Here is a 72,089-nt window from a genome sequence, read left to right as displayed (position 1 = left end):
CGGCCCCGAGGCCACGGCTTAAACAGATGCCCCCTGCATCATTTTGGCACTAGAAGGAGGACCCGAATGTCGAGGGATCCTCAGATTGATCCCGACGAACTCCCTACCGAGGGATCGTTCTTAGCAGGGGCGCAGGCCATGCGTCCCTTGCGTGACGGGCCGTGGGCTAACGACGTCCCCGCGACCTCTGAATGCTACTGCGTTCATTCGACAACCCGGGTCTACTTCCGCCCGAGGGCGCTCCGAGTGTCCCGTCGCCGGTGTCATCCGAGGCCTTTCACGACCTCGCTCGTCAAGTCCGAGCTCTGACGGATATGGTGCAAACCATCATCTCGCTCGTCTCCCAACCGACACCCCCACTTATGACTCAGCCGCTACGGCAACAAGAGCCGCCCGCTCGGGCCCACATGACGCTTCTGGAGCCTTCCACTACTCCTCGGGTTAGACCGACCACACTCGGGGATCCAGTAAGGACAAACCCGAGCGGCCGCCCGGAGCCCGAGGTATTATCCCCGGAGTCAACAGACTCCCTGCGAGCCCAGCTATGCTTTCTTAGTTAGCGGCTCGATGAACTAGAGAAGGAGTTTCGCAACTCAGAGGGAGAGCTCGGGATGGACACATACCGAGGATCTCCGTTTGCACTAGAGATACGAGATCATGCCGTTCCCCCGAACATCCAGCTCCCTTCTTTGGACGCATACGATGGCTCCACTGACCCGGGGGACCATGTCGCCGCTTTCCGTGCCCATTTGGCACTGTATGGAACGTCTTACGCTTTAATGTGCAGGGCATTTCCCACGACCCTGAGGGGTCCGGCCCGCACATGGTACAGCGGCCTGAAGATCGGAACGATCACTTCCTTCGGGCAACTCGCCAAGGACTTCGAGCTCTACTTCGTAGCCCATGCCCGGCTGAAGCCCTCCGCGGCACTGCTCCTCAGATTCAAACAAAGAGAGGACGAACCTCTCTCACATTTCGTGGATCGCTTTGCCACGCAAATCCGGAGCTTACCGGACACTCACCCCTCTCTGTTAGTGCAGGCGTTCATAGTAGGCTTGCGACCTTCCAGATTCTGCTGGTCCCTCATAGAGCGACCCCCTACCACAGTACCAGATATGCTCCAGCAAGCCAACCGGTACATCACGGCGGAAGCTTGGGTGACCGCAAGGAAGAGGAGTGACTCTGGGCGACGGGCCCCGTAGCAGCGGTCAAGCACCTGCGGTTGCTATCCGGTGTAATCCTCGTGCAAGGAATCTAGCCCCTTCCTCAGTCTCTTCCAAGCGAAGGCTCCATGTTTACCTGACCACCTCTTGGCTCACGGTTAGCTTCGGTCTAACCCCCCTCTATTTTGCATTCGCACGGCTCGGTCGTAGACGGCCGAGTTCACCTCAGCGCGGTCTGCCCGCCTGAGCGGTGCCCCTCGGTCGCAGCCTGCCTGCGCCGAGCACCTCGGCCACACACTACCGAGATCCACCTCGGCGCAGTCTGTCCACCTGCATCGTGCTACTCGGCCGCATGACCATCGCGACCACGCCTGCGCAGTCAACCCGCCTGCATCGTGCTACTCGGTCGCATGACCAACGCGACCACGCCTGCGCGGTCTGCGTCGTGATCCTCGGCCGCATAATGCCCGAGACCACACCTGCGCGGCCAGCCCGCCTACGTCGTGCTCCTTCGCCCCATGTTCCCGAGACACACCTGCGCGGCTAGCCGCTTGCGTCGTGCTCCTTGGCCCCATGCTCCCGAGACACGCCTGCGCGGCCAGCTCGCTTGTATCGTGCTCCTCGGCCGCATAATGCCCGAGACCACACCTGCACGGCCAGCTCGCCTGTATCGTGCTCCTCGGTCGCATAATGCCCGAGACCACACCTGCGCGGTCTGTCCGCCTACATCGTGCTACTCGGTCGCATGACTATCGCGACCACGCCTGCGCGGTCAACCCGCCTGCATCGTGCTACTCGGCCGCATGACCATCGCGACCACGCCTGCGTCGTGCTACTCGGTCGCATGACCAACGCGACCACGCCTGCACGGTCTGCCCGCCTGCGTCGTGATCCTAGGCCGCATAATGCCCGAGACCACACCTGCGCGGCCAGCCGACCTACGCTGTGCTCCTTGGCCCCATGTTCCCGAGACACACCTACGTGGCCAGTCGCCTACGTCGTGCTCCTTGGCCCCATGCTCCCGAGAAACGCCTGCGTGGCCAGCTCGCTTGTATCGTGCTCCTCGGCCGCATAATGCCCGAGACCACACCTGCGCGGCCAGCTCGCCTGTATCGTGCTCCTCGGCCGCATAATGCCCGAGACCACACCTGCGCGGCCAGCTCACCTGTATCGTGCTCCTCGGCCGCATAATGCCCGAGACCACACCTGCGCGGTCTGTCCGCCTGCATCGTGCTACTCGGTCGCATGACCATCGCGACCACGCCTGCGTCGTGCTACTCGGCCGCATGACCAACGCGACCACGCCTGCGCGGTCTGCCCGCCTGCGTCGTGATCCTCGGCCGCATAATGCCCGAGACCACACCTGCGCGGCCAGCCTGCCTGCGTCATGCTCCTTTGCCCCATGTTCCCGAGACACACCTGCGCGGCCACCCGCCTGCGTCGTGCTCCTTGGCCCCATGCTCCCGAAACACGCCTGCACGACCAGCTCGCCTGCATCGGGCTCCTCGGCCCTTCGGCTCCATGTTCCCCGAGACCTCGTCCGCACGGCCAGCCCGTCTGAAGACAGAAGCCATGCATCGGACTCCTCTTATACAACAACCGACACATAGCTCCTTTCGGGGGGAGAATATGATAATGGTAAAAATGGCGATGTGACACGCCATAACGTCAGCCATGCCTGGACAACACACTGCCCGAGGAAGTCGGCATTAACACCTAACTCAGGCTTAGTTCTTCACGCCACGCCAACCCCATGTCAGACGCTATCAACCTGCCTCATACAAGAAACCACATCAGGTAACATCAAACTTATCTATAAATACCCCAGAGTTCTAAACGAACAGGGGGGGGGAACACAAGCACAACGCAACGGTCGAGATCTCTTCCTCCAAAACCCTCTCCACATCGCTGACTTGATCGTCGGAGGGGTCGGGCCGAGCTCCCGGCCCGACCTGTGTGTAGGTTCGAGACGGTGTCGCCTCTTCCCGGCGCTGCGGCGGAGCTTTCTCCCAACCCGAACCACCGTGCTCGGCCGTCGGGAGACCCCGAGGGATGTCGCCCGAGATCCCCGACATCCGGACCCCCGAACCGAGCCGCGACGGCCCCAAGGCCACGGCTTAAACAGATGCCCCCCGCATCAGTTCCTAATAAGAATCAAGTAGCATCATTGATTCGATTCTAGATACATAAAATACATTGGTAGGTTTGTTGAAATTAGGTGTTGGACCATGAATTGATTTGATTTATATAGTTATAATAAATTTTTTAAGCCAATTGTTCAGTTTTTACGGTGGGCACAAAGTGAAAAATTACTTACCAAGATGAAGATTGTTAGGGTTAGTAGGTATTTTAGAATTTCTAATTATATTAAACTATTTTAGGAATTATTAGTAAATTATTATCTTATGGCTTAGTGAATTATTATCTTCATAATAATTCACTTGACTCATTGACTACGGAAGTAGTAGGCCACTACATCATAGTCCATATACGATGTAGGGGAATCTAATCCATTGAATCTATCTATCCTCAATTACTATGTATCTATAGTCCTTCATCCATCTGATACCCCAAAGACTGTATACCAAGTATGATGTGTCAAGCCCATATGGTTTCTACTTGAGTCTCGCTCTAATCGAATTCTCCTAGAGAACTCTTTCTCTCTCAATCAGAATGACCTTGTCCAAGGATTTGTCTAAGCAAGAATACTTGAGATATTTCTTCCATGACACCGAGAGTAGATGATCACACTCAATAGCCCTCATAAGGTTGACTACTACTCCCGATGATTGGCTATGATAGATCTAGAACTTCCAAACATATAAGTTCGGTATCAAAGAGTAGAGTACTCATATAAGACATCTATAGTGGCTCAAGTCTAAGGACCAGACAAACCACTAGGATAACGGAATCGCTGTTTAACAATGAGGTATAATTAACCATCCAGCATTCTGTGAGTGAATCAATCAGTAAACTCATTCTCCAATGAGTACCTACATTGTAGCCTTAGTATCCCCACATAAGCAACTTTGAGACTATCTGCCTCTATCATATGGACGGGTACATAACACACTAGTCTGTTCGGTTATCTCGATGTCCCTCTAGAGTAACCTATGACTAGGATTATTTAGAGTCTGTGTTTAATGGCGAATCGATCTCATTATTATGATCTCATTACAATCCGATTCCCATTTCATAGATCCATAGACTTCACGATATATATTATGTAACAAGTAATATAGAGTGATAAAATATCAAATAATATAATAAGAAAAAAAAGTGCATGTTATGTCACACCTACCATCATTCATATAATTGACTTGTTGGGCATATATGACTAGCAATCTCCTACTTGACCTAAAGCTAATCACTAATGTGTATAATCCTCATCAAACCCTTGTGACGCTTAAAGATAATATGAAATAATGGCTTTATCAATGGATCTACGATGTTATTTTCGGATGGAACTCTTTCCACTACTACATTTTCTCGAGCCACGATCTCTCGAATCAAGTAGAATCTCCTCAAAATATGTTTAGACTTTTGATGAGATCTGGATTCCTTGAGCAATCACTTCGTTATTATAGTAATATAAAAGAATTGGCTCCTTGTTGCCCGGCACGACTCATCAAAATATAAGGATATTTTTTAGATAAATATGTCACATCTATATTGATAACTCTACTAATATACTACATAAAACTCTGCAAACATATATTAAATGCCCCAAAAAGTCAATAAAAATGTTAATCTTCTATAGTAATTAAATAAATAATTATTTCATAGTCATAAACTTTCAACTATGATAAAAGGACATTAACTCACCATATTATCCATCAAAGTCTTCACAAACTATATTCAATACGATTTTACGTGCCAAATATACTTTTCTATATGTAACCACCACTCTAAATCTTTTTTTAATATCATAATGATCTTCAGAGTATATTATTCATTTACAAGAATTTATTCTTTAATTTCTTCAGTTATAAAATTCAAGAGGGATGATCTCAATTTCCTCTAAGCATATTTCATTGGTGCTCAGTGATGAAATTTATAATTCGACATGTATGACTGCCATGAGCAACTATAATTTATCTATAATGCTCAACCTTACATCATGGTTTAATCTCGTAAATTCTACAAATAATGATGTTAATTTTAAAATTGCTCCTTATAACATATTCTTGCTAAATATTTTTAAACTCTGAAATATCCTTAAACACCTACAAAACAAGGAATTATGTGTCAAATATCATAAATAAATCATTATAACATTATAATGTCAACAAATTCTACATTTGACAAATTGTTACCTATCTAATGTATAGCTCATTGATGACGAGTTCATCTTTATCTAGATAGGGAGCTAAAGCATTAATGTTGAAGTAATCCTCAACTTGTTTTGTTATTGATTGCTCAGCTCATTCATTTTCAAATATCTTATAACTATCTTCATTATCATCTATTTCAAAGATCTCATTCAAATCAAACTTACAAGTTTGAGATTGTGTAAAAGAAAATCTTTCAATTTTCTCTTATAACTCATGACTACTTTCCAAAACAAAGTGTGATGTTTGAACTTGTGTAGAGATAGACCCTTCTGTTGGGCTGATGGCCCATATTCAGCCCATGTGGGTTTTATCAGCCCACAGCCCACACCCTCTCTTAACCTAACCCTAATTAAGATTAGGGGGGTGTGGTGGCTGCATTTTAGAGACAGATTAAGGCTATAAAAAGGCAGCAACGAGGCAGATCTTTGGGGCCACGGGATTCCAAAGAGAAGAAGGAGATCAAGGCAGAAAAGGAAGAGAAAGAAAGGGAAGAAGACAAGGACAACGTAGAGAGACTGTTCACAATCATCTAGCAGTGTTCTCATCTCAGGTTAGATCAAATCTACAGTAGACTCTTGCTGTGATTACTTGGGGAGGTTTTAGATATTGTGGGCAGTAACGTGATCCTTGTATCCCAGTTATTCTCTTATGGTTGTTGCTTGGGTTTTGGGCAAGAGATTGAGATTTGTATATTCATTATTCTCATAGTGGATTATCTCTAGTTTGCCCCGTGGTTTTTACCCTTCACATTGAAGGGGTTTTCCACGTATATCTTGGTGTTCTGTTTGATTGTGTTTCCATTTTATTCCGCTGCGTATTTTGGTCTTCTAGTATTCGTTCCTATACAAAGGTTATTCCTCTTTTTATCCCCATCACCTTCAACTTAGTATCGAATGATTATGTCCCAAAAGTACTTTTGATTGTAATATCGACAAAGGTTGTGTTTCATTCAAAGTATCTATCTCATCTAGAATGCTAAATGTTTCATTCGGAAGAAAAACATCCTTATTAAAAGTTATAAATTTGAGGTTGTAAAGAAGAAGATCCTTCAATTTGCTCTTATAACTCATGTTTGAACTTGTGTAGAGATATTTCCTTCAACTTGATCAGTATCGAATGATTAATTTCTAAAAGTACTTTTAATTCTAATATCCTTTATTGAAATTATCCATCTTATCTAGAATATCAAATGTTTCATTCAGAAGAGAATCATCCCTGTCAAAAGTAGTCTTATTCTCATATATATAAATAAAATTCAAAATTAATAATACCAAATTATTATGAACGAAATAAATATATATTTATTTAATACTATACATTTTTGTTATTGCGACGAATGAGTCGACAATGCACTGAACAATTAGTTGATACTGTCGACACTTCATAAATACATTCAAAGTTTTACCAACACTACGAAGGCTTCACTGATATAGTGGTCAGTCATGTAGCCTCACAACTATTCCACATTTCGCCTTGCAGCCTTACACATGATGTATGAAGACTTCAACCGTAGCCAAGCCATGATCGCAAACAAGCCTTCCTCATCCAACATTATAGAAGATGTACCAACTTCCTCAGTCAACTTTTGCTCCTCTACTAGGTCTTTAGCATAAGGGTTTCCATATGATCATAGTAAAATTATATAAATAACCATCTAAAAATAATAAATGCATCAATATCATCTAAATCTATATTTCTTTCTTTCTATTTGGTTTTTTAATAAAAAAACCAGATTTCTTGTAGAATAACATCTAAACCCAGAATTCTTGGCAGAAATTAGCACCACATTTGCATGTCTTTGATGGGTAAAGAGGCAACATAGAGCTTTGATTATTGATGTCATCAAGATTTTGATTTTGAACTTCAAAGACGAAATGGTTTTACCTACCTATCTAGGGATGCTAATTTTGAATTTCATATTTTTTATAAATAGGTTCTGATAGCATATAAGATTTTTTCAACTATATGACATGTTAATGCATTCAAGTTTCTTTAATAATTCTTCTTATCTTCTATTTTTTAATAATGAATCTTTTTCCGATAAATAATAGGTTTCTTAAAAAAAACAAAATCTTGATCTCGAGTATTGAAAATAGAAGAGTGTTCGATATCTAAGTCATATATATTAGCAACAAGGTTGAAGTGCTTGAGAGCCAAGATATCTTCGGTCAACCAGGAAAGAGAAGGTATTTAAGGGTAGGAAGACCATAAGGTTTTAGCAAACCAAGTAGGATTATGGTCGTGCAAAAGTTGACTTGCCGGGCTTTCTTAGTGGTTTAGCTAGGCTATATAAGTGGACTACACCCTAAGACTTGGTTGTCCCATTCTGCCTTCCATCCGATGGATTACTCCAACATAATGTTGATGCAATGGTCTACACAATTAATGACATGCCACCGGTACTCTACCCCTTGTTAATGGTCCTCCACCTTCCTTCCTGCCTAACTATAGAAAGTAATGGGACCAAAGCTGTTCCTTTTCATCCTTTTCCCATAAATCTATACTTTATAATTTTATTGAACTCGAGTCGTGCTGCATTCTTAGAAGAAGGTACGGTACGTAAGTATGGGTGTATAACTAGTATACAATGTGTTCTCTCCGACTGAATTGAGCAGAGGTAATCAGATTCTTATTCCGGTCTGTCATTTTACTGTCGTTCACAGTTTGGAACAAGTTGTAGATTTATTTATATGGTGTGGCATGTTAGGCTGACGGCCTATATCCAATTCAATATAAGCTTTATCAGTCTATAGTCCATACTCTCTCTTAAACTAATCCTAATCAATATAAGGGGATGTGATGATTGCGTTTTTAGATGAAGGTGGCTGTGTTTTTGGGCAGAAAAGGGCAACTATTGAATCTCGGATTTTGATGATGAAATCAATTGTCATTTGTTGTCTAATCTATGTGTTGAGATAAGTGTGCAGGATTAACTACGATAAAAGTTAGACAAGCAGCAGGAGTTGCACCGGAGTCAAGTTCATGTTCACGTTGGGAGTTCGAGAGTTCGACGGAAGTTCGGACGGTCGTCGGAGGTTCTGCGAGAACAGATCCGAGAAGTCCAAAAGCTTGCCAAGCGAAGCTCGTCGGAACTCACCAAGTGGATCGTCGCAAAGTCCAGAAGTTTGCCGGAAGTCCGCGGGAGCATCACCGAGGGTTCATCGGATGATCGACGGAAGTTCGCCGGAAGAAGCGATTGACGCACCGAAGCAAAGCTGCAGAAATTGTCTTAGATATAATCGTAGTTAGCACATTAATTAAGCTGGAAAATGGGAGGTGATCCCATTAGCTTAATCTTGGGGCAATTGGGCCCCTGAAAGACTGAAATTGGGCCGAATGGAGCTAACCATTCGGACCCTGATTGCATCAGGAGGTGCAACCGCCTAGGCCAAGAGGTGGCACCGCCTGGGCTAAGTCTCCCAGCGAGACTGGGCGGTGCAACCGCCCCAGCTAGGAGGTGGCACCGCCTGAGCTCAGTCTTCGAGCTAGACTGGGCGGTGCAACCTCCCTGACAGAGAGGTGGCACCGCCTGACCTCGGTCTTTGAGCTCTGGCAGAGAGGTGCAACCGCCTCAGTCAGGAGGTGGCACCGCCTGGGGCTCAGTCTCCGAGCCAGAATCAGGCGGTGCAATCGCCCCTAACATGGAGGTGCAACCGCCTGGGCTCAATCTTCGAGCTCTGCCAGGCGGTGCAACCTCTCCAGTCAGGAGGTGCAACCGCCTGGTCCCGGAATTTCGGGATTTGATCGTTTTCAGCTCCAAATTTGAATTGGGTTGGAGCCTATAAATACCCCACCCATTCAGCACTGAAAAGATACAGACCTACACCGAATTCTTGATCTTTTCTGTGATTCTAAGAGCTCAAATTTGTGTAAAGTCCTAAAGTTCTCCTCTTTCTGTTCTTCAAGTCTTGAGTTGTAAAGAGAGGAGAGAAAGGTCCTGTAAGGGTTGTCTCCTGCTAGTCATAAGTGCCCAGCAAGCCAATCACGTGAGTGAAGGCACGTGTGACTTGATACAGAATCTTTTTGCTTATTATATTTTGGCGTATATCACTTTATAACTATTGCATAGATTTCTGATGCATATATATTGTGATGTCCTTGGATTTGTGCAATGGGAATCGGATCGTGATGAGATCACGATAATGAGATCGATTCACCTTTAAACACATATCCTAAATAATCCCGGTCATAGGTTACTCGAGAGGGACATCGTGATAACCGGATAGACTGGTGTGCTGTATACCCGTCCATATGATGGATGCAGCTGGTCTCATAGCTGCTCGTGTAGGGACACTAGGGATACAATACAGGTGCTCATTGGAGAATGAGTTCACTGATTGATCCGCTTACGGAATGCTGGATGGTTGATGATGCCTTATTGTCAGACAACGATTCCGTAGTCCTAGTGGTGTATCTGGTTCTTAGACTTGAGACACCAAGGATGTCCTGTATGAGTGCTCCACTCTTTGATACCAGACTTATAGGTTTGGCTGTTCCCAGATCTAGTACAACTGGTCATTGGGAGTGGTAGTCGACCTTACGAGGGCTATTGAGTGTCGATAGAGGATCATCCACTCTCGGTATCATGAGAGGAATATCCCATGTGTTCTTGCTCAGACAAATCCCTGGCCAGGGTCATTCGGGTTGAGAGAGAAAGAGTTCTCCGGGAGAATCCGATTAGAGCGAGACTCGAGTAGAAACCGTATGGGTCTGACAGCACCATGCTCGATATACGGTCTCTGGGATATTAGATGGATGAGGGACTATAGGTACATGGTAACTGAGGACAGACAGGTCCAATGGATTGGATTCCCCTGTATCGTCTGGGGACTACGGCGTAGTGGCCTAGTACTTCCGTAGTCGATGAGTCGAGTGAATTATTACAGAGATAATAATTCACTGAGTTAGAAGGAGTTCTGACAGGTATGACTCACGGCCAGCTCGATATTGGGCCTAGAGGGTCACACACATATGGTAGGCATTGCGATGAGTAGAGGTTCGGATATGAGATATCCGACGGAGCCCTTGTCTTATTGGATGCAGATCCAATACCCACTAGGGAAAGGACCCATTAGGGTTTTGACACGGGATCTCTATAAATAGGGGGGATTCACAGCCTCATAGGCTAGAGTCTTTGCTTGCCCTTCCTATTCTCCTCTCCCTCTCCCCTCAGAGTAGGCCTGGAGTTTTGAGGAGCGTCGTCGCAACCCTGCTGTGTGGATCACCGCTAGAGAGGAGGACGCTTGACCTCCTTCACCCTCTCCTAAGGATCTGCAAGGAAACAGGGATATACGATCTCCCTAGGTAACACAATCTTTATACGCAGTTTTGTGTTTTTTGCGGATTTTGCGCACCAATCTTCGCACGACGATGAACATCTTTTTGGGAATCGGGGATTTTTGTTTTCTTGTTCTTCCGCTGCGCATATGATGTCGCCCCCTTATGATTTCCCAACAGTGGTATCAGAGCCAGGTTGTTCGTGCGAATGATTGGTTTTTGAACTGCGTGTGTTGTGTTTAGGAAGAATATTGACGTCAAAATCGTTGACGCAAAAGCAAGGAAGGGCAGCAACAGTTGCTGCCCTCGATCTGCATGCCTGCAGCCAGCCGTAGCCGCAGCCAGGCAGCACAGCGCCGGCGCATGCGCAAGCGCTGTGCCTGTAGCAGCCGGCCGGCGGTCTGCTTGCAGCAGGCTTGCGGCCGGCGGGGCTGGCAGCCCGCTCGGTAGAAGCGCCTGCGGCCACTGAGCCCGCGGGCAGAGGCGCCGCGGGGCAGCAGCGCGGGCTGAGGCACCGCAGGGCAGCGGCGCCTGTGGCCGCTGCTCCCACGGGCAAAAACCCCGCAGGGGCGGCCGCCAGCGAGACAGCACCACCTGCGGGCGCTGACTCGCGGGCAGAACTGCCCGCGGGGGCGCCCACCTGCAGCGGCAGCGACCCCAGCGGGCGTGCCACCTGCAGGCGAGGGCAGTGCCCTCGCCCTCGCCGCACAGGCCGCCGCCAGCAGGGTGGCGGCGGCGGCGGCGCAGCAGCAAGGGGGAGAAGGGCATTAGGGTTTTCTGGGCAAAAAGACAGTTTTGCCCCCTCGGAATTTGAGAAATTCCAGTTTCTGTCTTTTGTCCAAATTATGAAAATACCCTTAGGAATTGAGAAATTCCCTATATATCCCTGATTTCAGAAAATATTAATTAATTAAAAGGTTTAGTTGATTATTATTTTTATTATTATCTAGTAGTCCTACATGATGATGATTATTTATACATGTGATGTATGATGAGTGGACGGATGATCATGGACCGTGTGATGTGTGTACTTGTGATTATTATTATTGAGGTCTGCGAACCTCCATTATATTTCTCGTTTATTGTCGGGCCTGCGTGCCTATGATTAAGTTGTAATCACATGAGGAGGCGCAGCGGGAGCGTGGAAGCCATAGCGGGACCCACGAGACGGACGATCGTGATGCATGGAGATGCATCAAGATGTCGACGGAACCGACGAGGACGAGATGGACGATCACAAGGCATGGAGATGCACCGTTGCACACATAGATCTTGATGTGAGTGATTAGGCCTACTGGCTCGGGCCTAATCATATTAGGTTGTGGTCCATGATCATCTGGTGTGATTGCTTATACACATACTAGATATGTATATATATTTGCATGCGATGTAGATATGTATTAAATATGTATATGTGTGACATGTCATATTAGGAGACCAAATCATAGAAACATCTCTCGATAAAATTAAGTCGGTAAACGTGAGGCAATTAGATTGACCCACGTGGCCTTCCATCGTTATGAGTAGGAACCGAATCCCGGTGTAGGTTGAGTTGGTCGAGTCCCTCGAGACTCACCTATATCGCGATTCGCTATCTTGCTTACGACATAGAGATGTCACCGGTGACCTGAGGGCATGATATGCTTGGTCGAGTCCCTCGAGGGTATATCATCAAATCAGACTCATCTTGTAACGAAGGTGTTGACTTAACCGAGCATCATGGTTGGTCGAGTCCCTCGAGGCCATGGTGATTCGGAGGCCGAACAGGACGGGAATCACAAGGAGTTGTGATCGGCAAGAGTTGTCTACCTTTTAGGCTTAGTGTGATTGGTCGAGTCCCTCGAGGTTACACTAAGACGCTGATTGGATCCTGATCCCCACTAGAAGTCTGCCGGAGACTTCCGTTTCACGTGCTGAGGGTGTCGCGTGACTCGTTAGTAAAATAGTGGGAGCATATTAAGATAGAAGTCCATATCTTGATAGTTTATTTCTTGCAAAATCTGCATGTTATTCATTTTTGCTACATCTTTATTTTCAGAAAATGTCGCTTTCAAATCCCTTACGTGGCATACTTGATGTCAACCGCCTCACTGGTCCAAATTATACGGATTGGCTCCGTAACTTGAGAATTGTTCTCACAGCGGAGAAAATCGTGTACGTCCTTGATACAGTGATGCCTACGCCCGAAGAAGGGGCAAGCGAGGATGAGATCGCTCGCTACGTGAAGTACATTGATGACTCCACTCTTGCTCAGTGTTATATGTTGGGCTCTATGACTCCAGAGTTACAGAGACAACATGAAAAGATGGATGCCAGATCCATTCTCCTACATGTCCGTAAATTGTTTGAGGAACAAGGAAGGACTCAACGATATGAGATATCCAAGAGCCTTTTCCGCGCTAGGATGACTGAGGGGACACCGGTTCAGAACCATGTCCTAAAGATGATTGAGTGGATAGAGAAACTCACAGGTCTAGGAATGGTCCTAGAGGATAACTTGTGTGTGGACATTGTGCTTCAGTCCCTACCAGATTCCTTTTCACAGTTCATAATGAACTTTAATATGAACAAGCTTGAGGTGACTCTCCCAGAGCTCCTCAATATGTTGAGGGAGGCAGAGAGTACTATTAAGAAAGAGAAGCCAGTTCTCTACACTGGTGAGACCAGAAAGAAAAGGAAAGCAGAAAGGTCCCTTAAGAAGGGAAAGGGCAAGGGCAAACAAGGTAAAGCAAAGGTTGCTAAGAAAGACCCAACAAAGGACAAAGGCCAGTGCTTCCACTGTGGTAAAGATGGGCACTGGAAGAGAAACTGCAAAGAGTACCTTGCAGAAAGGGCGAAACAAAAGCTTGATGAAGCTTCAGGTACATTCATGATCAGTCTCCATTTGTCAGACTCTTATGATAACACATGGGTATTAGATACCGGTAGTGCTTATCATATATGCAATTCGTTGCAGGTTCTGGCAAGGCCTAGGAGACTAGAGAGAGGCGAGATGGACCTCAAGATGGGTAATGGAGCAAAAGTTGCTGTATTAGCTGTTGGCGAGGTCGCCCTACATCTGCCTAGTGGAGCTTTTATTGCATTAGATGCATGTTATTTTGTTCCTTCTATTATCAAAAACATTATCTCCATTTCATGTTTAACAGTTAGTGGATATAAATTTGTTTTTGAGAACAATGGTTGTTCGATATTATTAGATGATAAGATCATCACGAAAGGAACATTGCATAATGGTTTATTTATGTTAGACACCACTCCACATATCATGAATATAAATGTGTCCAAAAGGAAACGAGATGAGTTGAACAGTGCATACCTGTGGCATTGTAGGCTAGGTCACATCCATGAAAGAAGGATTCAAAAGTTGCTAAATGATGGATATCTAGATCCATTCGACTATGTGTCATATGCAACTTGTGAGCCTTGCATTCGTGGAAAACTGACCAACTCTCCATTTAGTGGAACTGGAGAGAGAGCCACTGAGTTGTTGGAACTCATACATAGTGATGTATGTGGACCCATGTCAACTCATGCCATTGGAGGTTACTCCTACTTCATTACATTTACTGATGATTTCTCAAGGTATGGATATGTGTACTTAATGAAGTACAAGTCCGAGGCCTTTGAGAAATTCAGAGAGTATAAGAATGAGGTGGAGAACCAGACTGGAAAGAGTATCAAAACTCTTCGATCAGATCGAGGAGGTGAGTACTTAAGTACAGAGTTTACTCACTTCCTCAAGGACCATGGGATATTATCCCAATGGACACCTCCTTATACACCTCAGCTCAATGGTGTCTCTGAAAGGAGAAATCGTACATTATTAGATATGGTACGGTCCATGATGAGTTTCGCTGACCTACCCATCTCATTCTGGGGATATGCCCTAGAAACCGCAGCTTACCTTCTGAACAGAGTTCCAACTAAGTCGGTGGTGTCTACACCATATGAGATATGGAAAGGGAAGAAGCCTGATCTTAAGGTTGTTAAGATTTGGGGCTGCTCTGCCCATGTTAAAAGACACAACCCCGATAAGTTAGAATCAAGGACAGAGTGATGCAAATTTGTGGGATACCCCAAGGAAACTTGTGGGTATTACTTCTATCATCTCGAGGACCAAAAGGTCTTTGTAGCTAAGAGAGCAGTGTTCCTTGAGAAGGAACACATTCTTGACGGAGACAGTGGGAGAATGATAGAATTGAGCGAGGTTGGAGAACCAAGCTCAAGCACCACTCTACAGCCCGAGTCTGTTCAGGTATCTAATACACAAGTTTCAACTTTACGCAGGTCTGATAGAGTATCCCATCCTCCTGAGAGATATGTGGGACATATTAGAGCAGAGGATGTAGAGGATATTGATCCTCAGACCTACGAGGAGGCTATTATGAGTATAGACTCCGGGAAGTGGAAAGAAGCCATGAATTCTGAGATGGATTCTATGTACTCCAATAAGGTTTGGAACCTAGTTGATGCACCCGAAGGTATTGTACCCATCAGTTGCAAGTGGATCTTTAAGAAAAAGATCGGAGTAGATGGAAAGGTAGAGACCTATAAAGCAAGGCTAGTGGCTAAGGGGTATCGTCAAAGGCAAGGTGTTGACTACGACGAAACTTTCTCACCCGTAGCAATGCTAAAATCCATCAGAATTCTATTGGCTATTGCAGCACACTATGATTATGAGATCTGGCAGATGGATGTGAAAACCGCATTCCTCAACGGGAACCTGGAGGAGGAGGTGTATATGATGCAACCTGAGGGATTCGTGTCCAAGAACTGCCCAGATAAGGTGTGTAGGTTGCTTAGATCCATTTATGGACTAAAGCAAGCTTCCCGAAGTTGGAACATAAGATTTGATGAGGCAATCAGATCTTATGACTTCGTTAAGAACGAAGATGAGCCTTGTGTATACAGAAAGGTAAGTGGGAGCGCTATTAGCTTTTTGGTGTTATATGTGGATGACATCCTCATCATTGGGAATGACATAGGAATGCTATCCACAATAAAGGCTTGGTTATCTAGACACTTCTTCATGAAGGACTTAGGAGAAGCATCTTATATCTTGGGGATTAGAATCTATAGAGATAGATCCAAAAGGATGCTTGGCTTGTCCCAGTCCAGGTACATAGAAACTATTGTCAAACGGTTTGGCATGGAAAATTCCAAAGGGCAAACATGAATATGATACCTTATGCCTCAGCAATAGGGTCTATCATGTATGTCATGCTATGTACTAGGCCTGATATAGCGCATGCTCTGAGTGTCACGAGCAGGTATCAGGCGAATCCAGGCTTGGAGCACTGGAAAGCAGTAAAGTGTATCCTTAAGTACTTAAGAAGGACTAAGGATCTTTTACTAGTATATGGAGGTAATAGCCTTAAGGTTGAAGGCTACACTGACTCAAGTTTTCAGTCTGATGTCGATGATAGCAAGTCGAATTCAAGGTATGTGTACATCTTGAATGGAGGAGCAGTGTGCAGGAAGAGTTCCAAGCAAGATACCACTGCTGACTCGACCACAGAGGCGGAGTACATTGCTGCATCAGATGCAGCAAAGGAGGGAGTCTGGGTGAAGAAGTTCATCACAGATTTGGGAGTCGATACAGATAGCGACAAGTCGACTTCCTTATATTGCGACAACTATGGGGTGATTACTCAAATAAGGGAACCCGGGTCTTATCAGAAGTGTTCTGAGCAGGTTCCAGCTTATAAGAGAGATCGTAACCCGAGGAGATGTAGCAGTGGAAAGAGTTCCATCCGAAGATAACATTGCAGATCCACTGACAAAGCCGTTGTCTCATTTTGTCTTTGAGCGTCACAGGGGTCTGATGGGGATCAGACACATAGGTGATTGGCTTTAGGTCAAGTGGGAGATTGCTAGTCATAAGTGCCCAGCAAGCCAATCACGTGAGTGAAGGCACGTGTGACTTGATACAGAATCTTTTTGCTTATTATATTTTGGCGTATATCACTTTATAACTATTGCATAGATTTCTGATGCATATATATTGTGATGTCCTTGGATTTGTGCAATGGGAATCGGATCGTGATGAGATCACGATAATGAGATCGATTCACCTTTAAACACATATCCTAAATAATCCCGGTCATAGGTTACTCGAGAGGGACATCGTGATAACCGGATAGACTGGTGTGCTGTATACCCGTCCATATGATGGATGCAGCTGGTCTCATAGCTGCTCGTGTAGGGACACTAGGGATACAGTACAGGTGCTCATTGGAGAATGAGTTCACTGATTGATCCGCTTACGGAATGCTGGATGGTTGATGATGCCTTATTGTCAGACAACGATTCCGTAGTCCTAGTGGTGTATCTGGTTCTTAGACTTGAGACACCAAGGATGTCCTGTATGAGTGCTCCACTCTTTGATACCAGACTTATAGGTTTGGCTGTTCCCAGATCTAGTACAACTGGTCATTGGGAGTGGTAGTCGACCTTACGAGGGCTATTGAGTGTCGATAGAGGATCATCCACTCTCGGTATCATGAGAGGAATATCCCATGTGTTCTTGCTCAGACAAATCCCTGGCCAGGGTCATTCGGGTTGAGAGAGAAAGAGTTCTCCGGGAGAATCCGATTAGAGCGAGACTCGAGTAGAAACCGTATGGGTCTGACAGCACCATGCTCGATATACGGTCTCTGGGATATTAGATGGATGAGGGACTATAGGTACATGGTAACTGAGGACAGACAGGTCCAATGGATTGGATTCCCCTGTATCGTCTGGGGACTACGGCGTAGTGGCCTAGTACTTCCGTAGTCGATGAGTCGAGTGAATTATTACAGAGATAATAATTCACTGAGTTAGAAGGAGTTCTGACAGGTATGACTCACGGCCAGCTCGATATTGGGCCTAGAGGGTCACACACATATGGTAGGCATTGCGATGAGTAGAGGTTCGGATATGAGATATCCGACGGAGCCCTTGTCTTATTGGATGCAGATCCAATACCCACTAGGGAAAGGACCCATTAGGGTTTTGACACGGGATCTCTATAAATAGGAGGGATTCACAGCCTCATAGGCTAGAGTCTTTGCTTGCCCTTCCTATTCTCCTCTCCCTCTCCCCTCAGAGTAGGCCTGGAGTTTTGAGGAGCGTCGTCGCAACCCTGCTGTGTGGATCACCGCTAGAGAGGAGGACGCTTGACCTCCTTCACCCTCTCCTAAGGATCTGCAAGGAAACAGGGATATACGATCTCCCTAGGTAACACAATCTTTATACGCAGTTTTGTGTTTTTTGCGGATTTTGCGCACCAATCTTCGCACGACGATGAACATCTTTTTGGGAATCGGGGATTTTTGTTTTCTTGTTCTTCCGCTGCGTATATGATGTCGCCCCCTTATGATTTCCCAACATCTCCTAAGCCCATCAAAAGGAGTGAATCTGTAAAAGGGAAGTTGGCCTTCGCCTATTGAAGGAAGGCCTCTAGTTGACGTCGGTGACCTCGTCAGTGGAGGAAGCCAAAAGTGGAGTAGGTCAAGATTGACCGAACCATTCTAAATCTTTGGTTTGCGTTTATTTTGAGCACTTTATCATTACTGCAAACCTCCTACATAGCTACTGCTTTCTGCGCTTTTACGAACAAGTTTCTAAGTGCTGATCTTTCCGAATATGTATTCAGACGTAAATCGGTGTTTTCATACATTACAGTTTACGTTTACGTTTTGATTCTGCAAAACTGTCTTCTGCGCTTTTACGAACGAAGTTTCTAAGTTTAGATCCCTTTAAAACTGCGTTTAGACGTAAACTGTGCAAACTGTGTTTAGACGTAAAACTGTGTTTTAGACGTAAACTACTTTTAAACGCAAAACTACGTTTAGACGTAAAACTGTGTTTAGACGCAAATTGCATTTAGACGTAAAACTACGTTTAGACGTAAAACTGTGTTTAGATGTAAAACTGCGTTTAGACGCAAACTGCACTGCGCTTAGACGCAATCTGATCTTAGACGCAAACTGCGCTTAGACGCAATCTGCATTTAGACGCAAACTACATTTAAACGCAAACTGTGTAAACTGCGCTTATACGCAAACCGTGTTTAGACGTAAACTGCACTTAATCATAAGTATTCTTAGAATCGGCTTTTGCATCAAAATAGTTTTATCAAACGAACGCAGCTTTCGTTTTTAATCGCTAAAAGATTTCCGTTGCACTAATTCACCCCCCCCTCTTAGTGCTCTCGATCCTAACAGCAACAACGTGGTGATATTCGCAGTAGCAAAGAGGAGAAGAAAAAGACAGAAAAATAAGAGAAAGAAAGAGAAGAAAACAAGGACAACACAGAGAGACTGTTCTCAATCATCTAGCAATGTTCTCATCTCAGGTTAGATCAAATCTACAGTAGACTCTTACTGTGAATACTTGGGGAGGTTTTAGATATCGTGGACACATGATCCTTGTATCCCAGTTATTCTCTTGTGATTGTTGCTAGGGTTTAGGGCAAGAGATTGAGATTTGTATATTCATTATTCTCATAGTGGATTATCTCTAGTTTGTCCCGTGGTTTTTACCCTTCACATTGGAGGGGTTTTCCACGTATATCTTAGTGTTCTATTTGATTGTGATTTCATTTAATTCCGCTGCATATCATGGTCTGCTAGTATTTGTTCATATACAAAGATTATTCCGCTTAATATCCCAATCAACTAGTATCAGAGCAAGGGTTTTGTTGATTTAATTTTTGTATTTGAACATGGAGGCCAGTAATGTTTCTCGCATTATTAGTTTAAATGGAAACAATTGAATGATATGAAACCAAGAATGAAATATTTTTTGTATTGCAAAGATTTGTATGGACCTTTGCAGGGGGATAGTGCAAAACCCACAACTATGACAATCGAAAAACAGTTGGGTTAATTCGACAGTGGCTTGATGATAGTGTCTTTCACCATGTTTATACTGAAATTTCTACATATTCTCTTTGGAAAAAATTGGAAAACCTCTATGAAAGAAAAACAGCTGGCAACAAAGCTTTTTTTATTAGAAAACTTGTAAACCTAAAATATAGAGAGGGTGCTTCTATTGCTGAGTATTTGAATGAAATGCAAAGTATTACTAACCAGTTATTCTCTTTGAAAATGTCTCTTGATGATGAGTTGCAGGCATTGTTACTTCTCAGTTCATTACCAGAAAGTTGGGAGACACTGGTGGTTTCCCTTAGTAATTCTGCGCCAGATGGTGTTATCACTATGAGTTAAGTAACAAGTAGTTTATTAAATGAGGAGTTGAGAAGAAAGAGTTCAACAACATCTCAAAATGATTCACAGGCACTTATCTCAGAGAACAAAGGAAGGTTAAAGTCTAGAAGCAGTTCACGCATGAGTAGGAGCAAGTCAAGATCAAGAAAATATATTATTTGCTATAACTGTGGTGAGAAAGGACATATTACAAGAACCAATGTAAGCAACCTAAGAAGAGCAAGAAAAAGAGAAAAGAAGTGGAGTCTATAGAGTCAAAAGATAATATCACAACTATAGTGCGGGGTGGTGATTATTTGATTTTGTCTCATTCTGATGATATTTTTTCTTGTGTGTGTCAGGATCTTGAGTGGGTGATTGACACAAGTGCTTCTTATCATGCTACACCACAGAGGGAGTTTTTTGCTATATACAGGTTTGAAAATTTTAGTATTATCAAGATAGGCAACTATGGCACAGCATACATCATAGGCATAGGTGATATCCATTTAAAGACCAACCTTGGCTGCAAGTTGGTGCTTAAGGATGTAAGGCATGTGGTTGACTTGAGGCTGAATTTAATTTCAGTTGGAAGGCTAGATGATGAAGACTATGATAACATATTTCACAGAGGGCAATGAAAGCTTAGTAAGGGTTATCTTGTGATAGCTAATGGAAAGAAATGTCATACTTTGTACAGGTTGCAGGCTAAAGCTTATGGTGAGCAGTTAAATGCTGCAGAAAAAGACTTTAGCATAGAGTTGTGACATAGGCTACTGGGACACATGAGCGAGAAGAGGCTGCAAGCTCTTTCCAAGAGAGAGGTATTACCAGATCTCAGAGGTATACATCTGAACCCTTGTATTGATTGTTTAGCAGGTAAACAAAATAGAGTTTTATTTGCTAGTCCTGCTTTGTCTAGAAAAATTCATGTCTTAGACCGTGTTTATACAGATGTATGTGGTCCTTTGAGGACAAAAACTCATGGTGGATATGTTGATGTTCTTGGTATAAGTGGTGCACTTTATTTTATCACTTTTATAGATGAATTTTTCAGGAAATTTTGGGCCTATGCTTTGAAGACCAAAGATCAGGTTATTAATGTCTTTAAAGAGTTTCATGCTAGGGTTGAAAGGGAGACAAAAAGGCAATTGAAATGCATAAGATCAAATAATGGTAATGGGTATACAGGATTATTTAATGATTATTGCAGGTCACATGGGATCCAACATGAGATGACAATTCCTGGTACACCTCAGCATAATGCTATTGCAAAGAAGATGAACTGCACCATCATGGAAAAGATCAGATGTATGCTTTCACAGGCCAAGCTACCCAAAAGGTTTTGTGATGAGGCTTTGAGGACCACATTTGATATGATCAACTTATCACCATATACAATCCTAGATGGTGATGTTGCAGAGCATGTATGGTCAGGGAAAGATGTTTCCTACAAGCATTTGAGAGTGTTTGGTTGTCGTGTATTTACACATATTCCAAACAATGAGATGTCCAAGCTGGATGATAAGTCTAAAGAATGTATTTTTCTTAGCTACTTACATGATTATTTTGGTTACAGGCTTTGAGATCCAGAAAAGCAAAAGGTGTTTAGAAGCAGAGACATAGTCTTTTTTGAGGATCAAACTTTTGAAGATTTGAAGAAGAAGATACCTGCCAATACTTCTGCAGAAGGATTAGCAGATTGTGACCAAATTACTCTTCTAGTATATCAGGGTGATGGGAGAGATGTGCAGAAAGATAGTATAGAGCCTGATGTTGACCTGATCTACTTGCAGGACATGTTGAGCAAGAAGAAGTTGAGCAACTTCCCGCAGAACCTCAGTTGAGAAGATCTTCTAGACAACGTTAACCTTCTAGAAGGTACTCTACAGATGAGTATGTGATGCTTACTGATGCAGGTGAACCAAAAAATTACTAGGAAGCAGTTAAAAGTGAGCAGAAAGAGAAGTGGTTAGTTGCTATGCAGGAAGAGATGAATGCTCTTCAGAAGAACCGCACTTATGATTTGGTGCTACTACCAAATGGAATGAAGGCCTTGAAGAACAAGTGGGTTTTCAGGTTGAAGACTCAAGAATATTGTTCTCAACCAAAATACAAAGCTAGATTGGTTGTGAAAGACTTTGGTCAAAAGAAAGGTATTGACTTTGAAGAGATTTTTTATCCTATTGTTAAAATGTCTTATATTCGTGTTGCTCTTAGTATTGCTACTAGCCAGGACTTGGAGGTTGAATAGTTAGATGTGAAGACAACTTTCCTTCATGGGGATTTGGAGAAGGAAATTTATATGGAGCAACCAGAAGGCTTCAAAGTCAAAATAAAGATAACTTTGTCTGCAAATTGAAGAAGAGCTTGTATGAGCTAAAGCAAGCTCCAAGACTATGGTATAAAAAGCTTGATTCATTTATGATAGAAAATGGATACAAAAGAACGGCTTCAGATCATTGTGTGTATATCAAATGGTTTGGTGAAGATTTTATTATTCTCTTACTTTATGTTGATGACATACTTATTCTTGGGAAAGATATGTCTAAAATTGACAGATTAAAGAAGGAACTGAATGAGTCTTTTGCAATGAAGGACATGGGGCCAGCAAAGCAAATACTAGGTATGCAGATTTTCCGTGATAGGAAAAATAAGAAGATTTTGTTGTCACAAGAGAAATACATCGAGAAGGTATTGAAAAGATTCAGTATGAGCAATACAAAACCAGTTGGTTTTCCTCTTGCGGGTCACTTCAAGTTGTGCTCAGAATAGAGTCCGTCAAGTGATGAGGAGAAGGAGAAAATGCAAAAGGTTCCTTGTGCTTCAGCAATTGGAAGTTTAATGTATGCAATGGTATGTACGAGACCAGACATCGCATATGCAGTTGGTGTTACTAGCAGATTTCTTGCAAATCCAGGTAAAGAGCACTGGGCAATAGTGAAGTGGATTTTTAGATATCTCAAAGGGAGCTCTAAGGTTTATTTAAGCTTTGGAGGTAGACAACATGTGTTGATAGGTTACACAGATGCAGATATAACAAGAGATATAGATACGATGAAGTCTACTTTAGGTTATGTACTTACTTTTGCAGGGGGAGTTGTGTCATGGCAATCTAGGTTACAAAGGTGTATTGCTCTCTCCACCACAGAAGTAGAATATATTGTTGCTACAAAGGTATAAAAAGAAATGTTATGGATGAAAGAATTCTTACAAGAATTGAGACTGAAATAGAAAAATTATATGGTGCATTGTGATAGTCAGAGTGTCATCCATTTATGTAAGAACCCAATGTTTCATTCTAAGTCAAAGCATATAGATGTCAGATACCACTGGATTCGAAATGTATTTGAAGAGAAGCAGTTGCAGCTTCAGAAAATTCACACAGATAGCAACGGAGCAAACATGTTGACAAAGACTTTACCAAAAGAAAGACAAGAGATATGCTGACAACTGGTCGGCATGACTTCACATTGAGGAGTCATGAGATAGCCTCCCTTATGGGCTGAAGGGGGAGGTTGTTGGGCTGACAACCCATATTCAGCCAAATGTGGGCTCTATCAGCCTATAGCCCACACCTCCTCTTAATCTAACTCTAGATCAATATAAGGGGGGTATGGTGGCTGCGTTTTAAGACGAAGGTGGCTGAGTTTTTGGGCAGAAAAGGGCAGCAACGTGGTGATCTTCACAACAGCAAAGAGGAGAAGAAAAAGGCAGAAAAACAAGAGAAAGAAAGGAAAGAAAACAAGGACAACGCAAATAGACTATTCTCAATCATCTAGCAGTGTTCTCATCTCATGTTAGATCAAATCTACAGTAGACTCTTGTTGTGATTACTTGGGGAGGTTTTAGATATCGTGAACAGTGACGTGATCCTTGTATCCCAGTTATTCTCTTGTGATTGTTGCTAAGGTTTAGGGCAAGAGATTGAGATTTGTATATTCATTATTCTCATAGTAGATTATCTATAGTTTGCCTCGTGATTGTTACCCTTCACATTGGAGGGGTTTTCCACGTATATCTTGATGTTCTATTTGATTATAATTTCATTTAATTCTGCTGCATATCATGACCTACTAGTATTTGTTTATATATAAAGGTTATTTCGCTTAATATCCCATGACATGCATACTAATAAGCACCGGGAAAAAATGGTGACAGGAGCAGCCAACACGCTTTGTTGCCAAGGTGATATATAGCTAGGATGATGCGTACCTGATAATGCTAGCAAATTGGATCCAGAAATGACCTTCGCTTCGATCTGTTTCAGTGAAAATATGCAACCTACAAATAGGAAAGGAAGACAAGGCTGGTAACGTATCTGCTTATATCTTTCTCCAACACTCAAATCAGGATATGACATCCGAGAAGAGGAACATTTCTCATGAGTATATATATATATATATATCCTAATGGGTTGAACTTTTTGACTTGTGAGAGAGGAATCGCATCGTCAGATATCAACCAGATGGAATTAAACGGAGGAGGAAGGCCAGTGGTAGTACTTGCAGGAATCGCGCCCGCCTGTGTCTTCTTCATGTATACATTAAAGATTTGCGAAAGCAGGGACAGCACACGAGAACAGCATGTCACAGCAACATTTATATCCATCATCATTCGGGGGCAACTCCCTGCTTTGGCTCCCCAAGTTACGCTGGGCGGTCCGGTCCGCCATTGCGGGTAATGGTGATGAAGACCTAATGCGTACCTTTACTTAGCATAGTTAACTAAGATGCCTGAAAAGCCGGCTGAGACATGCAAGTGCTGTCCGTATATTAATATTGTTGTAATGGCCACGGAGCCAGCAGCATCAACTCGTGGCCTCCAGGAAGAAGAACTGCAGTTAAATAGAACGGAGAAAAGAAGGAACATCCACTAAACATATTTACGTGGAACACTTGGGACTTACCAGAATAATTAAATAAAATAAAGATGAAGTTGCTCGAACCAATCTATCACAGAACCAGTTTTTGAGTGGAGCGGAGGAAAGTTGAGGATTAATAGCTGTAAAAAAATAAATAGCTAATAGGATTCTCCCTTCCACCATCCCACAACTGCGTCATCCATCATCCGCTGACGACAACTATTCTTCCCTTACTGATTAACTTAAGCTCTAATCCATGTGTACTCAGTTAAGAACGCTGCGGAGGAGTCTTGAGACAGGGCCGGAGTGGGATCGGCGCCCACGGAGCTGGGAACGGCCGATGATGGATGAACTGATGGTGCTGCGACATCGGATGTGCCATGTTGGTCTCGGGCGTGGGGGTGGAGGCGGTGGTGGTGGTGGCGGCGTTGGAAACGCGCTCGCAGGAAGGGCACATGGTGAGGGTGGTGGGCGGAGTCATGTGCATGTAGAGCTGAGGCGACACCTTCAGAGCTCTCAGCTCTTGCACTTCCTTCTGCAGCCTCCTGTTCTCTTCAGTGAGGGTCTCGCAGCACCTTCTGAGGAATTCGCAGTCCACCTCTGTCTGCTTCAACTTTGTCCTGAAATTAACATCCACATTAAGCATCGCGTGAGCCAATCAGTGGCAAGAACCAGAATAAAACACGCAGAAGAACTTTGTCCGGTCGACTACCTTGCTCTGCGGTTTTGGAACCACACTTCCACTTGTCTTGGCCTCAGGTTGAGCCGCTTGGCCAACGCCAGCTTTTGCTTCTGTCGCACAAGATAAGCATCGAGAGTTTATAGGAACAATTTTCACACCTATACGAACACCCTGATGTCGTACAACTCGAAGAGGATGGGGGGAGGAAGAGGATAGAAGCTGCTTACGGGGTTCAGGGTGTTGTGTTCTTTGAAGCTCTCTTCGAGAATGGCGGCCTGGTCCTTGGAGAGACGGAGCTTCTTGCGGGAGCCCTCGCCGTCCTCCTCGTCGCTGATCCCGCGCGAGCAGTCCCGGTCGGTGTCGTGCTCGTCGACGCCCAGGTGGTGGCCCCGCTCCGCCCGCTTGCCGCTCGCGCTAGAGAGCGTGCTGTTGGGTGACGACGCCCCAGCGTCCTCCTCGCTGTCCCTCTCTGCGGCACCCGGCGGTTCCTGATTCACGTCGATTCCTCGGTGAAGGGGCCGCGGCCGTGGGTCCGCTGCTGCCCCACACACGTCCAACACCCGTCTGATCTCTGCCACCACGAAACGTACCCAACATATTGGATAAGAAACTCATACTAGTGCAATCATTTTCCTAAGCTAAATAGAAAAACAAACAGGGAGAACAAAAAAGAATAGCTATATTTACCTGAGTAGACAAGGAGATCACGCCACTGGGTCTTCTGATGGCAAGGAAGAGGTGGTGACGGGGAGGAAGCAGAAGACGAGGAAGGAATCATGAGGTTGAGCTGCAGAGGCAAGTGATTATTGGTGGGGGAGGAGGAGGAGGAGCTCAGGCTGAGGCTCAGCCCTAAATCATCATCCTTTCCCATCGTCATATTTGACCACTTCTCTTTCTTGTTTCTTGCTTGCTATGGCTATGGCTTTAATACGCCCCGTCACTTTTTCTCTCCTTTCCTTGGGGTCGAAAGAAGGTAGTAACTAAAGCAGAGCAGTTGGAAGAAAGATGGACAGGAGAAGAATGGAAGTAATGGATGTCGGAAATGCTATCAACAGCTCACTGGTAGGAGGGTATTAAATAGTTGGTTTCGATCAGTACCTGTGTTTGTGAGAGGCACTTTTTATCTCCCTCCTCCTCATCCTCCTCCTCCTCCTCCTTGGCTTTCTTTGATGTTAACCTTGGTTAAGCTCACCTCGATCATGGTTTGCTTGCTCCTCTCCGCGAGAAACCCGTGGCTCGGTCCGGCCAACCTTGGACCGGTGGCATCTGGTACTTTGACCATTGACTTAACGGTTATTTTCAGCATCTTTCTTTCTTCCTTTCTCATCTTTACAGCAGTAACATGTTGGCCCTGGCGGTGCAGAAAAATGTGGGCTCTACGGCATCCCATGTTTTAAGCCTCTACGGTAGGGTCAGAGAATCGAATTCTACGAACATGCAAATGATATCATCATGACAGAGTCAAAAACATGTTCGAAATGCGTACGAGGTTGAGCGACTTATGTTAATCCTATGGATGTCATAAGTTTCACGTAGGATGGAAACCTTCTTAGAGGAATAAAATTGGCTATGTATGTATAAATCATCAAATATGTATAGCAGACAGTGGATACTAAGATAGACAAGGGGAGTCCACATCTGCCATCTCTGCCATACGATTGGTGATTTTTGTCAGGACGGAGGAGGGCCAGGGAAGGGCATCATGATCAGCATCCACGGTACCAGTATATGTCTATCGGTGCCTTGGAGCCGTGCAATTATTACAGCTGCTGGTGTTGATACGAGATGCGATCCTCACGAACACCGAGCCCCCACCACTCGGTGGCCATCTGAGCACGACTCTCCTCTCCCCTCATCATTATGTCCCTTCACTTCACGGCAACGCCCCAATCACGACTGGTGCGCTCCCACATCATCACATCATCATTAGCTTCCATCACACAGTAAATTATTTAGATCAAGCGATATCATATTGATCGTTCTTACGATTAATATGAGTCAGCTAAGTGAAAAAGAAAAAAAAAAACAATTTACTCCAGCTAGTTTGATGATTGTGTCTGTTTCTGAGCCGAGGGTTTGAATATCTTTGTTATTCCACAATGTGACAGACGAGGAGACGATCGTCTGATCCATACTATGGTCGGACGGACAGGACAGCGTAAACTGCGGCACGTTGAGCTGCGTCGGCGGTCCATTTGAGCCGAGGCGTGCGGGTGGGGTTTGATTTCACGTGGGAGGAAAGGGGAGGGAAGCTCCCCATCACGCGGGCGAGCATGTCCTTGCCTGGGCACGTGCGAACATGCCGAAGACACCGCCGGCCTGTTCGCGCCCACGCGTGCCATCGGGTCTCCCCATGCCCCGACACTCACACCGCGCAATCATTTGCAGCCACAGCCCCTCCGATTCTAAGCCTCTCGCTCTCTCTCTCTCTCTCTCTCTCTCTCTCCTCTCTGATCCTTTTCCCGCATTAATAATCTATCACGCCCTCTCTCTCTCTCTCTCTCTCTCTCTCTCTCTCTCCTCCCATAGCACGCACGTATCCATTGCCCTGCAAATTTCTTTTTCATTCGAGAAAGAAAGAAAAAAAAAAAGGTTAAGAAGATAAAATATGAAGTTGAACGGAGAATCTGCATACTCTATTTAATTGCGTGCCAAGAATCACGAAGCATGCGGTGGTGATGACAATTTTGCCTCCACGAGAAGTAAGCATCTGAGTGGGGTACAAATGACAGTCCGAGTAGCCATCAGCACCTAAGTGGTGGGTGGGCGCGCAGAGGAGGAATAGTGGGACCCAGTCCATTTGCTCTATTCTTTCTTCCCCTTCCTCCCCGAAACTTGTGGATTTAAACCCGGCATGATGTCGGGTATCGATGATCGAGTGTGCCAGTCCACGGCTGCCTGCTAGCTGTCCCACGTGTCTCTCCCATCCCAACCACCACTTACTAATGCCCCCCCTCCCTCGTATCATATCACATTGGGCCAAGAAATAAAAGTGAAAGCAAGCGAGAGGGCTGCCTCCCAATCACGTGAATCACACGTGCCTCGGCAGCCCCTACCTACGAATCCCGTCGCTTATGTCCACGGCGGGCGTTGCTGATTTCTAGACTCCCACGAGTGTGATTATGTGCTGGCTCGTGCAGGCATGTGGCGCGGACGTGGCTTGCCGAGGGAACCGGCGGGAGGACAGCGAGGTGCACGTACGGCCAAATCCCTCACGTGCACGTTCGGTCAAGCCACCGTCCCCCCCCCCCCCCCCCCATCGAAGGAGTACCGTATCCTTGTTCTTCCCATCGTAGGAGTTTCTTCGCGTCGAAGGACTCTTGACAGCCGTCCGATGATCCATCGAACATATCGTAGTCATCGGAAGCACCTGGGGATGCGAACCGCACTTGCGGGAGGGGCATCAGCTGTCCCCATGTGCACGGCCCTTTCCACATCCAACAGGAATCCAAAGCAGGAGACAGCAAAACTCCTAGTGTACCAAGTAAACAATGTTATGAAGCATGATCGGGATATAATAGTATATATCATTGAAACAAATAGTTGAGAATGATTTGAAGCCCATGACTGGTGCTGTTGAAAAGATAGATCGGCAATTTAATTTAAACCAATTTCACCTGTTGGATTCGAGTAGGATTAGCGCTTCATGTTATTATATCTCACCATTAAATCACTTTTGACTCTAATTTGAAACTGATGTATTTCCTTTCCCTTTTTTTCTCTTTACTCTCGCTCAAAATATGACTTGTAATTATAATGCAATCCATAAAATGCTATTATTCGTTCATCGTTCAAAGCTACGCCAATCTGTCGTCCCTTACCGAGCATTATCATATAAGCAACGGTGCTATCATTTTCAATCATCTTCCTAGTAATTAACTTGCTGCTATAGATGATGAATTTATGATTCCGTACGACTGACGTGATGAATTGGATTCGTAACCAGCGATTGAATTCTCTTGTACATTTTTTCTTTTTGTTTGACAAAGATAAATGTAAAGATTAGATTCAATCCTAGGACCATAATCTAACAAGATCTTTAGCAACTATCTATCACCTTCACAAAGATAAATGTCAGACGAGACTGACTGACTTCAAACTCTTAAATATTTAGACTCGATGTTGCTAAAAAATATTAGATAAACAATCACTTGTGTATTCGTCGTTGAGGAAAGCTAAAAAATCATCCATGGATCACTTAGTAGAAGAAGCCTTGCACCCTTTAGAGCTTAGATATTATTATATTATCTTATTCTTTTCACTTAAAAACATACAGTTGTTATCCTACTTCAACTTGAGGCCAAATATGTCTTTTGCATTGCCCTGAAAAAAAATCCACCTTTTTAGTAACAACGATGAAATAGTTCTACCATCAAACCTTACTTGTCTACTTTCTAGTTTATTTGCCATCGAACCTAAAACTATCATATATGATTCTTTGTGAAGCAATATATAATTGCCTAATATCTTATTGGATTGGCTTCTTAATATCGTTGACTCTTTAATGATTTAAGCTTCCAGCACCGATTGATAAGTCACTACACAATCCTCGTATAAAGAATAGCAACAAGTCGAATAGCCCTACCCATATCATCATACCCTGAATACTATCTATCATTGCACCAAGCCGCTAGGATGCTTCTTGACCTTCCGCATGCTACATAAACTGTTCCAAAGGCAACTTCTAATGTAGCAAACAACCCTTGTATGCATACTACTAGTAAGCAGTCGAAGAAGTCCCATTTTCTACACAACCAAACGGATAGATGTCTTGAAAAGTGTTAATCATCGTAACCTGAATACTATCATTGCGCAGATTCACCAAGACGCCTCTCGACCTTAAGGCTGCTATATAAATTGTTCCGTTACAGCCCTTTCCAAGTCTCTTTAAAAAATTTTATGGGTTTTAAGCAGTGTTTTGGACTGTGTGGGCGCTCCTGCAGTCCCATGAGAGGATGATCATCAAGAAACAAAACAGCTGTCAAGCAATCCTTTAGGCATACTGTCAGATTGACTTCCATCCATATCAATAAGATCAACAAGATTCATCATCTTTTTCTTAGTATTGTGTTTAATAGCAGTAAGAGTTAATAATACTTCATACTCTTTCCACCACATTTTCTCTATCATCCTGGCATCATTAGAGGGAGGAAAGGTAACCAACCCTCCCCTACTTCAGTATCATTGGCAGCCAAATGGGATGTCACGACAACTTAGTCATTATCTACCCTTTGCCTACCCTGCCAATCACCGAAAAGTTAAAAAGGGTTTCGTCTGATATCAGCCATTTCTCCCTCTGGTGGTTGCAGAATGGGTGGGACAAGGAAGGAAGCAGACCAAACGACGACGGGGTTAAAGAGAGGGAGACCTTTTTTTTAATCAACAGGTAATAGTAATAGGGATTAGAAGCAGTTTGAGGAGGATAGTTTCAAATGGAGGCCACCGTAGTAAATGTAACGCAATTTATTATCTCCATCGGCTGTTACTTTCAAATGTTTGTTATACGTACTGAGAATGTTTAATCTAGCATAGTTTTTAAAAACCGATCAAACTGATCCATATCGACTGGTATTTATCAATCAATCTAATCAACAGTTGCAGATCTACCGATTTTCAGTTGATTTGGTTAGAAATTATTTCTTTCAGATTTCTGACAACAACAGTGTCTAACCCTCTACTTTTGTCTCTCTATATAGAGCCTAACCCAAAGGATTTTGAACCGACATAAACAAAGATGCACATCATATTAACCAGTCAAATTTTCATTTGTAAACTATTAGAACACCCAAAGCAAGTGATAAAACATAGTTTGGTAAGCAGGTTCTGACCTCATGACACCGTCTGACAATCTCCAGGATGATCAACATAATTATTCACCACAGTGTTCATGACCAGACCGCATCACATCTATGGTATAATAAGCACAATAGAACCGGAAGTCTTTCTTGCCTCCAGGTCGGCATGTGCCCGAGCTGCATCGGATAGTGGATAGATATGGTTCACACGCCCTCGCAGGATCCCTGCAGCAACATTAGCAAAGACCTCTCCTGCAGCAGCAAGCAGTTCATCACGAGTTGCAGTGTAGTGCATTAGACTAGGCCTAGTTAGGAACAGGGATTTGGAAGCAAGGTCGCTCAGTGGAACCGCATCTGGCCTTCCAGATGACTGCCCGAAGCTGACCATGAAACCTCGGGACCTCAAGCATGACAAAGATCCCTGCATCAGTGAGTGAGATTCTAGTTTAGCTTAATCTTCATAGTACGATAAATCCTAGTTCGCAAGTAGCACACAAAAATGAAGAGCATATTCATTAAAATATGATCAAATGAAATAAACATTTTCAGGCAAACATTTAATCCCTGATTAATTGCATAGAATAAGTCACTAACGTTCGTACTTCAGAAGGGAACACCAACCAGTATTGCATCAGAAACACATGGTGCAACAGAGGAAACAAACAAATAAACTAAAGTAAGAAGATCTAAAAACAATCATATAATTTATAGCGGAACTGTTATACCACCTGAAATGTATCTTTTCCAACAGAATCATAGACAACATTGACTCCATTGCCTGATGTTACTTCATTTACTCTGGCTACAAAGTCCTCCTTCGTGTATACTATGACATGGTGGCATCCATCTTCTGCTGCCTGGGCTGCTTTCTCTTCGGTTGAAACAGTTCCAATGACCATGGCACCAAGTGCATTTGCCCACTGACAAAGTAATGAGCCTACCCCACCTGCAGCAGCATGAATGAGAACAGTGTGGCCAGCTTCAACCTGCTTTGCAAACAAGATTAGTTTTAATAATGACAGTTCAGGATAGTGTATATACAAGATCTCAGAGTTCCATTATGTTCAGATTTGCATGAATTGCTTCCACAACACCAAGTAAACAAACCTAGTTACTGGTGATCTCAAGATCCAAGAAGCTTTTGAGTTGTAGCTTGTTAATGCAAAATAATCACATGAGCTCAGGCTTATATATGTAAATGCACAAGAAGATTAGCTGCATGAACTTACTAGCCAAACTAAAATCAGTCCACAAGCAGAGACATAACACTTCAACCAATTCTAGAACTCTTAAAGAGTATATACAAGTTTCACATATTAGATAAACAATCTTGATAATTTATCGAGTAAGGATAATGTATACTCATGATGCCAGACTCACATTATGTTCTAAATGCATGAATTGGTATTCACAGAAACAGGCAAACAATTTTAGATCACTGACCATCTCAAGACCTGAGAAGCTTATGAGTCATAATTGTTAAATCAAAATCAGAACATGAGCTCAAGCTGATAAGTTGCATGTGCATACATAGATGTATGCGTATGTATATAAATGTATATTAAAAGATAGTTGCACAAATTTAAGAAAGAAACTAAATCTCTCCACCTGATGGTGCCCATATTCCACATAATATTGTGAACTTGGTTGAAGGAGACTCAATATCTAAACCTTCCTAGAACATTTCAAGGTTCTCTACAAGTTTAAGAACAGGAAAATGGCAACATGTTATAAATCCTAATAAACTGGTAATTGTGGCAGATACTCCAAAGAGCCCCACATTTGTTCAAGGCAATCCAGTAAATTGCTTGAAGGTGGATTATTTTATATCTACACTAAATGGAGAAATAATAGATGCCATTTTAACTTGTAAAATGTTCAGAGGCTTCTGAAAGGTTTAGAAACTCAAAGTCAAAAGAAAAGAAGGATCGACCTTGTAGCATCGGCGGAGTAAAACATATGCAGTCATTCCCTTAAGCATAATGGATGCTGCTATCTTATGATCAATGGAGGGTGGAACGGGAACCACAACACTTGCAGGAAGAACTTGTTCTTCGGAATAGGAACCCATTGGATTACCAGCATAAGCAACAACATCCCCTACTTGTCTATCAGTCAGACCAGGGCCCACAGCAGTCACTACTCCAACAGCTTCCATTCCTAAGACATGTAACAAATATTAGATGTACAAGAATCAAAATGATTGTAAACATAGCAATTATCTCCATTTTAGAAACTTCTCTAACGGATGCTTATTTTACTCCTCATAACTTACATGAAAAAAAGAAAAGCCAGCAGTGTTTTTTAAAGCAAGATATGCAGAAAAAACAACATGCCAAGAATCAAGTTTGATTTCCTTGTCACATCAATTCCTGATTCACAATCAAGCTCCTTAACATAATATTAGTCATGTGGATGGTGCTAGAGGTACAAATATGTGGTAGGATCTTGGAACTGCTAGTGGTGGAAAAGGTCGGTGTTGTCATACACACATTTTTCTTCCCTCCTCTTTCTCTCGTGATCCAAATAAGTTTTAGTTTCATCATCATCAACAGAATTAGATCCCCTGTGTGGAGCCCTCAGATTTCTCATCAATTTGTTGTTAAAAAAAGGATAATGGTTCGTCCCATATTCTGCTAGGATGTTAATTTCTCACAGTAGGATTTTCTTGGTCTTCCTTCCGAAGTCTTAGTTTATTCAATAGCAGGAAATGTTACATAACATCTATGCGATAGGCAGACTCTCATGAAGGTCTATGTCATTTTGAGGGGAATACTCCAAGTAATGGGCCAATCATAGTTCTCCTACTGGTAAAGATGCAGGGATGAGGATTCTATAGATTGACCCTCCCCAAAAGCCTACATCCGTGGGAGCGTCATGCATTAAGCTGTACTTTTTTACAAAAATGTACATGTCAGATTGAGTTCAATCAAGAGCCCATTTAGTTGTATCTTGGAAGCAGAATTGGTCCACAGTGTGCATAATCCAAAACCAAGTCATACAGCTCATCATGCCAAATGAATGGTATTCTTGATCAATTCAAGTGATGAAAACTGAAAAGATAAAACATCAAATACTATATATAATTATTAAATTTATTTAAATTATAAAATAAAAGATACAACTAGATGTCTATTTTCATAATTGTCATAGGGGAATAATGGACCAACTAGATGTCCCAGAAAGCGCCCTCTATTTTCATAATTCTCGTAGGGAGCTCCTAGTTTTTCCAAATGTTCAAAATGCCCACATGTCAAAAAACCACCTTTTCTGTTGTAACCTATCTAGTCAAACCTATTCAGTGTTGGACCAGACAGACTGGTTATGGTGTTTTAGATCACTAGACTGATTCTAGTTTTTTTTTTTTATTAGGGTCAGAGTGTCTTAATTTAATAACTAAGAATACTGTAAATTCATTCAACAGCACTAAGGCTGAAGTTCAATTACTTTAAATTCCATCAAACTAAAATAGAAATTTTATCATGATTTAAGGTTTCATAAAATGATTTATTTAAGATTTTTGAATGATTTTGGATGAAAATTAGGATTATTTTGATATTTCAAGATAAAGGATGATAGATCCTCATTGTTTCACTTAATCTTAAATTTAGATATATATAATCTAGAAAAACTTATAATATTTATGTTTATTTATTATAAATAACAATTATAACAAAGGGGTGCGACAATAACTAGTTAAAATGTTTTTAAATGGACCACAGTGTTTTATGTTATTATACTGAAACACTATAATTGTATTCAGAAACACTATAATTAAGACTTAATTAGTTGAAATCTTCACATTCCTTCATTATCAACCTTATTATAAGTTTTGATATTTTATAAAATGATTTGTTTGAGAATTTAAGTAGTTTTACATGAAAAGTAAGAAGATTTTGATATATTTCAAAATAAATGATGATAATTTTTTTTTTAATTCATAAAACTTTTAAGTCTATTCTTATGTTATTTTTTGTGGAACAATGATAATAAATAAGGGTGAAAAAAAATACTCAGTTCTAATATTTTTTAATAGACATAACAATTTTTACTAATAAAAACATTGTAATTTTATTGAACAACACCTAAGCAGGCTTTAATTAGTTTAAATCCTCATAAATATTAATTGTTAACTCTAGTACAAGTTTTAATATACATAAATAAATTTAAATGAGAATTTTAGTGGTTTAGATATATTTTAAAAATAAAGGATAATAAAAATTTTATTTTTTTGTCACTTAATCTTAAATTTATGTTTATGTATCTTGTAGAACCTTATAATATATTTATAACTATACATCCAGTGTGGAACAATTGTAATAAAAAAAGGTGAATTACAATGTTTTTAATAAACTCAGGTATTGTAAGTGAATTACTAAACTAAGGTATTATAACAGCTTTCAAAAACATTATAACCAGTTCGAGCAACTAAAACAATGTAAATTAATTCAAAAAATATTGTAACTAGTCCAATTCAATATTTGACTGCTTCAACTGGTTGGTTTGTAAAGGAAATAGCTTTTCTTTATTGGAGAGCATTTGAAAAAGATAGGAGCTCTTTAGGGGCATTATGAAAAAAGAGGATGCTATATGAGAAAAGCCCAAAAAATGGAACTTTTCCTGGGAAATCACCCTAAGATTTTGTCAAAATATGCATGTCATATTTCGTGGTTATAGAATTTACACATTCATATGTTCATGTATTTCCATGCAAGGTTTAAAATCTTTGTTGAGTACTGATTCTGGTCCTTGGGCCAACCAATACAATAACGACATGGTTCAACATACCATAAACTCAGGTATTGTAAGTGAATTACTAAACTAAGGTATTATAACTGCATTCAAAAACATTATAACCAGTTCGAGCAACTAAAACAATGTAAATTAATTCAAAAAATATTGTAACTAGTCCAATTCAATATTTGACTGCTTCAACTGGTTGGTTTGTAAAGGAAATAGCTTTTCTTTATTGGAGAGCATTTGAAAAAGATAGGAGCTCTTTAGGCGCATTATGAAAAAAGAGGATGCTATATGAGAAAAGCCCAAAATATGGAACTTTTCCTGGGAAATCTGTCACGACCCGAGTCTGATGAGCCAACTGGCCAATAACTCCAATTTGATCCTTCAACCGCGGACCAAAATGCTTAAGCGGGAGTTAACGTAGTACACTCATCAGGCCCTTATAAGCTAATCATACACATTGCCCACTTCCGATGTGGGACTAATGGGATGTTACAATATCCCCAACTCAATTAGCTTGACGTCCTCGTCAAGGCCCGACATAACCCAGATCGAACCCTAGCATAGTGCATGTGAGGTTTAACTCAGTGGTGGCTCCACACCGTGATGAGTTCTCGACTCCATCCACGGGTAGCCCTTTCCTACTCGAGCCCTCTCACCCTGCCCAAATGCTAGGTCGACTCTGATACCAAATGTCACGACCCGAGTCTGATGAGCCAACTGACCAATAACTCCATTTTGGTCCTTCAACCGCGGACCAAAATGTTTAAGCGGGAGTTAACGTAGTACACTCATCAGACCCTTATAAGCTAATCATACACATTGCCCACTTCCGATGTGGGACTAATGGGATGTTACAAAATCACCCTAAGATTTTGTCAAAATATGCATGTCATATTTTGTGGTTATAGAATTTACACATTCATATGTTCATGTATTTCCATGCAAGGTTTAAAATCTTTGTTGAGTACTGATTCTGGTCCTTGGGCAAACAAATACAATAACGACATGGTTCAACATACCATATACTTGACTGCTCATTGCCAACCAATATGGAGGAAGAGCAGAATAAAAAGGAAGTAGTCAAGGAAACAATGATGGTAACAAGTATAGATAGGAGGAGAGGGTCACAAGGCCAACACAACAAGGTGAAATGGCGATATGACAGTGAGGAGGTAGCCACAATAATGTGCAGCGGAGGACGAGATGGATAGAAAGAGAAAAAGTGACAAGGAGAGAAATAACAGTCATTCTCCTCTTATGAAGATAAAATATTTCAAAATATACTTTATTGTATCCCAAATCTTATTAATATTTTCAATACTTTATTTTTATATTTTATTTTAAAGGGTTTTCTCAAACAATTCTGACCTATAGATCTGAGCCGACCAATCCTCTCGGCCCTTTCATAGTCCCCAGCCAATCACAATTCTGATAATCTTTCAAACCATGCATTAAGAAGAATCTCTAACATTGATTATCACATGCAACAATGAAAATTGCTCAAGGCAAACTTAGACAAACTTCTCACATATCAAAAATAGCATGAATTCTTGATCCATACATAACTTGAACAACAGAAGTAAATCTATGAAGTAGAAGTCTTCTAGCATCAAGTTTATATACTCTTCAAGTATCCTATGAAGACAGATAGTGACTTGCAGAATGTTATGATGCAACTAAGTTGATGGTGGTCTGTCTGAGAACATAAACAAAGTCCCAAAACTAGACATGCTTAAAGAACTTTCCATTGAGATAATGTATTCTTAGTCCCTAGATAAGAATAATGGGGCAAAATTGTGTGTTTGTTGTGTACTATGTAAGAAATTCAAGATTTAAATACTGTTGGATGCAAACATGCACTTGTAATCCGAAAGAGCATCAAATTATGCATGCACACAGTATTTCTTCTCAAATTATGCTCTCATGATATGCATGCATGCAATATTTCTTCCCAAAATCCAAAAAGTAACTCTTTATTGCTGCTAGTTTTTCATAATAGTGATTCTATATGCCCCATCAATTTCATTCAGGGTGAAAACGAAGTATGTTGAACCTAGCTGCTTTAGTTTTCAATCTAAATATGGTAGACTAGGAAATAAGAAATGTTGAATCTCGGATTTTGATGATGAAACCAATTGATAGTGTTTATGATTTGATCTGTGTTTTGAGTGACGCAGGAAGCTTCGATCAGGGAGAGACAATTAAAGCATGAAGAATCATGTTGGGCTGGAGTGAAACATGTTAGAAGATTGGACGTCGAGTCGGAGGATCGATCGACGTATCGGCAGAAGGCTTCGGGCAATAAGTTCGGGCATCGGGCTAAGAAGAGTGAAAATTGCGCCAAGGATATCGGAGTTGCGGAGGTCAACTGGTCGATTGGGCAATAGGCCGCAACAGAGGACGATGCGCCGAAGATTCAGACGAAGCGCTAATGAACCAATGACATGCCGGACAATATTTGATTTGCTTTATAATAATTGTCTATATCGAAGTAAGTTTTAAGTGTGCAGGATTAACTACGATAGCGATCAAGGCATAAAGTAAAATGAAGTCCCGGAGTCAAGAATGAGATTTCGTTGGGAGTTCAAGAGTTTATTGGAAGTCCGGACGTTCGTCGGAAGTTCTGCCAGAATTAACCGAGAAGTCCAGGAGCTTGTCAAAGAAGCTTGTCGGAACTCGCCAGGAAGATCGTCGTGAAGTCCAGGAGCTTGCCGAGAGTCCATTGGAACATTGTCGAGAGATCGTCGGAAGTTCGCTAGAAGATTGCCGGAAGAAACCTAGACTAACCAGGATTGATTTGCTTAGAGTATGCCTTGAAATTCATAGTTAGCACATAATTGGGTTGGAATTGGGCCAACTCATTTAGGGGCCAATTGAGCCCAAGTTTGGGTTGTGTTGGGCCAAGTGAAAATGCCCAAACAGTGATCCAACAGATGAAACTGTCGTGGCATAGTCTCCAAGACTGTGTCAGGCGGTAGTACCGTCGATCTGGGCGATGGTACCGCCCAGACATAGTCTCCGAGAGACTATCAAGCGATGGTACTGTCAGTCTGGGCGGTGGTACCGCCCAGACACAGTCTTCTAGGCAATGGTACCGCTAGACTAGGCGGTGGTACCGCCCAATGTCAGTGCTGCAGCCGGTGGTACCGTCAGGACCCCGAAAACCCGAGATGAGACCTTTTTAGACTCCAAGTTTGAATCCACTTGAGGCTTATAAATACCCCTCTCATCCCTGATTAACATACACATGATTTTAGAGCAAGAAAGAAGAAAAACGCTGTTGTAATCTTGTGAAAACTCCTCTAAAAGCTCTAAGTATTAGTTTTGTTTAAAAGAGGAGTGAAGGGGGTTATAAAGGTTCTCTCCTGAACCTGTCAAAAGGAGAATCGAGTTGTAAGGGTAGTTAATCTTCGTCCATTGAAGGAAGATCGTTAGTGGATGCTGGTGGCCTCGATGGAAGGGGAATCAATGGATGTAGATCACGACGACCGAACCACTATAAAACGGTTTATATTTCTGTTTTGCTATTTACATTTATTGCAAACTGCCATACTTCCTCATTACTTTAGCTGCACACTCTTACGAACATGTTTCAAATTAACATCTTTCCGAAATCGGTTTTAATCGAACGAAAGATTTTCGAACCGACATACTTTTATCCGTTGCACTAATTCACCCACCCCCCCCCCCCCCCCTCTTAGTGCCGACTCGATCCTAACAAGAAAAAGTCTGAGTACTCTAATAAGAAACACAGTCACACTCTCTCTTGGACATATAAATACTTTGGGTGTCCAAATAAGCAGCACCACCATATTGCTTCCTAATATTTTCACGGGTACAAGCAATTACAAAAATAGAAAACATAACAATCAAAATGCATCTTCCCAATTAAAAAGCATCTCAAAGTACAAAAGAAAGGCCTTGGTACTGTTATTTTGTTATAATATTGATTCCATATGCCCCGCGAAACTTATTCGAGGTGAGAAGAAAGTATGGTAAACATAGTTGCTTCAGTCTCCATCTCAAATATGGTAGATTAGGAAGCAGAACAAAATCCAAGTGCTCTAGAAAGAAATGCAGACACACTCTTGTTCATATACATAGTTCGGGCATCCAAATGGTCCAACGTCACCATACTGCTTACTGATTGAAGTAATATTTTCAAGGGTACAAGCAATTACATTAAAAAATAACAATCAAAATGCATCGTCTTATGATGCCAAAAAAAACCACATATACATCTTGAATATTACAAAAAAAAATTTCAGAATTTTCATCACCTATATGCATTGACAAACTATAGCAAGAATCCCATTAATAACACTATCTAAAATCCATAAATACATATGTATTAAATTCTAAGCTTACTATGCTTCTAAATTCATGTCCTCTTAAAGAGGATCAACATCAACTTCTGCTTGCATATTCTGACTTGAGTCCCACATCAGAAATTAAGAGCAAAATGTGCTTGACGCCAAGATATAACCATTCATGCACATAAATTTCCTTATTGTGAAATGGAGATTGAATGTGAATGGACCATTGTCCTTGGTCTTTACCAACCATAAAGGAATTTCTTTCAGTTTGGTCATGAAAGCTATTACAAGGATTGAAATATAGTAACGTACCGGAGTTTCGACATTCTCTCGATACGGTACATACTGTATACAGAACGATATATCGTTCAGTATATATATATATATATATATATATATATATATATATATATATATATATATATATATATATATATATATATATATATATATATATATAATTTGGTGACATCGTCGAAGCAACGTTTCGTCGACGTCGCCTCTCTCCTCTCCCCAAGCGAGGCGATGCTGTCGAGATATATATATATATATATATATATATATACATATATATATGTATATATATGTATATATATACATATATACATATATATATGTATATATATGTATATATATGTATATATATATATATATAAGTAAAAAAATCTTATATATATTTATATATAAAAAAAGAATTTTTTGGTGCCGAGGCGACACGACATCGCCTTTTTCGGCAACGTTGCCGAGGCGACGTCACGTCGCCTTTTTCTACAACGTTGCCGAGGAGACACGACGTCGCCTTTTCCGCCTGGGGAGAAAAAGACGACGTCGCATATTTATATAATATATATATTATATATAATATATCGCTCGGTAGTGGGCGGTCCATATATCAATCTACTGACGGACTAGTACGTACCGCCCGATACGGGCAGTATTATTCGAAATTGTAATCCTTGAGCTATTGATCTTGGTTGGATTAAGAATTAACATGATTAGGCTAGACGCAAAAACTGTATTTCTCTAGTTTATATAAAGAAGAGTTAAGAGAAGGAAAAAGATGTAGCAGTGGATGACATAAATGATTATAGTGTCTAAACAAAATCTGCAATATGCTTGCAAAACTATTTCTGTGACAATGTATGACAGGAAAAACATGTAAAGGAACAGGAGATTATTGATCGATAGCAAGAGGGAAAAAATAAACATGAAGAAATAACAAATAAATATTTATTGAATAGATGTCACAAGTTGAAAATTTGGTTTTCTGCATGAACCCAAACAAGGGTAGCCAAACCATGTAATCTTGCGTTGTCTTTCACTGTAGATTTATTTATTTCATAGATACTCAAAGTACCCTATGTCACAGCAATCTTTTAACGCATAATTTTTTATACATCTGCATGAGAAATGTTGCTGTATGATGTATGTGAGACATGTCGATATACAAGTGGATGGTTTTCTATGGTCAATTTATGAATAGCAAAGGATTGTTCCATCTTGAGTAATCAAACAGGTCTGAATGATGTTGTGCGAGAATCCTGGCATAACCTATATGTTTCTTTCTAAATTTATTGTTATCATCTCACTCAAATTGTTTTTGTCATTGCTTCTATTGTAAACTTGTTATGTGACTCGTTGATATTTTAATATTCTATTTGAATTTATATTATTCACTACTTCACTGTTAGGATCCCTTTATTTTCTGAGCTTTTGAATAATGTTTATTGAGTCTGTTTAGTTCAGTTAGAGTCAGATAAAAGTTTATTTAATATTTATTTATTATTAAGAGTCCAAGTCCTGGTAGACTTTGAGTGGAACTCTATAAATAGTAATATAACTGTTTTTTTTCGACAAACAATGAAATATTATTCAGTCTTTTGACAAACCCCAGGAGGCCGATCCCCTCGAAGTGATCATCCCTTTTCTCTTCTTTCTTCTACGATAAAACCCTAGGGTCTTATCATTTGGTATCAAAACTGCGACCCTCGGCATTCTCGCTGCAGTTATCATCATCTAAAAAAAAAAAAAAAAAGCACGCCAATCCTTCTCGACCGAGAACCCCTGCTTTCCCTCTCCACCACCGCCACTGCTTCTCGGATAGGGCAACTCACCTCTCTACCGCTGTCATTGCTCCCCGACCAGCAACCTTACCCTCTCCACCACCATCGCTGCTTCTCGGACAAGGAAACTCACCTCTCCACCGTCGTCGCCGCTCCCCGACCAACAACCTTCCCTCCTTGCTACCCCACCCTGCTCGAGCGAGAAGGGCCGCGACCGTTGTTTCCTGACCAACAGACCACCCCCCTTGTCGCTTCTACCGTCAGTGATACTGCCCCCCACTCGCGCCACCACTGTTGCCTCTCGACCTTGATAGCAACCTTCCCTCCTCGTTGTCACGGACTTAGTTGGTTTTGCCTAAGTCGTGCGGCACCCTTGCATGTCCGTCCGCAAAGGTCAGCCTCCCCGAAGCTTCCCATGGTCCCTTAGGACCTATGAAAGAGAAAAACGGGTTAGAGAGAACGGGTTAGAGAGAACGCCTCACTCGGGATCCACAAGCAAACATTCCAGGAAACACTTCATAGACAATACAAATTACAAACAGACTTTACAAGCTCTGAGCAGTTGCACAACAAAGGGTCAAAATAGTCCATTACAGACCGAAAATCTCTCACACGTGTCCACATGACACAACCTTTATTTACAAGCCTAAAGCGGCCACCAACCTAACTAAAATGGGACTATTAAGCCTTCGACCGTCCCTCTACATGCTGTACAAAGCATGAACATACCAAAAGACACGGACATACATAAGCATTACATTAAACATCCTGTTTAGAAGTTTGTCCGTGACATTCTCCCCCACTTATTCCTTCGACATCCTCGTCGAAGCCTTTGTCGACACTACAACTCCTCCCCTTTGCTGAGTCTTCAATCTTCTGCTCCAGCTGCAATGCGCCTCTTAGCTCCCAGCTGCTCTCCGTTGCTGTTTTTGAGTAGTCGAACCTTTAATCCGCCATGCTACTTCAACTCGCCAATGACTCTTGACTCTAGTGTGGGGTTGGCTGAGTTGTGTTGATCCCTGTTGGTTCCTGCGGATCCTCCAGATGAAGGAAAAGACCATCCTTATTATGCGCCAGTCTCTCAAATGCTCATGCTGCTTGAACTGGGTGGATGCTTGTTAGAGCTTTAACGAGCATCGTCTCGCAAACTTCTAAAGTTTTTGGACCCTTCCTCCACAAAATTTGCCCATTGACTCTTCTTTCACTTAGTTGTCATTTTCAAGTAGGTTCGCATCACTTCCATTTCTGATTGACAGTTCGTTGGGAAATGAAGCAGACAACCTACTCTCAGTAGCACTGATCACCGTTGGTGAGGATTTGACAACTATTGTCTTCCATTATCTTCGAAGGGCCTTTGAACATGTGCAGAGCTCCTCTGCTGGATAGATAAGAGAATTGGGGTACTCGATTTCGCCTAATCTCTTAAGAGTTGAGAAGGCAAAGGTTACTTAACTTCGCCCGCCTCCTCGATGTTGTACTCAATACATCGAGCTGGTTACTGGCCTTCGCCCGCTCTTTGCTCACACTTCCGAAGCACTTGAAGTGTTTGCACTCCTTGCATTGAGTTAGTTACTGTGATTCACCTTCTCAATGCCATCAAACTTCTGGAATGCAAGAAGTTTTCACCCCAACTTGGAGTGATTCTCTCATAGGTTTGGTCGCCTCTGGGATTGTACTGTCTTCTCCATTAACCCTGCCGCCTACTCCACTGAGTAGCAAAGGTACAACACCGCGTACTGTCTACTTCGTTCCTTGGTCATGCACTCTTGTCTGACCCGAAGTCTTTCACTTTCGGCTATCTTGATGAGAAGCTCATTGAAACCGGTCTTACGAAGTTCCTTGGCCTTTGCCCTTCAGCCTTGTCTCGGTACTTGGAGTTTGCCTCTGCATGCTCCACCTCCTCGGCCCCTTTCACGACCAAGCGCTCTCCCTCCATGAGAGCAAGGGATCAATGACTTTCATAGAAGTCCCGCCTCTACGGTACCATGACGCTGCCATGCCCATGGCCCTACTATCCGTCACCTCGCATCTGCATCCCTTTTCTTCACGATCAGTAGATATGTCTCCGTGGCATTCCTCTGAGTCCACCTCCATTCTAACTGATGCTTGATTTTGGGTAGCTAAGTCCCTTTGGACTCGTCGTCGCTTCCTCGCTCCTTTCGACCCCCTGCTTTAACACCTCTATGTTCTCCAAGCAGCTCCCTTTGGTTGATGGAAAGACAGACTACAACTCTCATGCATGGCCTCTGCCATCGCATTATAGGATTTGCACCGATTCTGTTCTCCTTAGCTTCCTTGGTAGTAACGTTCGCTTACTCGACCTTGTCCTCTGACTTGTCGGGCTCCCTTAAGCGAATATGGGCTCTGGAGCAGTCCAACTCTCCAGCTGCTTCGATCATACCTCTGCATGATCAAATCCCTCCCATGGGACTCACTGGTACTTGCATTCGAATTTTTCCCTTGGTGGAACACAACCCCCATATGCTGATGGCCAAGGCTTTCATCCGATGCAAAATTCGATGCACGCACAGAAGACCAGGCTCTGCGGTACCATGGCCTTCAATCCTTGAATCCATAGCCCTTCTTGCCGTCGTGTTGTTCACCAAAGTGGAGCTTCCAATAGCTCCCGATCATACCTCCATATGATCTAGTCCCTCACGGGACTATGTCGTGTGTATCGCATTGCCACGAACTGTTCCACCACGATCCGCTGCACCATGTCGCCTCCTGGTGACATCTCTATTGCATTCTGATCCTTGTGGGATGAACTCGAATTGTGATCCCTCCATGTGTTGCCTCTGCCAATACATCGCAGGGTCTCTTCCACCTTCGATTTTGTTCGCTCCTTTGGCAATCGACCTTCATCCACCCACTCTTGGGTCACACCTAGATGAAGCACCGCTCTAGGACAATCCGTCGCCTAGTAACTCCCAAAGTCCCTCCGACTTTACTGCAATTAGTGCACCATTGTCTGGATCATGGGCCTCTGCCCCTACCAACACAATCTTCGCTACGCACCGCTTCCTTCATGGCAACTTGAATGGCAACACTGTGGCATATTCTTTAAGAGTACCCGCCTCTGCATCCTCTTGCCCCGTGCTAAGGACTTCTGTACCCAACTTCACCTCCGCAAATTGAGTCGCCTTAGTTCGTCCATCAAATGCTCCTCCGAGATAAGGTGTATGTGCCCAGAAGCTCCCTTCGTCTTTGGCACCATGCAAGATGAGTCTGCACCGACAGAATGAATGACCCATGGAACAACATGATCCTGCTCTTGCCTCTGCAAGAGTTCATGTCCTTGACCTCTGTCCAAGGAAAGCACTGTGCCTCCGCTCTATGTTCCATCTTCTATGCTAGCTCCCTTCATACGGCTTGGGTACTTCGCCAAGTTACACCCAAGTTGCTCCGCTCCTCGTTTTTGCATTGAGTTGATGGTGGCCCTCGCACCCACCATTCCACGGGTCAGCCCTCCCTTGAGTCCGATCTCCATATCGACTCCAAGTGTGCCTTCATTTGTGTTGCTTTGGGTTGCTCCCCCACTTAATCTCGCAATGCATCCACCAATGCATTCTCTCGAGTGCGATCATGCGATGACTCCTCGCCGCTTGCTCAGTCCATTGAGCTTCGTGGAGTTGTTGTTTGTTGAGGTACTCCTCCTCAACATGTGAGGTCCGTCCCACTTGATTCTCCCTCTGGAGAGCCGGGACTTATCCCTCCTGGATAACTGTCCCATTGGAGCAACATCTCTCTTCGTTTCGGAGACCACCATCCCCTTGGACTACTCCAATCTGCTAAACAAACTGTGCGTTGTTCTGCTTCCTGCAAACGCACTTGCTAGATTGCGACTCCACGTCAATACAGCCCCCGCTGCACCACTCAAGGCCTAGCAACATGCTGAACTCGTTGCACACTTCAGCCTCTTACGGACATATCCTTCACATGCCGAAGAGAAAGTTTCAATGCTCCATGGCGCCGAGTTTCGGTCGCCTTGGGATGGCCACATTCCATCGTCCACATACAAGCCTATGCATAAGTACCAAATTCTTCGAGTTAGCAATTCCCCTCACCTCTGTGAGCTTTGCATAACTCTTTCGGTCGTTGAGCAACTCATTCCACCTTGCATGGTCTCATCCTTTACCAAGCGCCTCGCTTGCCTTGAGCACCATCAAGTATAGTTGTCAAGGTTGAGCCGTAGCTCAAACTCAGCCATCCTACCCTTTGTGCGCTCCACATTCGTCCAAGCTTGTCTGTTCTCGTGATGCCTCTTGCGCGAAGGGTTGGTCATTCCTTTAAATGTCAATCTCAGATGCTCGCTCCTCCGAGCGACTCTTTTCCCTACATCTCCATGCTCGTTTTTCCCCAAACGGTCGCGCGTGTGCTGACAGCCCTCAACACAGCCCAGCTAGGTCCCCCACGTTTGCATGCTAAGTGTTTCTATGAGTGCTTGTCCCGCTCTGATACCATCTGTCATGGACTTAGCTGGTTTTGCCTAAGGCGTGAGGCACCCTTGCGTGTCCGTCCGCAAAGGTCAACCTCCTCGAAGCTTCCCATGGTCCCTTAGGACTTATGAAAGAGAAAAAGGGGTTAGAGAGAACGCCCCACTCGGGATCCACAAGCAAACATTCCAGGAAACACTTCATAGACAATGCAAATTACAAACAGACTTTACAAGCTCTGAGCAGTTGCACAACAAAGGGTCAAAATGGTCTATTACAGACCGAAAATCTCTCATACGTGTCCACATGACACAACCTTTATTTATAAGCCTAAAGCGGCCACCAACCTAACTAAAATGGGACTATTAAGCCTTCGGCCGTCCCTCTACATGCTGTACAAAGCATGAACATACCAAAAGACACGGACATACATAAGCATTACATCAAACATCCTGTTTAGAAGTTTGTTCGTGACATCGTGGCGACCGAAACAGGGTAACCCTACATCTTCTGCCGCAGCCGTCGGTCACCGCAGTTTCCTCCCCTTTTGCTACTGCTTCCCGGCCAGCGACCACTACCGCCGCTACTCCCGGCCAGCGACTACACCCCTTGTTCCACCGTAGCTGCCGGTTGCCATCACCGTAGCCTCAACCCCGGCTGCTCAATGATCACCCCCTTAAGTCGCAACAACTACAACCACATCAACGCTGTCGCCTTCCAGCCCCCGGTGCTCTCACCCCACACAACAATAAAAACAGAGCAGCAACTCTTCCACCTCGTAGCGACTGCAGCATTGCCCTCGACATCCGCTTCCTCGGCAGCTTCGCGTTGACAGTGCTGATGCCCTTGACCAGACATCAGAAACAAGAACTAGGGATTACAGATTTGCAGTCTTACGCAATGGCTACGGATAACTCAGTGAAAGCACAAATGGAAGTATTAGAAATCAGAATTAAGAATCGGCTATAAGAAACCATTCACGATTTCAAAAAGAGCTTATTGGAGCACTTTAGCAGGTTTCAACAAAATGAGAGCTCAAGTTCTACGTTGAACAGATCTAGAGATATAGAAAAAGAGCCTCAAGATTTTGACACAAACTACCCACGCATTAAGGTAGAATTTCCAAGATAGGAAGATGGGGATCCGACCACTTGGATCTCTAGGGCAGAAAAAAATTTTCGTTTTCATAAGACCCCAGAAGAATCCAAGATAGAAATAGCCTCAATCCAGCTAGATGGAGATGCAATCCAGTGGTATGATTGGTATGAAACTTGCCACAGAATTCCTTCGTGGGAGCAATTTAAGAGAGGGCTTCTTGTTCGCTTTGGCCCATCTAAATACGAGAATGTTGATGGACAACTCATCAAAATTCGTCAGACTTATATAGTGTTGGAATATCAGAGCAGGTTTGAAAGATTATCGAATCAAGCTAGAGATTGGTATGAACGATAACTTATGGGTACATTTATCGAAGGACTTAATCCAGATACCCGGTGTAAAGTTAAGACTCGTCAACCCCGCACTATGATAGCTGCGATCTCATTTGCACACCTGCATGAGGAAAAAATCAGCATGGAAAATCGTCGAAACAAATTTGTCAATAAACAGGTGATTAGCAAGCAGCCCACCCTATCTACTCCCAGCCGAAACCCTAACACTCGAAGACTAACCCGAGAAGAACTAAAAGAAACATCAGCGAAGGGTTTGTGCTAGCATTGCGATGAAAAGTGGAGTAAGGAGCACCGATGCAAACAAGGGAAACTTCTGATAATTGAGCCGATCGAGGAGGAACCGAAAGCATAAGAGTTGGACTCCGATCATGAAGGTGTGGAAATTGATGAAGATATTGACCTATCACACATACAGTGCATGCATTAGCCAGCTACTCTAACCCACAAATTATAAAAATTAGAGGAACTTTGAAACATCTACCTGTTACTGTTTTGATTGATACTGGTAGCACTAACAATTTTATGAACAGGAAAGTTGCAGCCCGATTAGCTTACCACATCGAATGTTGTGACAAATTTGAAGTAAAGGTCGCCGATAGACGGATTTTAACATGTGATAACAAGTGCTCAAAGATAAAACTAACTTTACAGGGCCAAGAATTGCTTGTGGATTTCTTTTTACTACCCTTAGAAGACTATAAAATGGTGCTTGGAATTGAATGTCTATCAATCCTGAGTGATGTTTCTTAGAATTTTTCTAAACTAATTATGAAGTTTTTTATTAATGGAAAGCAGGTGATCCTCAAGAGAAGACGCGGAGGTAAGGTTACAACTATCACTAGCCATCGGATGGAGAGGGTTCTTCGGAAGGCACACATCGGATTCTTGGTACAATTGCATAACATTGAAAAGGAAACGACAGTGCACATCCCAACTGAAAATATTGAATCCTTGCTCAAAGAGTTTATAGATGTATTTGCAGAGCCACAAAGACTTCCACCTCTTCGACATCATGATCATCGGATTATAATATTACCCAAGAAAGCACCAACCAACGTCCGACCCTATAGATATCCACATTTTCAAAAGCCAGAGATAGAGAAGATTATCAAAGAGATGCTAGAAATAGGGGTTATAAGAGCTAATGTTAGCCCATATTCCTCCCCAGTCTTACTAGTAAGAAAAAAGGATGGCTCATAGCAGATGTGCGTGGACTACATAGCACTCAACAACATTACAGTGAAAGATAAATATCCTATTCTAGTAGACGATAAACTGTTGGACGAATTGGGAGGAGCTTAAGTTTTTACTAAATTGGACCTACAATCGGGCTATCATCAAATCAGAGTACATGAAGGTGATATTCAGAAAACTGCCTTCCGAACACATAATGGTCATTATAAGTTTCTATTAATGCCTTTTGGGTTAACCAATGCGCCCTCTACCTTTTAGAGTTTAATGAATGATATATTTCGGGCTCATCTCCATAAGTTTGTTCTGGTTTTTTTTTTATGATATTTTGATATATAGTCTCTCCCTAGAGAGTCATTTATTACATTTACGAACTTTCTTTAATATTCTTCGTGAGCATGGTCTTTTTGTCAAGAAATCCAAGTACAGTTTTGGGCAACTAGATGTTGAGTATCTCGGCCATATCATCTCTCAAAAGGGTGTTGCAGTTGATCCTTCAAAAATCCAAGTGATGAAAGACTAGCCAATTCCAAAGTCAATCAAAGCTTTAAAGAGGTTCTTCGGGCTAACAGGCTATTACCGAAAGTTTGTAAAGAATTATGGCAAAATCAGTGCCCCTTGACATCACTTCTAAAGAAAGATGCACTCAGATGGTCAGAAGAGGCAACCCAGGCATTTAATTCCTTGAAAATTACAATGTCTACTACACCAGTGCTTGCTCTACCCGATTTTAATAAGTTGTTTGTGATTGAATCCGACACTTCTAGAGCTGGTATAGGAGCTGTATTAATGCAGGAAGGTCGGCCTATCGCTTACGCTAGTAAGGCTCTTTCCCCTTCCCATTTGAGTTTATCTATTTATGACAAGGAGATGCTAGCCACTGTATATGCAGTCACAAAATGAAGACCCTACTTAATTGGCTAGCGGTTTCAAATACGCACTAATCACAAAAGCGTCAAATATTTTCTGGAACAAAGGATTTATTCTTTAGAGCAACAGAAATGGGTCACAAAGCTACTAGGATTCGATTATAAGATCATTTATAAAAAGGGGAGCGAGAATCTAGTTGCAAATGCACTTTCACGCCTTCCAGAACAAGCTGAACTGGTAGTTATTTCTATTCCCATTTGCGAGACTTTGGAAGTTATTAGAAGGGAATGGTCAGATGATCCTTAGATCCAAAATATTATAAAAAAACTAGAAGAAGCTTCAAGTTCTATCCCAAATTATAGTTGGGATTCGGTGGACTTACGCTATAAAGGTTGAATAGTTGTAGCACCACATTTTTCTTGCTAGGAGATAATTCTGAAAGAGTTCCATTCATCACCAATTGCTAGTCATTCTGGATTTCTCCGCACTTATAAGCGAGTCCGACAACTTTTTTATTGGAAAGGTATGAAAAATTTTATCAAGAAATTTGTTGCTGACTGTGATGTTTGCCAGTGCCACAAAAGTGAGACAGTAGCCACCCCAGGCTTGCTACGACCCCTCCCTATTCCTGATGTTACTTGGACCGACATATCTATGGACTTCATTAACGGACTCCCACCATCACAAGGAAAAAGTACTATACTTGTAGTTGTGGATAGGCTTACAAAGCATGCTCATTTTTGTGCTTTAGGATATCCTTATACTACTGCAAGTGTTGCTCTTATTTTTACGAAAAACATAGCTAAATTGCATGGGAGTCCTCGTTCCATTGTTAATGACAGAGACAAGATTTTTACTAGCTCCTTTTGGACAGAGCTTTTCCGTTTACAGGGTACTCAACTGAATATGAGCACTACTTATCATCCACAAACAGATAGGCAAATTGAAGTGGTAAACAAGTGCCTAGAAAATTACCTCAGATGCTTTACAAGTAACAAGTCGAAGGAATTAATTAAATGGCTTCCCTAATCAGAGTGGTGGAATAATATCTCTTACCATTCTTCTATTAAAATGACTCCCTTTGAAGTAGTTTATGGTTGAACCCCACCTACAATTACAAAATACGTACCTGGTTCTTCTAAAGTTGATCAAGTGGACAAGGAATTGATGGATAAAAATAAGATTATTCAGCTTTTAAAGGATAACCTTATAGCCGCACAAGCAAGAATGAAACAACAAGCTGATAAACACCGAAGTGAACGAGAATTTACCGTGGGTGATTGGGTTTTCCTTCGTCTTCAACCCTACAAGCAAACTTCCATTAAGGTCCGATCTTCTATGAAGCTGTCTCCTCGATTTTTTGGGTCTTATAAGGTATTAGAATGCATTGGACCAGTTACCTACCGCCTGGATTTGCCTGCTAGCTCTAAAATACATCTAGTTTCATGTTTCCTACATTACGAGGAAGTTGGGTGAAGATAAGATAGTGCAACGCCATTTACCAGACACCTCTACTATTGGGGAAGTTTAAGCTCAACCACAAGCCATACTTAATCGACGAGTTGTAATGTACCGCAGACATCCTGTGACTGCAGTGCTGATGCAATGGGCCAACTTACCAAAGGAAGATACCACTTGGGAGTCCTACAGAGCGCTAAAAGAGAAGTTTCCATAATTTGATGCTGCTTAGCCTTGAGAACAAGGCTGAATTGAAGGAGGAATTGTTATGATCTCTTTATTTTCTAAGCTTTTGAATAATGTTTATCGAGTCTATTTAGTTCAGTTAGAGTCGGATAGAGGTTTATTTAATATTTATATATTATTAAGAGTCCAAGTCCTAGTGGACTTTAGGTGGAATTCTATAAATGGTGATGTAACTATTTCTTTTCAACGGACGATAAAATATTATTCAGTCTTTGACAAACCCCAGAAGGCCGAACTCGTCGAAGTGATCATCCATTTTCTCTTCTTTCTTCTACGATAAAACTCTAGGGTCTTATCATTCACACTTGTGCTCGCCAAAACCTACCATTAGATTATAAAAGTATATTTCAAGCCAATGTGTAAGCACTGAGCAACAATGGAAGATTGATCAAGGTGAAAGTAGAGATGTATAGCTTATCGTTGTTGTAATAAATGTGTTGCAAATATGAGAAGTTGTATTAGAAAAAAAGTATACAACTCTATATGATGTCTTCTTAAAGAAAGGTTTACGCATGAAATGATCCTCTCGATTTACAAGTTAAGCTGTAATAGGATGTAACATACTGCGACCTATCATATATTAACTATAAGTTGATTATTGATAAGGGACGATGACAAGTGTGCAACATGACGACACGTCACCATATGGATCCAACACCAAATCAGCACCAACAAGGTACGTATCCATCCTCACACGTCAGCCGAGAACCCTTAACGTGAGCATGAGCCATCGTGTTATACCTATAGCATATGACAGTTCGATGCATGTCTTCATGGCTAAATACCTAGGATTTTAAAAACGGTTAGATGTCAAAAAACACCAAGGTCCCAAAATGCCCGAGGCACTAGGCACTTACCTAAGCACCCGCCTGAGAAAAGCGAGATGTTCTGAAATATTAATATAATTGATAAATATGATTATATAATATTAAATTAATAAATATTATATAATTAATAAATATGATATAATATTATATTTTAAAATATAAAAATATATAATATAATTGATAAATATGATTATATAAATAAAAATATAATATTAAATTGAAAATATCTAAAGCAAAGTTCGCAATACCGTACCGTACCGGTATTTCGACCTGGGCTCGGTACCGGTACGGTACGGTGTACCGAGCGGTACACCCAGGTCTACCGAGCACTGTAGCACTGCTACAGTGTACTGCAATAGTGCGGACCGATACCGGGCGGTCCGCGTACCACTTGCCTGTCAGACCGGTACGTACGACCCATACCGGGCGGTACGATTCGGTACGGCAGACACTGATCTAAAGTACCAAATCATATTATACATCTTCTAATAACAAAATTATCAAAGGACTCAAAATAAATATAGATCAATAGTTCTAAATAAATAAAGATTAACAATGCTAATTAGGGACCACTATATGGTAATAGTAGTTAACACTTATCATACTCAAGGTTTGCGATTTCAAATTATACCACCAATGAACCAGAACGTGGGCCGCTCGCTATCGGGTGATCCACTCGATATAACGGCCTGACTACGGCGAGGCTGAGAGAGAAGCGTCGAAGAAAGAAGAAGGAGAGAGCATTCGAGAAGAGGGAGATTGGGAGAACCCCGATGCAAACTTGCTTCCACGCCTTTTCTCGATCCCGATCCGATGCCGCCCTCCCTCGACGATCCCGATCCAAGAGGTAACGACGAGGAGAGTCGTAAAGAGGAGGATCTAGAGGCACAGGGATCAGGGGAGGCAGCAATTAGAGCAGCGGAAGAGGCGGTCTCCTTCATTGCCTCGTATGCAATCGAGCAAAGCTCGATACACCGGTATGGAACGAAATTTCAAACCTTGATTTTAATATCGATTAAGGATTAACAATCTACTGTTAATAGTATTTAATCCACTATAAATAGTAATTAGAGGGGAGAAAAGAGTCATCGACGATGGCAGTGATTGCAAAAGGCGCTCGGGCGCGCGCCTAGGTGCTCGGGCGAGGCGAGGCGAGGCCCGAGCGCCTCGCTAATGTCCCAGGCGGCGCGCTTCAAACAGGCGCCGCCTGGGCGCTCGCCCGAGCCCAAGCGCTGGGCGCTTCGGGCGAGCGCCTGGGTAAACCAAGGTGACCGAACCAGAATTTTAGGTCTGGTTCGATTGTTAGTTGGTTCAATCGAACCAACTAAACCGATATAACCCCAACCCTAACCCTAACCCTAACCCTAACCCTAACCCAACACTAACCTGCTGCCGCTGCCGCTCTCGATCCCGATCCCGATCCCGATCGCGATCTCGTCACTCGCTGCTGTCACTGCTCGCGCCTCCTACGAGCCCTCCCGCGAGCCTTCCCGCTGCTCGCGCCTCCCGCGAGCCCTCTTGCTGCTCGCGTCTCCTGCGAGCCTTCCCGTTGCTCGCGCCTCCCGCGAGCCTTCCCACTGCTCGCGCCTCCCTCGAGGCCTCCCGCTGCTCGCGCCTTCCGCTCCCTTTCCCTTTCCCGCTGCCGCCGCTCGCCGCTGCTTCCTCATTTCTCCATCAGGCTCAGTATACTCTTAATATTAAGTTTATTTGAATTTTAAAATGATTAATTTTCTGTTAATAGATTAATAATATATTATTTTGATTTTAATGTTGTTAATTTTTATTTATTTGAAATTATTGTTAGGTTTCAACAAAAATGGCAAGTGTAGAGAGCAACTCAATAGAGTCTCCAATGGTATCAATAAAAGATCCTGCATGGAAGTATAATTATTTGAAGGATCCGAAAGATCCTAATGCAGTGACTTGCATATTCTACAATAAGACTACCAGAGGTGGTATTTTTCGTGCAAAACAACATCTAGTAGGAAATTTCAAGAATGCAGCAGCTTGCAAAAAATGTCCACCTGAGGTAAAAGAAGAGTTGCTGAATTATATGAATGAAAAGAAGACACAAAAGAATGAATCTTATGAGAATTTACCAGAAGACAATGTTGAACATCTCAGGGATGAAGAAGAAGATTATTCTGCGAGTATTAACCCAAGTGAAAAAAGAGTATACGACAAAAAGGGAAAAGAAGTTATGAGTACTAAGAAAGGTAGAAAAGGACCGATGGATCTATATATGCTTCAAGGATCCCAGAAACAACAAGGGCAAGCAGGAGGCTCAAAATTGAGACAAACAAATATAAGTGATACTTGTGATAAAGAAATAAGAGGAAGAACAATTCAGCACATTGCTCGCTTCTTCTATCAGGCTGGTCTTCCCCTTAATACAACTCGTTTAGACAGTTTTAAGGATATGATTGAAGCTATTGGAAGATATGGTGCAGGATTAAAACCTCCAAGTTATTATGAGATGCGAGTTCCATTGCTGCAAAAAGAGTTGAATTATACAAATGACTTACTAAAGGGTCATAAAGAATCATGGGCAACACATGGTTGCTCTATTATGCCAGATGTTTAGACTGACAGGAGACGCAGGAGTATAATTAATTTTATGGTTAATTGTTCTTTAGGGACTATGTTTGTAAAGTCAATAGATGCTTCATCTTTTGTAAACTCTGGAGACAAGATATATGATTTACTTGACAACTTCGTGGAAGAAATTGGAGAACAAAATATCGTTCAAATCATAACTGACAATGGAAGCAACTATGTTTTAGCTGGTAATATTCATCTTTTGATTTTGTTAATTATTTTATCTTTAATTAAGTGTGTTAAACTCTTAAGTCTTATCATTTTTGTTATCATTTGTCTCAGGTAAATTGCTTGAATCAAAAAGACAACACTTGTATTGGACTCCATGTGCAGCACATTGTATTGATTTAATGTTGGAAGATATTGGAAAGATCTTAGAAATCAAGAAAACCTTAGAAAGGGCAATTTTTGTTGTTGGATTTCTTTATAATCACATTGGGGCTTTGAATATGATGAGAGAATTTACAGGGAATAAAGAATTAGTGAGACATGGTGTTACCCGATTTGTTACTTCATTCTTGACATTACAGAGCGTGCATCGTCAAAAACATACTCTGAGAAATATGTTTACCTCTGAGAAATGGGTGACAAGTAAATGGGCAAAAGAAGCAAAAGGCAAGAGGGCTGCTGATATCATCTTAATGTCATTCTTTTGGAATCATGTAGTTTATATATTAAAGGTAATGGGCCCTCTTGTTCGAGTCCTTCGGTTGGTGGATAATGAAAATAAGCCTGCAATGGGATATATTTATGAGGCTATGGATAGAACAAAGGAGACGATTAAAAGATCTTTTAATGAAAATGAAGAAAAATATGAGAAAATTTTTACAATCATTGACGAAAGATGGAATTGTCAACTTCATCGTCCCTTACATGCAGTAGGATATTATTTGAACCCTGAATTCTTTTATAAGATTAAATCTGTTGGATTTGATGCAAAAGTTTTGGGTGGGTTATATCAGTGTGTTGCAAGATTAGTTCCCAGCATTGAGGTTCAAGATAAGATTATTCATTAATTATCTTTATATAAAAATGCTGAAGGTCTTTTTGGAATTCCAATTGTCGTTCGATCCAGGACAACTACCTCTCCAGGTATTAATAATTTGATATAATTAATTTCATATATATTATGTTACTATGTTATTGCTAATAATAACATAAATTTTGCAACTGAATTGTGGAGTCTATTTGGAAATTCCACCCCGAACTTACAGAAATTTGCTATCAAAGTACTTAGTTTGACATTTAGTGCTTCGGGTTGTGAGCGAAACTGGAGTGTCTTTGAGTATGTAAGTATTACTAAATATTTTTATTTTAATTAATTTATTTATTTAGATATATGTATTAATATATTTTTAAATTATATGACATGACAGATTCACTCGAAAAGAAGAAATCAGTTAGAACATCAACGATTGCACGATCTTATTTACATAAAGTATAATCAAGCTTTGAAGACTCGTCATGATTTGAAAAATAGATTTGATTCAATCTCATTGCAAGATATTGATGATTCAAATGAGTGGTTAGTAGGAGAAATGGGTGCTAACTTGCAAGATGTTGAAGACGAGCTTGTATTTGAAGATGATAGATTGACGTGGGGAGATGTGACAAGAGCTTCAGGTGCTGGAGAATTACAAACATATACAAGACAGATGTCAAAGAGAAAAATGAGTGCAAAAGCATCAAGCTCGGCTCCTGCTATTGTTGAAGACATAGAGAATGAAACATATCTTGATGAAGAGGAAGGAATCGAAGAACAAGAGGAAGAAGACGAATTCAATGAAGATGATTTGTGTGAAAATGACGATAATATTGATTATGATGAATGACTTTGATGTAAAATTTTAATGTTTTGAATTTTGAAACTTTTTGTTAATGTGACATTGTGATTTTGTATCTTAGATTTTCTTAATTTAATAGCATATTTTTATTTAAAATTTTAAATAATTATATTTATTAATTATATTATATATTTTTATATTAAATATATTATATTTAGTAATTATATTTTTATTTTTATATTTAAAATGGCGAGCGCCTAGCGCCTCGGGCGTTTTTGGACCTTGGCGCCTTTTGGCGCCTAGCGCTTTTTAAATCACTGGACGATGGAACGTGGGGAAGGAGAGAGTGACGATGACAAAGGAACTTTCAGATGACGACAACGATGATGGAGCTTTCAGACGACGGCAACGGCGGCAACGGCGGCAGAGGAAGCTGCAGACAATGACAGCAACGATAAAGAAAGCTTCGAGTGGCAACAATGGTGGCGACGAAAGTTGTATAGGGTAACATTGTGGGCAAAGGAAGCTGCAATCCTATCCCTCAAACGTAGAAGGAGCTACACACAGAAGTAGCGGTGCCAAAGGGAATTGCGCATGAAAGCTAGGCCTTTGGACTCGCCTGTCGATGACAAAGGAAGCATCGGACCTGTGCATCAATGGAGGAGGCAACGATTGCGCACGAAAGCAATGATGGGAGCATAGGTGAGTCAAGGTGGCGAAGTAGGGTTTATGGGTCGGGGTTGGGGTGGGGGGGGGGGTGGGGGGGCGCCGGTGGCAGTTGGGTTAAATGTTTTGCTTAGTTAAGTTCAATGCAGCGCTTCACTAAAGCGCGTCACCCAACTACCATGTGAGGCGTTGGATCCTTGCCTCACCTCACTCGAGCGCCCAAGTGCCTTTTTAAATCACTGTAAATACCTATCTTGCAAATTAAATCTCCACTTCGATTTAACGATTACCCAATCTCACTATAAGAAGGCCTTTAGGTGCATCTTATGACCCATTTGAGAATATTATATATTTTCTACTCCCAGATCCTTTAAACTTTTGCTAACTTAAGCGCTGAAGATACCTTTTATCGAGTATATTCTCGACGTAGTTTTTCACAGGATATTTATGAAATCTCCAATTTTCCCGAAATTGGACGTGCAACAGGCTAGGATGTAGAACTTGGGTTGGATTTGGATTTCTAACATGTCAGACAACCGAAATCTGAAGTAACAATTATGTTCAATGTTCTCTAGAACTTGAAAATCTAAAACAAAATATGAAAACCAGAACATTAGCACTCCAAGACAAAGTCTTCTACAACGTACTGTCTCATCCTTATCCAGCAGATTAAACACATGGAGAGCAGTTATCAACATGATCCACCGATGCAACACCATACGGACTAGTTGATTGAGCAAATGTTGGAAAGGTAAGATATGAAGCAGCTCGGACGTGACACTAAAATGTGTTTGATCTACATATTACAAGTGTTTCTATAATGTTTTAAGGCATCGCAGAGTATAATATATAAAGAATCTCCATTGAACATAACGACAAACAAGTGATAAGCGAATAACAAACTCGACGAAATCGCACCAGGAGTGAAGGGCGTTTCTTTAACGTACACTCCCTTGCGGTGGTAAACATCGATAAAGTTGACGCCGATGGCCTTGTTCCTGACCCTAATCTCGCCCTCCTTGGGCTCGCCGATCTCCACGTCCTCCCACTTCAAAACCTAAATTTACAGGCGGGACGGGGCATAAGGCTCGGAACTCAAGAAGAGAACAACGAACGAAGAAGAAAAAGAAGGAATAAGGAAAATAAAAATCGGAGTTCGTTCTGATCTTGCCTCGGGGCCGCCAAGCTCGTAGACCCTGATGGCCTTCACCATCTTCGGCGCCGGCGAGGGAGAAGAACCGGAAGCTGCGATTGTGAGGGTTCGCAGGGAAGACCTTCGCTCGGAGTTGTGTAGAGATAGTGAGAGGCCGGTAGGAGTTGATCGCAGCAGGCGCAGGGCCGCTGGACGAAGGCGAGAAGGAATGGACGGACACGAGGGGAGAATTCTAATATGGAAATGGGATGAGAGCGACAATGCTGAGCTCATATTCATACTCATACACATTGATTGGGGCTGCACCAGTGCTTGTCGGTGTCATTTATTTGTGCAGATACTCTCCATGGAGTTTTATTTAAATATTTCTCTTTTGGCAGTAGCGATTATTTAAGTAATTGTTATAACCAAAGATGGGGTCTGAGCCTTCATTACTTATTTTTCAGCATTGGGAAGGATTATACGTAGTGGTGAGATATATATAGTTCGAGTCGAACAAAAAAAAAATTACAATAAGATGATAAAATATAAAATAAATATTAATAATTTAATATGATTTAAATTACAATATAGATATCGTTTTTACGTCATGGAGAGAAGAAAGAATCTCTGTACACGATCATAAAACCCAAAACAAACTTGCTGAAATATAACAAAAATGGAAAGCAATAAAAAATTATAGAAATACCTCTATTGACTAAAAGTCGATCAATGTTGATTAGAGTTGACTAGAGTCAACAATCCAACTTCTTCCTCCTCTTTATGATTGTTGTCATGAGCACAATAGTAGATCAGTTCAGTCGGAGGATTCACATGAGAAGGCCTTAGTAAGTTACATAGTCATAAGATATAGACCGAGTCCAAAAAAACAAAAATAATCGAACAACAAAGCACAAAACAAATGCAAGTGATTTAACTTTGTTTAGATTATAATACAAACATAATTTCTATGTCCATGAGAAGAAAAAAGAATTCTCTTTAAAGGCTTTGAATCGTACAGCGATAAGGGAGATGATGGTCTTTTCGGGAGAAAATGAGAAAGAAACTTTCCCAAATACAACCAAGTAATAAAATTACAAAAGTACCCTTATTGATGACTATAGTTGAGTAGAGTCAATGGTCAACTTTCTTCCTCTATGTTGTTGCTGCCACGAGCATAGTGGCAAGCTGACAGAGGACTCACTTGAGAAGAATCTTCGACGTCTTGGTTAGATTTAGGCTGAGCGGGAGATCTCTCACATCGTCTTCTTTTCTTCCTTCTCTCCTTTGGTGATTGCGATGAGTAGCACACGGCGACTGTAGTTCGAACGACGAATGGTGCGTGCCCACCTCACTGACAATCCTCTAGGTTCAACAAGAAATCCCGAAACCATCAAGCTTTTACATCTTCATTCCTTCAATTTCATGCTGTCCTCACGTGATGGCCACGTGAGCTTAGTGTCACATGTGAGTGTCATGCGAGACGAAGAGCGCATAGAAGAAGGAAATATCATACACGGATATATCGTATCCTAAAATAAAATATACATGTGCCCAATTGTGTTAGTAATATATTCACATGTGTCCGACATGGATACATCCACTCAATTATGTGATGTTAATCTTCAGAAGTCTTGGGCAAAGCTAAAACACAGTGCATAACGACAATTTGGTGGTCCTTCATCATTATTTGTGTACTCTTTGTATCATCATTTTTAGTAAAATAATTTTTTTAGTCATTATAATCTTGTTTTGCATATGTTGGTCTATTCTCTTATAGGTGTAAGGCATAGTGATCATACTTGTAACATTTGAAACGCTGATTTATCTCAAGTGTTCTCGTCTTATCGTCGCTTTGATACCAAATGATAAGACCCTAAAGTCTTATCGTAAAAAAGAAGAAGAGAAAGGGGATGATAATGATCACTTCGAGGGGATCGGCCTCCTTGATCGCTTCGAGGAGATCGGCCCTCCTTGAGCACTTCGAGGGGATCGGCCTCCTAGGGTTTATCAAAAGACAGAATAGTATTTTTTATAGATTACCGAAAAGAAGCAGTTACATCCCTATTTATAGAGTTCCACCCAAAATCCATCACGACTTGAACTCTAATAATAAATAAATATTAAATAAATCTCTACTTGACTCTAATTGAACCAAACCGACTCAATAAACAACTGGACTAAACAGACTCAATAAACATTATTCAAAAGCTCAGAAAAATGGACCTAACAGTTCCTCCCTCTTCAAATCAGCCTTGTCTTCAAGGCTAAGTAGCATCAATCTTGGGGAGCTTGTCTTTTAGCACTTCAGTCAGAGGCTATCTGCAATGCATCATAACCCGTTGATCAAGTAAGTATGGTCTCCACTTTTTGACAGTGTAAGCAATAGGTCGATCTTTCAGTGTAGTAATCGTTTCAAGAAATTCCTGGCCTTTGCTATCATAAGTTAAAATCCATCCATCAACTTCGAATATATCATAGCCTTCAATGTGTTGAATCTCGGATTTTGATAATAAAGTCAATTGTCATTTGTTATCTAATCTATATGTTGAGATAAGTGTGCAGGATTAACTACGATGAAAGTAAGATATGCAGTAGGAGTTGCGCCGGAATCAAGACAATGATCACGTTGGGAGTTCGAGAGTTCGACGGAAGTTCGGACAATTGTCGGAGGTTCTGCGGGAACAAATCCGAGAAGTCCATGAGCTTGCCAAAGAAGCTCGTCGGAACTCGCCAAGTGGATCGTCGCAAGTCCAAGAGTTTGCTAGAAGTCCGCAGGAGCATCACCGAGGGTTCATCGGATGATAGACGGAAGTTCGCCGGAAGCTCGCCGGAAGAAGCGATTGACGCACCGGAGCAAGTTGCAGTAAATGTCTTACGAAATATCGTAGTTAGCACAATGATTAAGTTGGAAATGGGAGGTGATCCCATTAACTTAATCTTGGGGCAATTGGGCCCCTGAAAAACCCAAATTGGGCCGAATGGATCAACCCATTCGGACCCTGATTTCTGCCAAGCGGTTGAACCGCCCCAGCCAGGCGATGGCACCGCCTGGGCTCAGTCTCCGAGCGAGACTGGGCGGTGCAACCGCCCCTGACAGGAGGTGGCATCGCCTGAGCTCGGTCTTAGAGCTCTAGCAGGAGGTGCAACCGCCTCAGTCAAGCGGTGGCACCGCCTGAGCTCGATCTTCGAGCTCTGGCAAGAGGTGCAACTGCCCCTAACAGGAGGTGGCACCACATAGAGGCTCAGTCTTCGAGCTCTGCCAGGTGGTGCAACCGCCTTAGTCAGGAGGTGCAATCGCCAGATCCCGGAATTCCGAGAATTGACAATTTTGAGCTCGAAATTCAAACTGGGTTAGGGCCTATAAATACCCCACCCTTTCAGCACTGAAAGAGCACCAAAAACACACCAAAATCCTGATCTTATTATGTGATTTTTAGAGCTCAAAATTATTGTAAAGGCCAAAAGTTCTTCTCCTTATTTTCTTCCATCTTTAAAGAGATGAGAGAAAATTCTGTAAGGGTTGTCTCCTAAGCCCGTCAAAAGGAGTGAAACTGTTAAAGGGTGGTTGGCCTTCGCCTATTGAAGGAAGGCCTCTAGTAGACGTCGGTGACCTCGTCGGTGGAGGAAGCTAAAAGTGGATGTAGGTCAAGATTGACCGAACCACTCTAAATCTCGGTTTGCATTTACTTTGAGCATCTTATCCTTACTGCAAACCTCCTCAATAGCTTACTGCCTTCTGCACATTTACGATTGTGTTTTAAAGTTCAGTATTTTCCGAATCGACGTTTAGACGTAAATCAGTTTTTATCGTAGGAACATCATATTTCAGTTTGCGCTTACATTTTAACTTTTATCATAACTGCAAACTGCCTTCATAGATTTCCTTTAACTACATCTCGCTTGATTACAAGTTAAAGAGATTTACGAATCGGCTTTTCTACCGAAATCGCTTTTATCATACGAACACCTTTTTAATCGTCGAAAGTTTTCCGCTGCACTAATTCACCCCCCGCCCCCCCCCCCCCCTCTTAGTGCTCTTGATCCTAACAATTGGTATCAGAGCGGGATTAACTCTCAAATGGATTAAAACCCAAGAGAGATGGCATACGTCGGAAACCAAGAGGGTCATTCTATTACACGTCCACCCATGTTCAATGGGACGGACTACACCTATTGGAAGACCCGAACGAGGATCTTTCTTATTTCTACGGATTTTGAACTTTGGAATCTTGTCGAAAATGGATTTTTGAAGTCTTCTCTTCCAATGATCGATTCGAATGAATTGGAGAAGAAGGCTTTCGCTCTTAATGCAAAGGCTATGAATGCCTTATTTTGTGCGCTTGATAAAAACGAGTTCAACCGTGTTTCGGTTTGTGAAACCGCATTTGATTTTCGGCACACACTCGAAGTGACTCACGAAGGCACAAGTAGAGTGAAAGAGTCAAAAATCAATCTTTTGATACATTCTTTCGAACTTTTCTGGATGAAATCGAGTGAGACTATTGGCGACATGTTTACCCATTTCACGGATATCATCAACGGTCTAAAAGGACTCGGAAAAAGTTTTTCGGATTTTGAGCTCGTAAATAAGATTCTAAGATCCCTTCCTAAGAGTTGGGATCCTAAAGTCACTACTATTCAAGAGGTGAAAGATCTAAACAACTTCCCTCTTGAAGAACTAATCGGGTCATTAATGACCTACGAGATGACTTGCAAAGCTCATGAAGAGCAAGAAGACATCCTTCCAAAGAACAGGAAGGATATGACACTTAGAACTTCAGAAGACCACTTGAGAGAAAACTCAAGTGATGAGGACTGTGACGATGACTTGGCACTTCTAACAAGAAAATTTAAAAAATTCATTAAAAGAAACAAGTTTAAGAATGAAACAAAAAATAAATTTGAACCAAAGAAGGACCAAGTTATTTGCTATGAGTGCAAAAAGCTGAGACACTACAAGAGTGATTGTCCCCAAGTCAAAAATAGGTATCAATCCACCCAATGATCGGCATGCGGACTGTTTTATTTCAATTGAAACCCGGGATATACTATGCGATTCACCACCACCCTATGTGGGTGTTACACCCATTGTTTCATTTGATATAGTCAAAATTTGACTATTACAAATATGTATCAACTGTATTAGTTGATAATAAATAAAAATTATATCGATCCATTATCTTATTTTTAGGCTCAAGATGATGATAATTTTAACTAATCATATCTTAATGAGTGATTAATATCTATATCTTAAGTTTGAGCTCAATGAGGGTTATTGTCTTATTTTTAGGCTGAAATAAGCATTAATTATACCTAATCAAAGTTTGTTAATGATGATTGGAATCTATTTCTTAAGTTTGGCCTCAATTACATCCATTATCTTATTTTTTAAGTTTAAATTTAGGATAATTAGGCTTAATCATATTTTTTAAGGGTAATCGGTGTCTTTCTCTGGAGTTTATGAATCATTAAGTACATCATCTTACTTTTCGGCTTAATTTGAAAATAATTTTGCTTGATGAGGCTATAGGAATCTAAAAAATCTTTTATTTAAAGATGTAGAACATCCCCATGTCTATTTTATTTCATCATCGAGGCTATCATAGAAAGTGACAATAATCACCTTTTTTTATAATATCTTAACTTATCTCTTTTTAGGTGATTCAAGATTAAAGGAAGCAATTTTCTTGGATCATGTGATGAAGTTTCTCCTAGATGGATAAAAAAAATGATATAGCCACTTTCTTATATTTATAACTTAGATATTCCTAGTCATTTATGCCTCATATACACTTTATTCTTATTTAAATTTAATAAAAAATTAAAATAAGATAAAAAAAACCTTTAAAAATATTTTTTGATTTGCTTTTTATTTTTTTATTTTTTTTATAAACATCATTATATATTGACATGCTGTCATATGATCCACTCATTGGTTTTTTTTTTGTTTATTTTAATTTTTGGTGAGATTTCTTTGGCCTTCTATACTGGTGAAAATCTGTTAGACGGCAAAATTTCCTAGTTTTATATTAAATAAGATCATAGGATAAAACATGTGTCGCACATAATTTTTCAAACAAATAATGTATAAAGGAAAAAACTGCATCCGCAATAGAGCACTTCTGATAACATGTAAATGCCAAGAATCGGATGTTTATCGAGAAGCAAGCTTCATGTTTTAATTAGAGTTGGATCAGCTTATGGGGCAGAACCAATATCTAATGGAACTACTATTAACTACTATATCCTAGAATTGTTATTGTTATTACATATAGTGAAATTATATGATGATGCATTGGCTACTATGATTGCCTTCCTGCTAAATTATGTGAGGCCAAGTTATTGCTTGTTATGGTTACGACTCTATGTTAACCATAATTCTGGCATGCTTTACTGGGATATAGAGGAGAAACATTAATATGATTAGCCTACAAAGAGAAAACGTTAGATAAAGTACATACTATTTAGTTATATAGTATTAGATAATACTGAAAGTCCATATAGCACAAACACTAGCGAGTTTCTATGGTTGTAGGGCCTGCTGCTTTGTCTTAAGATTACTTATGAGAGTAGCATTGTCATATCTGTTGAACAATATCTAATATATTTTTGTACTGGAGAATATGTATTCTGGGAAACTTGTCACATGCCATACCAAGTTATGTTTTGTTTATTCTTCTATATATTGTTAGTATAAAATAACAATATAGGGAAGATAATCCTGTCAATCTTTTTGTTCTGATATTGAATACTTTTTCCATGAAATTGTATGTGAGTTAGGATCTATTTTGACACAATAACAAAGTGAAGTCACTTGACTTCACCTCTAGCAAAAGTTGTTTCGTGAAGACTCATCCTTAAGCTATGTCTTTATAATGTAATCAGACAAAACTGGGGTGCTTGACAAAGGTCTCTGCATGGTCATTTATGTAGCTCTCAGTGCATTGGGTGATGTGAACACTCATGGGACTTTTTATTTTAAAGAAAGGATGTGACTCTGTCGTAGTTATTCTCCGCATTAAACTCTGATGTAGATTAAGTTACATTTAGCCTACACTACAGCTGAATCACTTTATATGGAGTCAATAATTAGTCTAGGCATTGTTATTTTTTATTTCATCTATATTGATTAACTAAGTTACCTGTAGTTATTTGAGATGGCACAAATTGTTGTAAGTATCTTTAGATGAATTTCATCTATATTTTTCGATGGATGTATCAATTTTTTGGTTGTTTGTGTAGATTTTGTCATTGTTTTTAAGTATACTAAGTTAATGAGTTCTATAAGTATAGAATTCTTGATAAAAAAAAAAAATCTAGTCTGCATAATTGTTGACCATTGAATAGGGGTATATTCTAGTCCATGCTGTTATCAAAATTTAATTTTATGAGATGTTAAGGGTCTTCAGGGAGTAAAGGAAAGAGGAGAGGAAAATATATGATGCAAATGGGAAAGAATTATACTTTATAACTTAGAAAATCTATTTGATCTACATCTCATGATATATTTTCTTTCAAATGGATGTTTTGTTAGACTGAACACAATCAAACCGAGTAGCTTAGCTTATAAAGAAAACAGTTAATCGTGTTCCTATTTAAGTCTGATTCAGTGTTATGTCAAGCGCATTCTACTAGTCAACAATATGGGCCTAAGTTCAAGCAATTTATGAACATTAAAATATTTATTAATTATGATAAAATTAAAATTAAATAAAATAGAAACTTTTAGTATAGATATGTTAAAGTTAGGGCTTAGGAGTACCTTTTTTCCATTTCGATTCAGGTTAATTATAATAGAGTAATAGTGCTCTCCATCCTATTCTTTATGCCCTTTTGATTTGGTTCATCGAAAACCGTATGGATCAGGAGCTGGATTTTACTAAATTATTTACTGGGTCTGGTGCCGCAGTTGGAGATTCCTGCTTCAAAGCTTCCCGTGTATGTTTGGAACATCCCTGGTGGGAGTCAAGTAGAATTTAGCAACAAAGCTGCTGACTTGTAATGTGGCAGCTATCTTACACTCGGTGAAGTGCCCTTCTTATGCTTGTATGTCATGCTTCTTTCCAGTTTAAGATGCTAAATGGTGAATCACATTTACACCGCATTTTGGATACTTTCTTTAAGAAATTTTAGTTATCATAATATCACTGAGTGCATTTTGCATATGATTCCTGCTCCTATTTTTTATGTCAGCATTCGAACTAGTGTTTTGAACTTGGATTGTAAGAATGCTTAGTGCATTGCAATAAGGTGATATGAATGTAGATCATTTTGATGCTACCCTTGTTTGCAAAAGTGTTTACTAGGTTACCGACATCACACACCACTTTTACATGCTACTTTATTTGCTTTTCATTTGTGTGGTTTGTTCTACATATAGGGAAATGGCTTCAAAACAAGTAGCAAGTACCATGAGATTAGATGTTGATGCAATTGTATTCGGTCGTGCTAGTCATGGAAGGTAATTCTTTGCTTTCCAGTCAGTTGCCATGTTAGATCATCATCAATAAATTTAATCATATATGAAATGTCTTCATTTTAGTTCTGTAAGAAAGATTTAGAGGATCGCTTTTGTTGAATTATAACAATTGTCTCTACTGTAATTTGCAATGTGCCTTATGAAGGTTCCTTCGGGATCAGCACTTGGGATCATCATCAATAAATTTGCAACGGCACTAGCACAACACTATCTTGAGTTTCCACATAGGCACAACGATTCTGTCAGTATCCTTTCTCCTATTGGTTTGAGGACTCATCGTGGCACTGTGAAATTATCTTCGAGCAATTACTTTGATAGAAATTGACTCGTTGTTATTGGTTTTTGGTTGGCTTGAGGCATTTACGATCCATTTTTTTTTCCCTTCTTTTTTCATCATTTTTTCCTATCGTTTAATAGAAATGATATTAATTATGTAATTTCATAATGGGAATTGTCACTTTTGGGCTTATCCATCTTTGTCCCAAATTAAAATATGCTGCTCACAGCTTAACTTTTTTATTTTGCCAATCAAGCTTATAAAAGCTAATTGCAATAATTTATATATATATATATATTTTCTATATTTTATGTTTATTACATGACTTCGTATTTATTTCAAGTGGTTTCTACTTTTTTTACTTATTCTTGAGTAGATTATTTGATGAATGAAAATAATTATCATTTTCATCCATCTATTGCCTGTGCGAGACTTGTTATCCTTGTTAAATAAATATTACGAGTTCTGTGGAATCATCTTTTTGACATTCTCATACTTTTGTCATCTTTGTTAGTCTTTGAAGTTGTGTAACATTGAGCATCGTCCTGCTGCTGTCTTATACATTCTTGAGAAGAACATTGAAAGATGATATTTTTTGTCCCTGTGGTAACATCGTCCTTATTCAATCCTTGTATTTTTCAAAAAGTATTTAGTCTTGTTTAAGTTGTGAACTTATTTCGTGTCATTTATGCATCTTAATTTTCAAATACTTAATATGGTCAGATAGTACTGGTAATCAATCTCCAATTCACAGGATGAATGCGACAGAGTGTAGTATCTTGAAAACTATTATAGAATGGTCTTCCTTTAATTCAAAGAAGAACTATTGCTACCGGTATTGTCTTGTTGGCCAAGTTTAGCTTTTTTTTTTGTCTATTGTGTTATAATTGGTGGGTTATTTAGATTAAACTATTATAGAATTGTGTTATAATTGGTATATGAGTCTTATTTTCATAAAAAAAATAAGACGGACAAAGAGCTTCTTATCAAGTGGCATATGAGTCTTATTTTCATTAAAAAAATTATTTGTTACTGTTCATATAATTGGTTGGTTATTTTTTTTTTACCTCTTTCATCATTTGAAACCTCTCATTTTGGGCATTGGAAAATAAAATTTTGGTTTTAATACAATAAATACAAGTGAAAATGTGATATGAATATGCTAATTTGTAATTATTAATACCTCCTCCGGAATAATACGGTTTGAATCTTAGCATTGCACTATCAAGTATTTTTTAAAGTAGTCTATGGGACTATGGAATCAAGATCATGATTTAGATAAAAAATTATTTAAATTCAAATCATTAAATCATCAAAATCATCAAAATCATCAAAATCACTTTCTTAATTCAAGAGATAACATAAAATAGATTTATAACTACGAATCACTTGTTGAAAAATTCTAAAGGCTTTAGAGATATTTTTAAGAAAAAAATGCATTCTCCCACTTTTTTTTTGTTTCAATTTAAGTGATTTGATTTCATACAAATATGCCCAAGTTTTTACCCCAAATTAAAATATACATCATAGTTTAAAATCGAAAGAGCAAGATTTATCAAAAAATCATCAAGATCAAAAAAGTATAACACATAATTTCAAAACATATGATTTCAAATCATCGTTACTTCAAATCTTCATGCATAATATAAAATCATCAAGCATGATATCAAACCTTTTAACATTTTCATTACATCATTACATCATTATATCATTAAAACATCAAGCATGATTTCATTGAACATAAGGTATTTTCAATCAAAATCATTTTATTTTTTATAGTAATATAATTTTCTTTTTAAGTGAATCTAATTTTTCATGCTTAGTGCTAGGAGTTAACAGACAATTTTTATGCTTGAATTTTTAATTTTTTTAAATCATTAGAAAGAGAAGCATGATTTTTTTTTTATTTTTTACTAACTAATTTAAAAACAACTCATGAAAAGCATCAAGTAATTTCAAAATAAATTAAAGGGGTTTTGATTGAGTCACTTACCTTATTGTCGAAAGGCACCAAAGTGTGGTTCGCAACTTCGTCTTCAGATGTACTCATTTCATTCTGCACTATCGCCTTGAGTGTTTTCTTCTTTTGTGCGAGCATCTTCTTCTTTAGTTGCGGACATTCGTTTGTGAAGTACCCCGGTTGATTGCATTCATAGCAAATTATTTTGTCCATTTTAAGTTTATTTTTATTCTTTAATTCTTGTTTTATGAACTTTTTAAATTTTATTATTAGGAGTTCAAGATCATTATGATCATCATTATCATCATCACTTGAGTTTTCTCTTAAGTGATCTTCTTTTATTCTAAGTGTCAAATCCTTCCTATTCTTCGGAAGGTAGTTCTCATGATTATTTTATGTCATACAACTCATTTTATTAGGCATTAAAGACCCGATAAGTTCTTCAAGTGGAAACTTGTTTAAGTCTTTTGCCTCTTGTATTGTAGTTAATTTCGAATCCTAATTTCTAGAAAGAGATCATAAAAATTTATTAACAAGTTTAAGATTCAAAAAATGTTTGTCAAGAGCTTTTAAACCATTGACGATATCCGTAAAACGGGTGTACATGTCTCCAATGGTTTCGCTTGGTTTCATATGAAACAATTTAAAATCATGTATCGGAAGATTCATATTCAAATCTTTAACTCTACTAGTGTCTTCATGTATGATTTCAAGAGTGTGCCAAATCTTACGAGTTATTTCGTAAATAGAAACTTGATTGAATTGATTTTTATCTAAAGTATAAAATAAAGCATTTATAGCTTTGGTGTTCAAAAAGTCTTCTTCTCTAAATCATTTCATTCATTCATTAGAAGAGAAGACTTTGAAATTCGTTTTCAATAATATTTCATAAATTCAAATCTAAAGAAAGCAAAAAAACTCTTATTTGAGTTTTCCAATATGTATAGTCCATTCCATTGAACATAGGAGGACGAATGATAAAGTGACCCTCTTGAAAGTCGAAAAGAGCCATTTCTCTAGGGTGTTAAACCAAACGAGAAAAATACATGGCTTTGATACAAATTGTTAGGATCGAGTCGGCACTAAGAGGGGGGTGAATTAGTGCAGCGATAAAAATTACGTCGGTTTAAAAATCTTCGTATGATTAAAATCGATATCTGAAAAAAGTTTAACTTGAACGTGTTTGTAAGCATAGTGAATAAGTAAAGAGCTTAAAGTAAATACAAATTGAGTTTTATAATGGTTCAGTTATCGTGACCTGTATCCACTCTTGATTCCTCTTCACTCGAGGTCACCGGCTTCCACTACTAATCTTTCTTCAATGGACGAAGATCAACTACCCTTTTATACTCTTTCTCCTTTCGATAGGCTTAGGAGAGAACCTTTACAACCTCTCTTTTAGATCTCACTCCTCCCTTAGAAAACTTCTAACTCTAAGAGAAAGAGACTCTAAATCCTAAGAGAGTTTCTAACTTTTTCTTAAGTATTCTTTCCCCCTTTTTCAACTCATTTTTTGTGCTCAATTCTTCCATCTCCATATAGGAATAGATGGGGTATTTATAGACCCCAAATAACTTCAATGTTGGAGCCAAAAAAGGTCTCATCTTGGGTTTCCCGAGTCCTAGCGGTACCACTGCTTGTGTTGGGTGATACTATCACCTGAAACACTAACACTGGGTGGTATCATCGCCCAGTCTAATAGTACTATCGCCAGTACCTTCTGACACTAGGTAGTACCATCACCTAACATAGTTTGGGAGAGTGTGTTTGGGCGGTACCACCGCCCAGTCTAGCGGTACTACTACCTAACATAGTCTTAAAGACTATGTCTAGGCGGTACCATCGCCAAACCTTGCTATAGGACAATAAATGAGTCGAACAACAAGACCAATTCAGCCTTGATTCAGGCCCAATTGGCCCTTAATTGAGTTTACATTGTTTCACCCCAATACCGACTCAATTATACCTAAACTAACTTGATTTAGATATACAATTACAAGCATAAATCCTATATTGTCCGGCATGTCATTGGTTCATCCGACGATTCGTTCGATTCTTCGGTGCATCATCCTCTCCTTTAGCGTATTCCCTAATTGGCATGTTGACTCCTGCAACTTCTGATCTTCTTGGCACAATGTCCGATCCTTTGGCCCAATGTCCAAACTCACGACATGAAGCCTTCTACCGATACGTCAAACGATCCTCCGACCCGATGTCCAATCTCTTGACGTGTTCTACTCCGGCCCAACGTCTAATTCCTCCTGCTTTAATTGATTTGCC

At 41.0% G+C, this 72,089-nt stretch overlaps 2 protein-coding genes across 2 annotated transcripts; both read right to left on the bottom strand.

Annotated features, from left to right (window-relative positions):
* Positions 1-24,797: 24,797 nt before the first annotated feature.
* On the bottom strand, positions 24,798-26,653 carry LOC135623350 (homeobox-leucine zipper protein HAT4-like). Its single transcript, XM_065126210.1, has 4 exons — positions 26,202-26,653; positions 25,742-26,085; positions 25,545-25,624; positions 24,798-25,452 (listed from the first exon to the last, which is right to left on the bottom strand). The coding sequence occupies exons 1-4, from the start codon at positions 26,389-26,391 to the stop codon at positions 25,101-25,103; spliced, it is 966 nt and encodes a 321-aa protein (XP_064982282.1). The 5' UTR covers positions 26,392-26,653; the 3' UTR covers positions 24,798-25,100.
* A 4,586-nt stretch (positions 26,654-31,239) lies between these two features.
* LOC135623349 (uncharacterized) lies at positions 31,240-59,402 on the bottom strand. Its single transcript, XM_065126209.1, has 5 exons — positions 59,130-59,402; positions 58,877-59,015; positions 33,243-33,469; positions 32,038-32,295; positions 31,240-31,730 (listed from the first exon to the last, which is right to left on the bottom strand). Exons 1-5 carry the CDS (start codon positions 59,400-59,402, stop codon positions 31,422-31,424), a joined length of 1,206 nt encoding a protein of 401 aa, XP_064982281.1. The 3' UTR covers positions 31,240-31,421.
* Positions 59,403-72,089: the final 12,687 nt, after the last annotated feature.

Source organism: Musa acuminata, chromosome BXJ2-9 (assembly GCF_036884655.1).
Source record: "Musa acuminata AAA Group cultivar baxijiao chromosome BXJ2-9, Cavendish_Baxijiao_AAA, whole genome shotgun sequence".
Lineage (NCBI taxonomy): Eukaryota > Viridiplantae > Streptophyta > Magnoliopsida > Zingiberales > Musaceae > Musa > Musa acuminata.
This window is presented reverse-complemented; position numbering and strand designations above follow the sequence as displayed.

Bases quoted from the DNA above. Each gene is read 5' to 3' on its own strand.
- LOC135623350 (XM_065126210.1), bottom strand. From the start codon at position 26,391: ATGACGATGGGAAAGGATGATGATTTAGGGCTGAGCCTCAGCCTGAGC. The intron at 26,086-26,201 runs GTAAATATAGCT...TCGTGGTGGCAG, and splicing joins TGATCTCCTTGTCTACTCAG to AGATCAGACGGGTGTTGGAC. The intron at 25,453-25,544 runs GTAGTCGACCGG...TGTTAATTTCAG, and splicing joins TTCCAAAACCGCAGAGCAAG to GACAAAGTTGAAGCAGACAG.
- LOC135623349 (XM_065126209.1), bottom strand. From the start codon at position 59,402: ATGTGTATGAGTATGAATATGAGCTCAGCATTGTCGCTCTCATCCCAT. The intron at 32,296-33,242 runs GTCGATCCTTCT...TTTGCAAAGCAG, and splicing joins TACTCCGCCGATGCTACAAG to GTTGAAGCTGGCCACACTGT. The intron at 31,731-32,037 runs GTGGTATAACAG...TCACTGATGCAG, and splicing joins TTGGAAAAGATACATTTCAG to GGATCTTTGTCATGCTTGAG.